At 40.3% G+C, this 72,089-nt stretch overlaps 2 protein-coding genes across 3 annotated transcripts in view; one reads left to right on the top strand and one right to left on the bottom strand.

The window, feature by feature from the left end:
- Window positions 1-313: 313 nt before the first annotated feature.
- On the bottom strand, window positions 314-49,546 carry WDR48 (WD repeat domain 48). Of its 2 annotated transcripts, XR_004644377.1 has the most exons (20): window positions 49,445-49,546; window positions 38,412-38,552; window positions 37,430-37,508; window positions 37,081-37,163; window positions 36,812-36,941; window positions 29,999-30,087; window positions 29,518-29,619; window positions 28,659-28,883; window positions 22,197-22,271; window positions 20,552-20,654; window positions 18,022-18,119; window positions 15,751-15,858; window positions 15,173-15,269; window positions 12,997-13,092; window positions 9,769-9,874; window positions 8,375-8,462; window positions 6,952-7,028; window positions 5,618-5,810; window positions 2,114-2,300; window positions 314-447 (listed from the first exon to the last, which is right to left on the bottom strand). XR_004644377.1 is itself a non-coding variant. In XM_034759933.1 (19 exons), the coding sequence occupies exons 1-19, from the start codon at window positions 49,490-49,492 to the stop codon at window positions 2,205-2,207; spliced, it is 2,034 nt and encodes a 677-aa protein (XP_034615824.1). In that variant the 5' UTR covers window positions 49,493-49,546; the 3' UTR covers window positions 314-2,204. The 2 variants fall into 2 exon arrangements, 1 of the variants encoding a protein (XP_034615824.1); XM_034759933.1 differs by having other exon boundaries at window positions 314-2,300.
- Window positions 49,547-67,324: 17,778 nt separating this feature from the next.
- The window catches only part of LOC117873951 (sodium channel protein type 5 subunit alpha-like), a 129,596-nt gene continuing 124,831 nt past the window's right edge, over window positions 67,325-72,089 (top strand). The window contains exons 1-2 of the mRNA XM_034763855.1: window positions 67,325-67,484; window positions 71,617-71,929. Of these exons, the coding sequence (XP_034619746.1) occupies window positions 71,657-71,929 (273 nt within the window). The 5' untranslated portion in view covers window positions 67,325-67,484; window positions 71,617-71,656. The remainder of the gene's footprint in view (window positions 67,485-71,616; window positions 71,930-72,089) is intronic.

Here is a 72,089-nt window from a genome sequence, read left to right on the forward strand (position 1 = left end):
AACCACACGCTAAGGAGTCTTTTCCATTTTTTCCTGCTTACGTTCCCTTATTTTGTTTTCTTGTTGCAAGCATTATCCCTTGAGAGACAGCATATATTTTTTTCTGTAGTCACATTCAACCATCTTATGCTGCATTACAAAATCTGCATAAATTACTGTGTGCATTTCACTGCAATTATTTTTAAGCTACTGGGAACCTGACTGAGCAACTTCTTTAAAAATTAGAAAAGGATTTATATGTCCTTTGGGAAAAGGGTGAAAAAAATGACAACCCCAGGGTTGCATAAGTGAACCAACGAATGATCAAAACAACTTTTAAATATTTTAACTAAAGCCTTTTATTCTGTACAACTGTGAAACACAGATCATTTACCCTTTTGGCATTGCAGACTCCCTTCAATCTTTCCTGAAACTGCATTATTGGGATGGTTGGAAGTGTAACCTTGGCTGATTTCAGACAAAAAAAAAAAAAAAAGAACGAATGAACGAACGAACTGGGAGCAGTTACAATGTATACAAAGGGACAGCAAGACAACCAGAAAGAATCACTGTCTGTTAGAACAAAGCATAGACCTCTGCTATTAATAAATATAATTCAGGACAATTTAGTAATAAAAGTTACACAGTTCTGCTAAACATTTTAATTCACAAATATCACTAAAAATGTGCAATACAGCACAATTGTGTCAAATGGAGTATGCACAGAAATGGGGCTTAAAAATTAAATTTGACTTTCTTTCAAGGAAGGGAAAAAGACATGCTAGCTTAATTCTTAACCATACCCTCTTGTTTAAGTGGTGACTTTGTCCAGGACATAATGTATTTGGATATTTTTCAAACAACATATGACAGTGGAATTTTTTTTTTTTTTTTTTGTCATTTGATCACTATAAAATCCCAGTAAACTAATGTATCTGGGACTTTCTGTAGGCCCCAGCCTAAATCCTGATAGCAAAACACAGGAAGGGCAAGAGCACATGTCTCCTGAAGAAACTTGAATAAATATACTGCCCTCTGAAGGCACTTGTGCTTCTATTTCAGACAAGAATAATATTTTACACAATTTCGTGGTGAGGATTTTTAATTTGTTTTGGCTACAAATAGTCTTTTGGGACAGTCCCAAATTTTCTTGCCAAAAGCTGAAATGCTTCCCGCCCCAGTAAGCTAAACTTTATACTAGGCTACTATGAATATATGAAAGCCTTAGATTTTTAGAAAGAACATGAAAAGAAGATGTGTACAACTATAACAACAAAATCTGCATATAAAACTTGGGAAAAAAAGAACACAAATGCTTTTATATCATGGATATGAAATTTGCTGCTGACATCAACAAATAAAGTTAAAATTTTCAGAACGGTCTTAATTTTTTTTAACAAAATGCCACATAAGTATAGAGCACAGTTGCTTGGAATTCCAACTAGCGTGTCTTTAAAACAAGGACACAATGCAGGAAGAATTATATTTTTTTAAAAAAATCTATTAAATTTTGCAAAACATGTTTATTCTATTATGATGCACAGCATCACTGGACTGACCCTGCTATAATATTTCTCTCGTATTCTTAATCTGAATGTCAATAGCTCTCTATAAGAACGTTTGAACTGCAGTATTAAAACAATTCTAATTATATTAACTTTTGACTTACAATTAAATGGGCTACTACTTTCAAGTGTGCAATAGCTTTTGGTGTTTTTTGAGATTTCTCTAAGTGGTAAAAATTATTTTTATGAATAACCTGTGAAAAATCATTGTAGGTAATGTACGAATGGAATGTATTAAAAAAAATACAATGCATGCATTATGAACATAGTGACTAATATGGCCAAAACAGTGTTTCATATCAAGCCCGAGCAGATGAAAATTTAATGCTCTGGAAAAAAACAAACAAGAAGGAAGCAAAAGTCTGCACTGGATCATCATCTGTTCTCTGTACACCTCACATAACATGAACCACTAGGGACTTCTCATTTCACTTGGTGTGCCTTAACTAGGACAGACTTTAGTTTAAGTCATATAGATTTTTTTCCTCTATATTACAGATCTATTAGTCACTTCAGTTATTAAATGTATACTCTCTGGTCCATACTGAGTCATTAGAAGTCTCATCTACCTTAGGGTTCAGTGGGCTTCTATAGTACTACTCTTGGAACCAGTACAGTAAGGTCAAGTAAATGAACAACCATTTGAGTCCATCATTCCTTTCACGTTGATTTCTGTCGGTAGTGAAGTGTCAGATCACCACCACTCTTCCATATGAAGTGCTTAACAGTTCGAAGGTCCATATTTGGATCCAAAACCTGCAGTGTAAGAGAATTTATATTTTATTGCAGAAGACTATATATAAAAATATGTTAAATCTTTGGATGCTGGAAGTTTTGATTTTCAAACAAGCATATTCTAGGCTGACAAGTGGTACACCATACTAATGAGGACTGGTGCCAATGGACTAACATACATTAGAGAGCACCAACAGCAGCATATATAGGCTTGGAATGATCATCAGTAAATGTCAGTAAACATCAAAATGTATAGATAGGCAAATAAGAAAAATGCTGCTGCTTGAGTCCCACTTTACTGTCTATAAAATCTACTGTAATACTGGTATTGTGGAGTTGGAACAGGGGTGCCATTTAGGTGACTTTAACTTATTGAATTTGAACATCTACTGTCTTCCCCCCATTACTGAGACTATTACACTCCTTTCACTTGTGATCCAAGGAAGTTTGAAACCTGCTTCCAAAGTAGCAATGCCTCTTGCTGTGCTATTGCACATATTGCCACTAAATAATTTTACTACTAAACCCAACAGGCAATATAAAAATATGCTCTGAAGTTAGACAGATTTTGAACAGGACTAGAAATGTAACAATATTCTAAACCCCATAGTTTATTTGCTTAGTTAATCTTAATGATGTTATACAGAAGTGCGATTACAATTTATTGCAGATGAGCATTCTGATTGATATCAAATTCTAGGAGGCATACAATAGATGAAAATGTGAAATGATTTTTAAAACTAATTTGTTCCTAGTCTGGTTTTACAGCTTTCTAAATAATTTTGTCTGGAAGAGAGGTATACGCTACACAACACTCTAAACACTGGCATCCAACAAACATGAGTAGCTTAAGACCCTCCTCAATGGAACTCTTCTTTAAAGCCTGTGATCTCCGAGAATAACAAAATACTGTCATCTGTGTTTACTATTCATATCAATATAGCTAGTATATGGTTAATATGATTATTAGCATGAGCAAGAGTTTGGAGTATTAGGCCGCAAAAGAGAACACAGTTCAACAACCAAAATTCTGTGATCTAGACATTTGGTAATGCAATTTATCCACTGTGACAGGGTCAGGCCAGATGGCTACAGGACAGTGTTCCTATTGGGAACCAGGCCGCCTGCCCACTGCTTAAGGACCTCCCCCCCCCAGCCTAAGGGGAGGAGTCACAGGGCCTGGAAACCAAATAATTCCGGGGGACAACTAATGAGATAACAGGGATGGGAGTGAGGTCAAAGGGTCAAACAAAGGGAACCTGACGGGAACACCAAGCAGAGAACCCCGGACAGGGCCCACTGCTCCTCAAAAACATAGAGAGCCAGCGGACGCTGCCCAGAGGAACTCTGCCCAGATGCGTGAGCGGATGGAGGATCGGAAATAGGCCCCACAGTCACAGGAGACCTCATCGGCCAACCTCCTCTTCCTGGTTTTATAGATGGCCGTTTTAGCCAGGGCCAGGAGGAGGTTGACCAGGAGGTCCTGTGGCTTTGTGGGGCCATGGATGGGGAGTGCAGATAAGGAAGTCAGGGGAAAAGTGGAGCCCGAAGCATAACAAAATATTTGTGAGGAGCCAGAATAGGGGCTCCAACCTGGCGCACTCCAAGTAAACGTGCGCCAGGATCTCTCTCCCTCACACCGCAGAAGGGGCAGGTGTCCGGGATGGGGGTAAACCGTGCCAAGTACATGCCTGTGCTCACGGCCCCATGAAGGAGCCGGAGAGTGTTCCTTTTTGAGTACTGGGATGTGGGCGAGCGCTAGTCCACTGCTGAAAGCCCCTCCTCCAGCCTAAGGAGGGGCTACTAAACCCAGAGCCCAACTGAGTGCGGGAGACGACAAAGGCAACAACAGGAACAGGCGTGGGGGTTAAAGGACCAAAACTAAGGAACCAGAAGGGGACACCGAGCAGAGAACCCCAGACAGCGCCCACTGCTCCTTGAAAACATAGAGAGAGCCAGCGGCCGCTACCCAGAGGAACTCTGCCCGGATACGTGAACGGATGAAAGAATGAAAACTGGCCCCACAGTCGCAGGCCCCCCTCCGCCAACCTCCTCTCCCTGGTGTTACGAATGGCCACCTTGGCTATGGCTAGGAGGAGGTTGACGAGGTGGTCCCGCGACTTCGTGAGGGCCTCGGATCAGGAGTGCATAAAGAAATAAATGCGGGGAAAGTGCAGCCAGAACCTCAATAAGAGGTTCTGGAGGAGCCGGAAGAGGGGCTACAGCCTGGCGCACTGAAGGTACGCGTGCGCCAGGGTCTCCCTCATGCCACAGAAGGGACAGGCTTCAGGGACAGTGGTAAACCGCGCCAAGTACATGCCCATGCTCACAGCCCCATGAAGGAGCCCAAGGGTGTTAGAAGGCAGATATATTAGTCCCAGATGAAGTATATCCCTTTTCCCTGGGTAAGGTAACAGGGGCAGTTCCAGAACAAGCAGGAACTTGCTGGAACCAATTAAGGCAGGCAGGCTAATTAGGACACCTGGAGCCAATTAAGAAGAAACTGCTAGAATCAATTAGGACAGGCTGGCTAATCAGGGCACCTCCGTTTAAAAAGGGCCTCACTTCAGTTTGTGGTGTGCATGCGAGGAGCTGGGAGCAAGAGGCACTAGGAGCTGAGAGTGAGAAGGTGTACTGCTGGAGGACTGAGGAGTACAAGCATTATCAGACACCAGGAGAAAGGTCCTGTGGTGAGGATAAAGAAGGTGTTGGGAGGAGGCCATGGGGAAGTAGCCCAGGGAGTTGTAGCTGTCACACAGCGGTTCCAGGAGGCACTCGACAGCTACAGTCCACAAGGCCCTGGGCTGGCACCCGGAGTAGAGGGCAGGCCCGGGTTCCCCCCAAATCTCCCAACTCCTGATCAGACACAGGAGGAGTTGACCTGGACTGTGGGCTCCACCAGAGGGGAAGGTCTCTGGGCTGTTCCCCGACCCACATGGTGGATCAGCAGAGACTGCGGGGATTGTTCTCCTTCCTTTTCCCCATGCTAGCCGGTGATGAGGTTATCGGAGTAAAACAGCAGATTTGAGCCACAAAAGTGGCCAAACTGAGGGCTGCCGTGAATCTCTGAGGCGAGCAAATCCGCCAATAAAGCACAGGTCTCACCAAGGTAGAGGAGGAACTTTGTCACACCACCCATGCTTTATATGCAAAAAGCAAAATAGTACTATCCGTTAACATTTGAGTTCATAACATAAAATTTAGTTTCAAAGGCATCTGTTTTAAAATAATTTACCTGTAGCACATTTTAAGAACAGTACCTAAAGGTTCACAAATGATTTACTATTCATCATCATATTTTTGCAAGAAGGCCTAAATGAGTGCTTATGTCAACTTACCTGGTCCTGGCACAAGAGTTCAATCTTTTCTTCTGCTAACACAGCAATGTCCTCCTCTTTCTCTTGTTCTCCAGCTTTTTCATTATTGGAGGAGCTAGTTGTCTGAGATTCATTATCCAGGTTTATGATTTTCTCATAAACATGCTCCATCACTTTTCTGACCTGCAGCATGTCACTAGCTGACAATCGATCTCTGTACAAGGTAATTAAAAATTGTGAAACACCAGATTTAGCCTTTCAAACACTTATCTTCACAGTATCATGTGCAATGATGTTTGCTATAGCAGTTATTTGTTTGTATTATATATTGTTTATAATCTAAAATAATATCTTTATAATAATGCCTTTATATAAATCAATGGTGAAGACTCATCACCATCTGGAATACTGTGTGCAGTACCAGGCGCCTTATCTGAAAAGGATATTGCAGAACTAAAGGTTGTTCAGAGAACAGCAACAAGAATGATCAAGATCTTGCATTGCAAAACTGAGATGAAGAGAGACTGAAAAGACTTGGACTGTTTACCTTAAAAAGGAGATGCATAATAGGTGAGATGATAAAAGTATATAAAATAATGACGTGTAAACAGAAGGGAGGTCAGGAATTTTTGTTTTCCCTATCTTATAACACAAGGGACATTCAATAAAACTTAAAAAGGTAGGAAATTCAAACTGATAAAAGGAAATACTTTTGTGGGCAACATGTAATTAAACTGTGGAACTCATGCCACAGGAAGTCGTTGAGGCCAAGAACTTATCCAGATTCAAAGAGGGACTGGATGGTTATATGAATATCAAGAATACATACAGTTGTCATAATTAAAAGACAGCAAACATTTTAAAAAACTCATGTTTCAGGGCTCAAGCCAATCTCTAACTATTAGAAACCAGGATGACGTCTAATGTGAGGGGCAGGTTCTCCCAAGCTTGCCTACTCTGGTGTTTCTTACACCTTTCTCTGATTAAAGCATCTGTTTGAGATAGGATACAGGATTAGATAAGACATTGGGTTTGATCCAGTCAAAAATGTTATGGTACCAACTCAAACCTCGTTATTAATACTAAGGTAAAACCTTCTAAAGTACAATTAATTTAAGCCACTGCCATTTACAACTACAATATCTCCTAGATCTTTAAAATATTTTTATATCATCCAGTATAGCAGGATATTGTCCTGTAACACTAAATACCTTCTCTCCCAAGAATTGAGACAGCACGTCCAATGTTGTTCTCTGGATTAGCCAAGGGTACTGTTATTCTCTTTGGCATACCCTTTTACGAGTCTGCTAATATCAGTATCTCTGAAATATTAAGAGTCAAAAATATATACGTACTTTTTTAAAGTTTTTGCCCCTGAAGACGAATGAGGTTGAAGGTAGAAGGGAATCTTATTGAATTTGGGCATATTTTTCTAAAAGGAAACAAAATGTTACATTTAGTACCAATTGGCATCACAGAAATTATATTCACTTCATTATTTCCAATTGGAAAATGTGTTTACCTAATGTGTATTATTATATCAAATAAAAATGAGATTTTTCTCTAGCACAACCATTGAGGACAACTTTTCTTTGAATTGCTTAAGCTTCTGAGGTGCTCAGATCTATCTGATGCAAGTCCTTTGTTTGCCTAGCTTGGAGCTCATTTCAGCAGAAGCAGGTGGGTGTAAAGTGTACAGCACTTCTATACGATAAAAAGTCAAAACGCTAAATATTTTGTTTAAAAAATGACTAAGTTTTAAAGAAGACAGACTGAATATCTGGAATACAGCATCAGAAATCAGGTGTCTTAGAAGGTGATTTGTTAAGAAATTGAATCAAATTCCAGACACATGTGAAGAACACTTCACCCCAACCAGGCTACGAGGGACATTTAGTATGGTTCTAACTCAAAAAATGTACCTTTTCTTCTCTTGGACTCCCCCAAATTCATCTTATTTCAGTATGCCAACAAGCGACACCCCAGTAGACACTATGTTGATCATTTCCCCGTCAACCAGGAGACCCCATGAAGCTGGCTCGTTTGACAGGAAGCCAAGGTGGTGTTTAAGATAGAGATCTTCACAGGCCTAATTTTAAAACCTGACCCAGACCCAAACTGACAATGCTGAGTCATTTTCAGAACTGATGCAACCTGAACCCAACACTTTCCCCCCCAAACCTGTCAGCACCGTCAACCAGCACCTGGAGGTTGTGATTTGTCAGCATGCTTACTTCATTGCACAGTGGCAGCAGCCAGCAGAAGTGGGGCACACAGCTTCTACCATGCCAAGCCCACAGGCGGAAAGCAGCTGGAGACAGAAGACAGACATGGGGACTGGCAACCCCCCACTAGGCCAAGTCCCATGTTATACTGCTGACATAGGTTTGGGGGTAGGGAGTGTTGGGTTTGGGCTGGTTCTGAAAATGACAAATTGACACTCCTGGATTGGGTTTGAGTCAAGGCCAGGCTTTAAAATTAGGTTGAAGGAGACCTCTATCTGACGCATCACTCTGGTTCCTATTGGTTTATGGAACATAAGCGCAGTGCATGCTGGGAAGTAGGGATTTACAATGGGCAGGTGCCTGCAACCTGTAGTGAGGCTGAATTTCAATGGTATATGAGAAGAGTGTTTTGAGCTAGTAATGCCTTGAATACCCCATTAGGTCTGATTACTGAAGATATTCAATATACATTACTTGAGATGCTGGAGTCTATTAAATTCCTTTGCAGTTCACCTTTAAAAGAAGGGGAAAGTCTATACCTAATGACACTTACATCCACAGTGATGTCAATTACCCATTGTGGCACAGTTTCATTAAGCAGCATAGATTCAGTTTCACCACCTGAATCCCGACATAATAATCTAAAATATACAGAAATGAGTTTAATAAATAATACATTTAAGCATTGAGAAGAAAATTGCTGTACAGCACATAAATTACAGAACCTAAATGCAAAGATCAAAAAAGTGTGCACAAACAGTGATAGGCAAATACAGATATTAGTAAAATAATCAATCTGTTAATCAGATGAAAAAATAATAGTTCCATAACCACCAGTTAAGCAACATTAGTGTTTTAGGAATTTTTGTTTAAATGCACTTTAAATTCAAAATAAATTGTTTAAAAAAAAAAAACAAACAAGTATATACATTCTAGCAGTTTTGGGCTCCAATCCTTCAAGTTTGATGTGTGTGGGTGTACCCTTGCCCTTGTGTAGAGCCCCACTGATTGAATGGAACTTTCTGTAGACATAAGCATCTGCCAGTGCAGATCAAACTGAAGGGCTGGAATCCTTAGTTACAATTCAAAAGGATTAAGAGCTGCGGGAATGGGGTTCATTTTAAATTGAAAATGTATGCTCATTTTACTTGAATGACCTGTGATCTGAAAGTTACACTGCTCCCATGCTTGGGATGTGCTATATTCAGTTCTGGAAAACGAAGAAACCTAGACTGAAAACTAGTCTTAATTTAAGAACAGATATATTCGGTTACCAGGGATAAACATGAATGCTTTATGACATTCAAAAGCCTGGCATCCCAGGGATATTCATCATGATATATTAGGTGCTAAAGTCATGCTGGAATCAAAGTGGTGTAAAAGAGAAGATGGATGGTAATCAGAATGGCAAGATAAGATCTCATATTACTTGACTGGTCAGACCTAAGAGCACTCTGATAGACCAGCAAATACACTTTTAGGAGAAGTTCCCCAGACCGGTGGATCAGGAAAAAAAAAAAAAAAATCTCACCCTTGCAGACTAACACTGCAGCACCATAATAAAAGACAATTATACATTAAGCCCTGCTAGAACTTAAAGGGGTACATTAAATAGTCTTAGGAGGAAAATGAATCAGCTTTTGGTTGCCATTAACTGGTCTATAGGAAGGATGGTGTACAGGAAGTGCTCTCAGAGCTATAAATCAACAAGTCCTTGTAAGAGTTACTGTACAATTCATGACCTTGTAATGCACCGTGTCTTGATGATTTGGAATCTAGATGTTCCTAGTCTGACTATGGAATGGTATTATCAGCCACACACCAACTTTGTATGGTCAAGCTTCTATTTCCTGGACATTGATTAATTTCTGAAATTGTCCAAGAGCCAAAAAAAAAAAAAAAAAATTCTATTGCTTTAGCCACACTGCATTCTCTGAATTTCTGTACCTGAACAAAGTGCGTCCTCCAGCTTCACCAAAGATAACTGGTGTATGCGGTGGTACCTGAAAGTATCCATTTCCTTTCTGTACTCTGTTCTCCTGCTCACCATTCACTATGGAAAAATATACACCAAGACTATATACCTAGTTTTAGAGCCAAGTATACAGACTAACACAAGTTATTGTCTTTTTTCAATACAGTGATGAATTAAAAAAAGGAAATAAACAAAACACATGCAAAGATGAAGTGTTGATTTCTCATAAACCAGAATTTCCAACACTTAAACATTTCATGAGAAATACCAAGCACAATTAATACATTATAACTTTGTAGGAGGCAGATCTCAAATGTCTGATGTACAAGACAATAGGGGCCATGAGTGGGACATTGATTTACTATCAGTTTTCCCCAGTTTCTGAGCAATACAGAGGTGTAAGTATCTGGGGGAATTGAATGACCCTTACTTTAGAGGTGAGCAAGAAAAAGAATCATTCTGCAAAGGCAATTATTTCACATCCAAAGCAACGTCTTAACAAGCATTGTCTTTGCTTTCCCACCTAACTACCACTCTGAAACAGAGGACCAGGAGAACTTGACAGAGACATCTTGATTTCACTGCACTGTACATTCCATTAATTATTGATCAGGTTCATGGCTATGGACTATACAACTAGAAGTGACCAATGACATTTCAAATGTAGAGGGTCAGCTTAAAAGAGCAGTATTGGTGATTCACTTGTTACAGACTGACTACAGCTTTCAAAATGAAATTATTTGATAAATAATAATTATTTTGCAGTGCAATGTAAAGTTCTCTGAAAAATGTGGGCAAAAACTGTTTGGGTGCAATCCCTTTCAGTCAGAAAAGAACCCAGACTTACTATATGGTATCTGAAATCCACCAATTACCAAATTTTAATGTTCTGTTGACGCTACAACATACAGTACCAGAAAATTGAATAATATGGGTTCCTGTGGATCATATGAGTTCCCAAAAGACTGCTTAGCTCATTTATGAGCAGAGCATAAAATAAATGGAGGATCAGAATTCATAGCCAAGAGTAGAGTCTAGAGATAAGACTATTGTATATTCCCATGCCCGGAGCTCATCAGAAACAAAATAAAATCATTCTAGAAATTAGAAGGGAGAAATTTGGGGGTTTTAGAAATTTCTTTAAAATAATTTGGTGTTACCCCCCTGAATTATTTAAAAAAAAATCAAAATCTTTTTTGGAAGCAGTGGAAATTTCAGCTTAAAAAAAAATCCCACTGGAAGTAAGGTAGGGGAATGGTGTTACCTCAGCATGCATCAGGATCCTGTTCTCAAATGCTTCAAAAACACAACATAGATGCCAAGAGACATCCCTTTTTGTTAATAAGCAGATTTCAAACCCGTGTCCTCCAACTTATTTTCCATAATGCTGACTCCAGGGAAACTATGAACACTTTTCTCCCTGAGTTTTTCCCCAGACTACAAAATTAATGAAGTATTTTATTACTAAAATAGTTAGTATTCAGCTTGCCTATCCACAGTCTGTGTGTGGTCCCTCAGCTCTCTATTAACAATATCACTGATCCAAGAGACCCCCAGTGCACTTTTGATTTCCCAAGCCACTAGTAAGTATTTGCTTTGTATTGTTAAACTTTAATATTTTAAGAGCAAATTTAGAACCTGGTTTTACAATACTTATTTACCTGACTAGTCCTACTAAAGTACAGTACTATTCATGAGTCTATAGGAGAATCATGTCTCTAATACCTGGAAAGTTTGTAAATTGCCACTCCTTATTCTTCCCACCTCAAGAGTAAGGGCTTGTCTACATTACTGCTTAAGTTGATGCAAGTTATGTCGCTGAGGGGTGTGAAAAAACCACCTCCCTGAGCAATGTAACTTACATTGACTTAACATGGTGTCTACACCACACTATACTGGTGGGAGAACATGCTCCCGTTGACGTAGCAACCAGATGCGCTAAGTTGACGTGGCTGCATCAATCGCGCCAATTTAGCACGGTAGTGAAGACAAGCCCTTAAGCCTTCTAAATACACAGCACAGGAAGTAACAATGCAAGAGCCCCAAAAATAGCCTAACAGAGTGCCTCAACCCCATTCTGAGACCACACTGTGAGTGAAATAGTAGCTAAACCCACATAATCCATAGGAACATAGGACTGGAAGGGACCTCCTAGGTCACCAAGTCCAGTCACTTGCTATAGCAAGCAATTTCATCATATAATCCCATTCATAATTTTATCAAACTGCAGCTTAAACCTAGTTAGATTGTCCTAACTACTCCTATTGGAAGGTTGTTCCAGAATTTCACTCCTCCAATCGTTAGAAAACTTTTTCCAATTTCCACATTAAATTTATTCCAACACATGATAAGGATTTCAGCTGAAGGCCAATCTGATAAAAGAGCCAAGAGATTACCAAAACTAATAGTTTTGTAAGGTAAACATCTGTAAGACATCTGACTTTAAACCACCTCATTTTATGATGATCATTAAATAGCCAATGGACACCGAAAACTTTTGAATTGCTTTGGCCCTGGCTGGATGTGAACTTGTGTCCCAGTGAAAGGCTCTACCAATCAGCTTCCAAGCCTTTGAGCTACAGTTTCTCTTATTTTCTGCCAAATCCACCCACCTATCTTGTTTGCCATTTACATAACCCTGTTGTTAACCTCACCTTTCCTTTGTAGATTACTCCAGAAGGTAGCCTGCTGGGTCAGTACACAATTCTATTTTCAACACCCATTCAGTATAACACATTCCAACAAACATGACTGCTATTTATTAGTTTACACTAACCAGTAATGTCTACAAGCAAATTAGGCAATGTGCCCTGGACACTTACCCAGAAAAGCATAACTGAATTACTTCCATTCCTCTGCCCTGTCTAGAACTTAAGGAATTTATTCTCTCCCTTAAAAGTCCAGCCTCTTAATTTTACCAGAATTTTTTTTCCCACTGCCAACTAATAGCATTTCTGTAAATTCACCCTCAATGCAGAATCAGCTTTTCAATTGTTTCCTCTTTATTGTGGAGTTCCAAAGGCTTTTAAACAGCACTATTGTCAGTGGAGGAGTGCTACTTGAAACATTCCAAAGCAATGTTATATTAAAGCTATTGTACGTGTAGAGACAACTGTAAAAACTCACATAAAACAAAACAGCTATGAATGATAGAGACAAAAGGACTGAAAGATTCCTATATCGTACAGGTGAACACTAACCATGATTTATTTCATTTTCCTCTTCATCCATTGGATTGATGTGTGTTCTAGGCCAATACTCTAGAAGAGCTTGTAGTAGAAGCCCTCCAAGATTCACTATAACACATGATTAAAAACACAGAATACAATAATGTAAAATCACTGACACATATAGCCAGTTTAGAAAAAAAGACAACTCTCCATGTTTTTAATTCACAGCTGGTTAATATAAGCCAATTGTTTGTATTTCTTATCAAAGCTTAAGAAGTTAATGCAAGAGAAATTAAACATTTTAAAAAAATGTTAGGTCCCAATTCTGCAATGAACTCCATGCTGGCACTGAGGTCCACTGATGTGGAGTTCATCTCAGGGTCAGGGGCTTAGGCCCAGATCCACAAATTGAGTTAGGTGTCTAACTCCCACTGTAATCCTCAAAACCCTGGCTACTAACCCTGAAGGTGCCTAAAATCCTTTGGCACCTAAATTTCCAATAAAGCCTTTATGACACCTAAGTTTCTGCTTCTGGGTACGTGCACTGCTGCCTCACTCGAAGAGCTTGAATACCTATCTCATGCCTAAGCCCCAGAAGGATCTTTGAACCATGTGAAACTAGGCATTCCTTTGCCTAACTTGATGGCTGGGCCCAATCTGGTGGACATGCTCTGAGCACATTAATTCCAAACAAAACTGCGAGGGGGAAAGGAGGAAGAGGCACCTGCAGCAACCTCCCTAACCTTTAGGTTCAGTGGTTAGGGCAGTGTTTCCCAAATAGTTGATCCCAATCCACCTGTGCGTTATGGGAAAGTTTTAGATGGTTGCCACATCCAGGGCCAGATGAACTTGTCACTTGACCCTGACCTAGGCAAACATACACTTGGCCTGGCAGAAAGCTTCAGTTGGGGTGGAGAGAAGAGGAGGAGACTGGTGAGCAAGCCTGCCTTGACCTCATCCCACAGTGGGGCTGGGCCCAGTTCCCCACTCTGGTTGTTGCGACCTGGCACACGAGGCTGCAGCAACCACTCAGGTTTGGCTTGGCCAGCGCCCCCTGAGAGACTGAGTGGTGCTGAGACCTCGAGCATCAGGTTGCACAGGGCAGGAGAGCTTGCCCTTCAACCCCAGCCCCACCCATCTAGGTCTCCCCTCTATGCTGGGCCAGGATTAGGGTTGTGGTAACAGGGCAGAAGGTGCATATACGTAAATGATGGGTCACAAAAGAAAAACAAAGCTGTTGGTGGGTTGCCTTTGGTAAAACATTTGGGAACCAGTGGGCTAGGACACTCACCTGAGACATGAGAGAACCCTGTTCAAATCTTCTCTTCTCTCAAGGCACAGGGGGGAATTGAACCGGAGTCCTTCATTTCCTGGGAGATTTCACTAACCACTGGACTAAAGGTTATACGGGTGGCTGCCACTTCCGATACCCTCCCCACTCACACACATCCCCTCGGGCTTTTGCATGGACTTAGGTGTGTGCTGCCATTCTTCTTGTAAGAAACAGCTTAGATGCCTGACTCCAAGAAGGGATCTACAGCTAGGAATCCTAAGTGGAGACAGGCACCTAATTCCCTTTGACGGACAGGGCTTAAGACACAACTTTTTCCTTGGCATCTGCTACTGGCTAGCTTAGGCAGCTCCTCACCTAGCACTATGGCTTTTGTGGATCCCATTCCTAGGTGCCTAACTCTCTCCATGCACTAAGCAGGGAGTCCTGTGTCCAACTCTGGTTTGTGGATTCCACTGGGAGCACCCTAGAGGTTAGGTGCTCCCGCGCTCTGAGTTGCAATGCCTAAGTTGTTTTGTGGATTTGGACCTTAAGTCTTTAGTCTTACAGAAAAAGCTAATTTTGCTATAATGCCCATCAGCTTGAATTGTTTTTAACAATTATTTTAAGATACGAGTTTATTACAATATTATTCTCTAGTTCAGATCTTTCATGTAATAATTCCAGTCTAGCATTTTTCATTTTGCTTTTTGAAGGAAAATGAAATGGACAAATGAAATAGACAAAGTGAACACAAGATTGCCATTATAAAGCATCTCAGTGCATTTTCATTGGAGAGTCATTTGGAAGATTTAGTCTCAAGAAAAGTGGGGAAGTCCAAGCAAGCACAAAATTACCATCTACCAGAAATGTACTAATTTATGTAACGGGGTTTTGTATTGTTTGAATGAAATGTTAATTTCAATTAAAACTCACATTTTGGATCAGATCCATCTGGACTGCTAAACCCAGCATCTTTTGCTGAGACCCAAGCTGCAAAGCAGTCACTCTCATCTAAAGTAATTGTCAACATCTGTCAAAAGAAGACCATTGGGAGGAATACAATATGAATATTGTATTAAGAATCCTGCAGGTTTCTTTTATATATACACCGAAGACACACTAAACTGCAACTACAAAATATGGCAGTGTTTGATTATACACAGACTGTCTACAAACACTCCATTGGTCAAATTTTATTACCTTAGTAATTGCAGTGTACAAGATTAGTTTAAACCAACATTATCTCCTTACAAAGAATTCTGTAATTAACTACTTTTCAAGTTATCAAGATCCAAGAAGCATTCACTGACATGTTGATTGAAAGATAAATTATACATCAGATAATCAAAATATAGTTTATGCCACAGACACATTAAATTAAATTTTAGAGTCAAAGCTTTATATGGCTCACAGAAGGGTTGCTTAATAAAGTGTATATGTGAATGCTTTCATGAATGGTCATATGAAATGACAAACGCCCAAATTAGGAAAGAATTTAAGTTGTGTCTTACCCCAGTTTTTAAGTCTACTGAGAACCAGTTTGGCACATACACCATTTTAAATCTCTTCTTAATTTCTTCTTCAAAATCTACTTTCCCAAGGTCTTCAACTTTACATGCCTGTACACCAGAATATTAAAAAAATGTGGAAGTTTCTTAATACTGAATATGCAGTCATATCCACTGTTAAAACCTTTAATTTGCATATCAGAAATTGTATGCTAAGTAAGCTTTTTATTTTTCTTGATAGCTTGATGCCACTGCCCTTCAAACACTAAAACAGAGAAGTATGGAAGCACTACTTCAAAACAACAAACTTCTTCCCCAGTGCTGAACGTTGCCTTGCCTTGAACTGTAGTTCATTTAAAAAAAATAAAAACTTTGACTGAATCAAAGAAAAAGGGAACAGAATGAATATTAATACTATTCATTACAAGTTCAGCATCTACTAGTTCTATAAAAATGATACTCTGATAGTGGTATTTATTGATCTATTGACAAATTAATACAAAAATGGATTTTGAAATGCTCTCTTTATTTTTAACTTCCTTTTTAATCTGAAAGAATTACTTACCTGTTCTTAGACTTGTCAGTAAAGACACCCTCCTCTCCTCCCCCCACTACTGGAGTGCACCTGCACGCTAAGTTTGGAACCTCTAGTAAGGTCTGAGCAGTGCTATGGCTCTAAGATACTCTCTTGAGTCATGGAAAACTCTGGTATAAGACATGACCCTCCCCCCACCAAAACCATCATTTACTCTCAGTTCCTTACACTCTCTCAGAATCAAATGTAGGTTCCAGGCAGTAGGGATGGAGGGTGGAGTCATAAGTGAGTAACTCTTCTCTCTTTGCTTTAAATATACTCAGTACAGATCCCCAGTTTTAAAGTGGACTGAATCTATAGAGAAACTTCTTGTGAGCTAGTGGATATCCCAGTCCCGGAAGGCAAGGTGCATTCAACTACGTTTAGGGCATGCCTTTGGAATGTTCCAATAGAGAAATATGTAAAGATGCTATCAGGTGCTCAGTTCATCCTTTACGCAACACTGATCTCTGGACTTAGCCAAGAGATCTAATGCCCACCTCAGGAGAGCAGTTTTCTATAGTTGCGCGATTAGATAGCCTCCTCATCAATCTCCTACTGCTAGTGAATCTCCCCAATTTGTACTGACAGTCTACAAAGGGAGAAAGAAAAGTTACTCACCTCTCTCTGGAATTCTTCAAGCAGACTGTTATTACAAATACACTCTTCAACCTCCATCCCTGTTTCTTCAGTCTATAATGGATTCTAAGGCACTGTAGGGTACCGCACTTTGTTATAGAACCTTGTCTGGAGCATTCCATGTATCAAGAGAAAACGCCAATTTCTCAAAAGCACTTACACGCCTTAAAAGCCCATAACCCACTGACTTTTGGAGAGATTTAGGAGCCTAAGTGCCGGTCACTTTTGTAAATGGAATTCAGGCATTTTTGAAAGTGTTACCAAAGATCCAAGCAGATCTCACAACAGTCAGGTTTTTTAGAAGGTATATGCAAAAATATGCAACCTGAACTGGCATTTCCTGATTTGTGCTGTTTATTGATGATAATTAAGGATAAGATTTGGTCATGGATATTTTTAGTAAAAGTCACAGACAGGTCACGGGCAATAAAGAAAGATTCATGGAAGCCCATGGCCTGTCCGTGACTTTTACTAAAAATGTCCATGACAAAATGGGGAGCTCAGCTGTGGGGCCCCCACATCACCCACAGTGGCTAGGCAGCTGCAGGGACCCACTTGGAGCTCCGTGGGAGGGCCCCCTGCTGCCTGGGAGGGCCCCCGCAGCAGCTGGGAGCCACGGGGAGTCCCCACTGTCCGCAATGGCTTGGAGCTGTGGAGGCCCCACACAGCTCCTGGCCACCGTGGGCTGAAGTCACAGAGGTCACTGGAAGTCATGGATTCCATGACTTCTGCGACCGCCGTGAAAAAATCATAGCCTTAAGGATAATGTTTTAACTGATGTCCATCTGTTTCCCTCCCCCCATGCATTGTTATTGTGTTCAGTGTTTTATTTTAAAGACAGAATTTTAAACACATTCATGTAAGAATGAACAGTAATGCAGCAGAAGAGACAAATATCATCCCTTATCAATGAGAGTCTTTAAAAAATACTTGTACTATGTTTTGTGGCACAATGAGGACCCTATTTTCTCCAATCATCACCTCACATGCAGACAAATAGCAAAGGAAACAGAAGACCAGAAATCCATTAATACATGTCTAATCCAAAATTTTACACTTACCTTCAATACATCCCAGTATGCCACATTATTATTTGTATCTTTGGTTAATATACGTCTCTTGTCATTAAGAATGTGGCACTGAATAATACTAGCACCCCCTAGCAGTTATAAAGAAGACATAAAGTCAGCAATGCCTTTTCATTTAATTAAAAAAACCAACAACGTTAGACTGCTACAAAAGTAGGGGCTATTCCTCAGCTCCACCAATGTGGCATGAAGCTATTTCAGCACATAATGAATATATGGCATATATGCATATCTACATCTGTTTGAACAATGATGTTGATATATTGTACAGTCAATTGCTTAACCCACTTTGGGTTGTTATGAAATATACTCAAAAGATAAAATAACCAATTTCAGTCAAGTTTATTGCTATACAGCAGGGGTTCTCAAACTTTATTGCACTGCGACCCCCTTCTGACAACAAAAATTGCTACGTGACCCCAGGAAGGGAGACTGAAGCCTGAGCCCCACCATCCCAGGTGGAGGGGGGCCAAAGCCTAAACCCTGCTGACCTGGGCGGGGGGGCAAAGCTGAAGCCCAAGGACTTCAGCCCCAAGTGGGGAGCCTGTAACCTGAGCCCTGCTGCCCAGGGCTGAAGCCCTTGGGCTTTGGTCCCAGGAGGTGGGGTTTGGGCTTAGGCTTCAGACCCGGCAAGTCTAACACCGGCCCTGGTGACCCTACTAAAATGGGGTCATGACTCACTTTGGGGTCCCAACCCACAGTTTGAGAACCGCTGCTATACAGCAGTGATAATACAGTACAGGAAAAAGGTTCTATACAGAGACTATAAAATGAGCTTGATCCAAAGCCCCTTGAAATCAATGGAAACGTCCATATTGACTTCAGTGGGCTTTAGAGCAGGTCTTATGCCATTTATAAGCTTTAACTATGACAATGATTTTGAAATTATACTTAACAGGGAGCAGTATTTGATATTTATCTGAAATAACTAATCACATTTCCAACTCTTAATCACTCACAGATCTTACATTATGCTCATAGTTAACAAAGTACCAATACAATAACCCTAAAATTAAAGGCTGAGAAGGGTTAGTGAATTTTTTGTTTAATTATATTGTTCACCTCACAAGCTAAAAATATGCCTGACACACACAGTTGTAGGATACTATTATACAAAACATGCTATTTTCTGTAGTTCAGGTTATAGCAGAGACAAAATACCAAGGCATTCATGCACTTAATTTATTATAACTTTATTAAAATGTCTTCTCTGAATATAAAAAGTTAATACTTTTTAGATGCTAAAATTTTTTTTTAGCTAAATTGCCCTGGTTATGATTGACATGTATATTTATCCATCTTCACATGTGGTTTGGTCATATCGTTTATCTAAGGTACTTAAATGCATATAAGGCACTCAATCTTTAATATATTTATCCTCAATACCCCTGTGAGGTAATGTAAGGAAGTAGTATTATGCCCATTTTATAGAGACTAAGGGTACATCTACACTACAGCGGGGAGTCGATTTAAGATACGCAAATTCAGCTACGTGAATAGCGTAGCTGAATTCGACATATTGCAGCCGACTTACCCCGTTGTGAGGACGGCGGCAAAATCGACTTCTGCCGCTTTTTGTCGGCGGCGCTTACTACCACCTCCGCTGGTGGAGTTAGAGCGCCGATTTGGGGATCGATTGTCGCGTCCCGATGGGACGCGATAAATCAATCCCCGAGAGGTCGATTTCTACCCGCCGATTCAGGCGGGTAGTATAGACCAGACCTAAGGGTATATCTACACTTCAGGAAAAGCTGTGTTTTTAACTGAGATTAGCTAACTCAGGTTACAGTAGCAGTGAAGACACAGCAACTCTGCTTTTAACTCAGGTCAGCGGCTCAAGTTCAACCCCAGGTTTCCTTATAGGCTTTATCTTGAGCTGCTAACCCAAGTTAAAAGCCAGGTTGCCACGTCTTCATTGCTTTTTAAACAGCATTAGGGAACTTGAGTTAGCGAACCCAAAAACCACACTTTTTTTCTGCAGTGGAGACATATCCTAAGAGGATTGCCGAAGGTCTCACAGGAAGACTGATGGAGCAGGGAATTGTACCCAAGTCTCCAGCATTCCTGGCTAGCACCCAACCCATGGGACTGGTCCCTTATTTTCTCAAAGGCCTTGACCATCAGCTCTGATAGACCAAGTTAGAATGAGCAACTGGGTTGAATGGGTGATATCTAGAAGAGCCATCTCCCAAACCCCTCCCATTCCAACACATTCCCGCCCCACTAAGTTTATAAGAGAACAGTTTAAATGCTTTTAGTGGAAATTTCTGTTGTTCTTCCACTTAATGTTCACATACCATACTAAATTTTTATATTGCAAAATTTTTATATTGCATTTTCAGATAAATATGGGCCTGATCCAGGGCCCCATGAAGACAATGGAAAGGCTCCAAAAGAATGTTATGTGCTTTGGAACAGGTCCCGTATTTGTCACGCTACCCTCTTCACCTGCCATTTTTGCTAGCAATATTATTTTTTGAGATGTTCTCAAAGATCCGTTTACCTTTGATAACTTGGTCAGGCTGTGTACAAAGAGGTGTTATAGGATTAGTACAGTCATTGTCATAGTCCCCAGAAGCTCTAAAATTATGAATTCCCTTCAAAGTCTAAAAGAAGAGACAAAAGCATGACAGTCATAATTTGCAGAGATCATTAAAACCTATGAACACGGCTAGCCAAGGTGAGTGAGGTAATATCTTTTATTGGATCAACTTCTGTCAGTGAAAGAGACAAGCTTTCGTGCTAACCCAAAAGCCTGTCTCTCACCTCATACAGGTCCACTCAATCCTACTTCTTATTCAGCCAATCTCTAAGACAAACAAGTTTGTTTACATTTACAGGAGAGAATACTGCCCGCTTCTTCTTTATAATGTCACCTAAAAGCCAGAACAGGCGTTCACATGGCACTGTTGTAGCCAGTGTTGCAAGGTATTTACGTGCCAGATATGCTAAACATTCATATGCCTGTTCATGCTTCAACTTGTAGGCTTTAAAGTTTTATATTGTTTTGTTTTTGAATGCAGATGTGACGTAGTGGGGATTTTTCCCTTATTATGTTATATGTGAGTCTTACTGTTTTGCATGAATGCGGTGTGTGCCTCAGTTTCCCTGTGTATTGCACCAATGTCTAGGTAGTGGGAATAAGGATGTGTGACTTTTTTGCGGGGCTACTCCAGCTGCCTGAATGGATGCTCTGGCCGCCCCTTCGTAACCTGAGACCCAGGCGGGGGATGCGACCAGGTGACTCTTGGCCCGGGAAGCGAGACAAAGGCAGAGGAGGAGCAATGGGCAGGGCAGGGGCAAGGCAGCTGGAAGTGAGTCAGTCTCAGCTGGCTTGGGCACAGGGGGAGGACCAGAGCACAGGCTCTGGCCTCCCCTCCCCCCGAAGATGGACTTGGATGAAAGTCACTGATTTCTGTGCTAGCAAGTTCTGCTCTACGCTGTGTTCCTGTCGACTAATAAACCTTCTGTTTTATCGGCTAGCTGAGAGTCACGTCTGACTGCAGAGTTGGGGTGCAGGGCCCTTTGGCTTCCCCAGGAACCCTGCCCGGGCAGACTTGATGTGGGAAGTACACGATGTGGAAGGGGATGCTGAATGCATGAGGTCAGACCCAGGAAGCTCAAAGCTGTGTAAGCTTCTTGCCCTGGAGTATGTTCAGAGAGAGGAGGCGGCATGTTCCTCCAGAGTCCTGACTGGCTTCATATGGTGTAGTTCCAGAGCATCGCCCCGATGACTCCAGGACAGCAGTTATGTAAAAATAAATTCTACATCTGTAATTTGCACTTTCACGATAGAGAGTGCACTACACTTGTATGAGGTGAATTGAAAAATACTATTTCTTTTATTTTTACAGTGCAAATATCTGTAATAAAAATAATAATATAAAGTGAGCACTGTACACTTTGTATGCTGTGTTGTAACTGAAATCAGTATATTTAAAAAAGTAGAGAAAACATCCAAAGTATTTATAATAAATTTTAATTGGTATTCCATTATTATTTAACTATGAGATTAAAACTGAGATTAATTGCGATTTTTTTTTAAAATCGTGAGATTGTGATTTTTTAAAAAAAATTTGACAGCCCTATACTAAACTCATACTGAACTTAAATTTTAGCCATATAATGGACAAAAGAAAACCACTCACCCACTTATTGACAGAAGATTTAGTTGTTGCAACCCAAAGAGCTGGAGGAGGATCAGCTGATCTATCAAGTTCCATCTGAATAATTAAACCACAGAACACTTTTAAATACCCCAAGTTTAACTTTTTTCTTTTCAAGAATGTTTTGCTTTCGAGTGACCTCCAGTCATTGCCAGATGTGCTCCAGAAACAGTACTACCTTCAAGCTTACTGAAGAGATACAAGTTTCAATACAATAAACAGCTAATTGTAATTTTTAACTTTATCTGTGATTTTAAATTTCATTACAAACAATAAAAACTATTTTAAATCTCTAAAAACATTTTAGATGTGACTAGAAATTGTGTAGTTTAAATAAATATTGAATATGTTTAAGTAGTTTTTAGCTAATCAGCTGTGGTTTAAAATGTTTCGAAACTACAAGATTTTAATATTTGACAGGATGATCATTTTTAAAAGATACACTTAAAGCTCAGTACTACTAAATATGTAGAATTTCAGAAAATTAGATTCACTTGCTGGTTTACTATAGCAGTAGTGATCCATCCTCGTTAAGGATTATAGAACATTTCTATTTTAGCCCTATGTGTGATCACAATTTTTTTAATTTCATTTTCAGTTGAGATTTTCCAGGTTTTGACCCCTTTAAAAACTAAACTTTAGATATGCACAGTACATTTTGAATATGTTTCTTTTGCTAAGCCAGTAAAGCATGCAGCTAAGGAAGACCAGACTGCTCATGCATTTTAGCTGTGCATTAGAATATACACCTCTTCGGATCCCAGCTGTTCCAATGGTACATAGCCAAATAGTGATCGGCTATGACATTCTCCTTCCCTCATCTTTTTTCCTTGTTTTTAAAAAATAAGACCTTAGATTTTTGTATTCAATTTCCTAAATTAAGAGAATGTTACTGTTGCAAAATTAGTTGCGCCAAAGCCCTATACAACCTTAACTCTGCTCTCCTTTGTGAGTATGCATCACAGTACAGTCTAGTTACATGATCATATACTATTTCTCAAATACAATAAATATTTTTTTCTTCAGACTTAGAAACACTGCTGTAAATTTTTGTAATCCCCCCTCCCCTTGAATACATACATTACCAGGTACATGGATACATCCAAAGTGCATATCTTTTTTTGTGTGGAAAGCATTTAGGGAAAAACACAGGTAAGTTAAGATTATCTACTCCTGAGGGAATTCTGCACCAAAAAAATAAAAATTCTGCATACAATATTTTAAAACTCTGCAAATTTTGTCAAATACATGTGGAGGCTCCAGCATTGCACTGGGGAGCACAGGCCACTGGCTGTACAGAAGTGGGAGATCATTGTGCAGTTCCCCCCGGGACACAGACTCAGCGGTGAGGCTGCACGCAACCCTGACATAGCACAAGGACCGGCCCCGATCCAGAAACACCCCACGGTCTTGCACCTCAGTGCCTGGTGCATCAGGTGTGGACAAGCAGAATCCAAGTGTAAAGGGGCCTAGTGTGGGGGGATCCAGGTCTGGGTTGAGAGGGTTCTGTGTGGGTCAATCTGGGTGCAGGCGGTTCAGTGGGGGATCCGGGTGCAGGGGGAGGGGGCAGGATCTGGATGCACAGGGGCTTGCTGGAGGGGGCGGGGGGAAGGGGTTCTGGATGCAACAGTAATGGGAGTCTGCAGAGAGGGTCCAGGTGAAGGTGGTTGGGGCTCAGCGGGGGGTGAGGGAGGGGGATCTGAGTGTGTGTGGAGGGATAGAGTTCAGAGGTGGGTCTGGGTGTGGGGAGTTTGGCGGGGTCCAGATGCTGGGGGAGTGGGGCTCAGTGGGGTGAGGATCCAGGTGTGGTTGGTTGGGGCTTGGTGTGGCGGGGATCTGGGTGCGGGTGGCTCATCAGGATGGTCCAGATGCACGGGAACTGGGGCTCATGGGGGACTGTGTGTTTCTGAGTGTGTGTGTGTGTGGGGGGGGGGGGGGTCGAGGCTTGGCGGGAGGGTCTGGGTATGAGGGGTCTGGATGGATGGGGGAGCAGCTCCCTGTACAGTGATCCCTTCCCCCGAAGCTGAGGAGCAACAGGTGCAGGAAGCTGGGGGAAGGAGGGGAGTTTGCAGGGGGAAGGCATTCAGCAAGCAAAACACACAAAAAACCCCACATCCCTTGTACCTGTGGATGGGTCCAGGATTCCTTCATCCCAGATGTGTCTATGACTAATGCCCTGGAAGGTTACAAGCTCATGAACTGTATCTCTTTTTGCATATTATCAGGATACAGCTAATAGTTCAGTAGCTCAAGGACATGAGTGGAATTAGGACTTTCTTGCTAATTGGATGCTGTGCAGGGGAGTAGGCTCATCTGAGCCAATGATGTAGCAATCTCCTCTCAAGTCTGGTAAGTGGCTTCACATATGTACAGGCAGATATATAGCTTAATAATGAGAGACAAGTCTGTACCGTCATAGCTGACTGCGATTTCACATTGTTCAGTAATCACTAAAAGGGAGCGGAATCTGTCTTCTGGCAAGTAAGCCCTTGCAGTTGTGGACTCTATCCTGGTCACAATTTACTCTATTGTTTGAGACAGGATAAAATAAAATGATAATTTCTTGCAGCTCACCAAAAGGCCCAGCTATGTGAACGTAGAGAGAATGTAGTTGAGTCATATCAGCATTCCTTGATGTGATTCTGTCTTTGATCAGCCAGTCATCTATATACAAATATACATAGATGCACCTTTTCCTTGGGTGTGCTGCCACTATGGTGAGGCATCTGACAGAGACTCTGGGTGCTGTGGAGAATCCAAGGTCAGTATCTTGTACTGGCAATGATTTGACCCCAGCATAAATCTCAAGTACTTCTTATGGGCCAGGTGAATGGCAGGATGAAAGTACGCAACCTTAATGTCAAAAGTTATAAACCAGTCCTAAATCTGAAGCGGTAGAATGATGGAGCAAGTGTTATCATCCCAAATATGAGGCAGTGTATGCATTTTGTTCAAACTCCTCAATTGTAGGCCTAGATGAAGATCCCCTTGTTCAGAATAATGAAATATTGGGAGTAGATGCCTCTTCCCCTGTACTCAGGGCATCCTCAAATCCTTGAGGGAATGGAGCACATCATATATCTGCTTGCTGAAGAGCTTCATGCCCTTAAAGGGTACATCCTCTACAGTCACCAGGACTTTTCAGAATCCCAGAACCCTGTAACTAGGAAATGTGGTACATTGAAACTGCTGTAGTCATGGTTCAAGAGGCCACCGACTCATCCATTGCCAATAGTAGCATGGTTTTCGTTACCATGTGAACCTCTTTGATGGAGTATCTTGCATCATCCCCAAGTCCTGAGGAAGCCTAGCTAGGAAGGGGATCACCCTCTCCCTCATCAATCAGAAAACTGCATTTCACAAACAGGGCTTGGTAGTTCACACTATTGAATAGGAGAGAGGTTGATAACTAGGCCTTTTGGCCACAGAATTCATTTCTTGGAGCACTGATTTTTTAGAATCCCCTTGGTGGACCTGTTTTTTTCCCCTTGGACCTGCAGATAACACAAGAGACCCTTATGTTGGTTGCACATAAAATGTTTGAAGCCCTCAAACAGGACTCGATAGAGCTTTTCTATTCACTTTGAAGTAGGAGAAAGGGAGACTGCAGCATGCAACAGACCCTTTGCTGAGTCCAATATATTCTCATTGTTTGGAAGGACAATTCTTGTCAGCACCAAGGAAATGAGGTAATTGAACAGGTCTGTGCTTGTTCTTTTGAATCACCATTGTCTCAACATCCAAAGTTTCAGCTATCCTCCAAAACAGATCTTGAGCAGTCCTAAAGTTATTGATGACCAGAGTCAGGGCTGAGGTGACAGCCTCATTTGGGGAACAGAAGGATTTGTTAGATGGGAGAGGCAATAAGAAAGTGTCCTAAGCCATATCTGCTCCATCACAGGGAGGTTCTTCTGGTTCTAGTGTGGAATTCCTGGCTACTAATGCGCATGGTGACTGAGACCTCCTCTTTTCTGGCACACAGATGGAGCTCTACTCTGGGACCTGTGGGCCCCAATAGCACCAGTAAGGCCCCAATGGTAAATTGTACACTTATTGGCCAAACTGTCTCCCAAACCTTCTCTGTGGCTGATGGCTTGCTTCCAACCCTTCATGTTGAAAAGGATTTGGAAGACTTGTCTTTGGAGGAACGCTCTGAGTCTTCCTTATGGGATGAGCCCACTGTGCAATGAGCTGTGCTTGTGCTCAGTATGGGTACGTCACTTGGTGTCTGAAGTGGATGGCATAAGAGCCAAGTCTCTTTGCCCTGGGGTTGATGCCAATGCACTTGGCGCTAAGGCAGTCGGTGCTGATGGTGCCGGAAGGGTCAGCACTAGCACCAATGGTCTTGGCACCCTTTTAGGGCTTCTTCTCCCTGCTGGCATCAGAGGCACGGTGCCCAGGGGCACTTGCCATAGCTAACTTCCTCAACTCCAGCTTGGAGGATGTCTCTTCTTCAGGATTGGACATGACCTTTATGGATTGCTTTGAGTCCCATCTCTCTCAATTTTAAGGTGTGGAGCGAGCAGCAGTTGCAGAGGGAGCACTTGTCTGGGGGGTGTTCTCTGAGTCAGAAAAGACATCTATTGTGCCCAATGATTAAAAAGATAGGATCATCACACGGTGGGCTAAATTTATATCCTGTGGCTTTACAATCTGCCATACTGGTGGTTGGTATGAACTACTTCACCCTGCTGTGAAGCAGGGTATAAAGGGTCTCCCTATCCCTTTTTCTTTGGAACATTCAATGAGAAATAAGAAAATAATGAGGGTGAAGAAGAATTTCTTCACAAGAGGGTTGAGACTGAAGCTCTAAAAACTACAGTGGGTTGGGCACTGTCCAAGTTCTGTCTTGCTGCCATGGGCAGTAAGAGGGAACTGAGGCAGGATTGCCACTGCTCTGCCCTTTATGCCCTTGGATGGAAGCACAAGGAGGAACAAGGTGCATGCACAGCACCCAAGGACACTACTATTCAAACAATTCCGAGCTTGTGTCCATCACACACACACACACACACACACACACACACACACACACACACCCCCCTATAGTGGGATCCACAGACCTACATTCAAATAAGAATTTAATTTAGTGAACATTGGTTGTTTTACATATATTCTTACATACAGTTACATTTGCAGCTGTTCTGTTACATAACAGACCACAGATTAAACATAACTATGTTTTACAGTGTACACTTTTCATATGAGTGAGTTATAGATTGTCTAGAACAGAGGTTCTCAAACTGTGGTCCGCGAGCTCCATTCAGGTGGTCTGTGATGGTTCCCTCTAAGGTGCGCACCTGAGAAGCCGCATAAGAGAGAATGAAGGGCCACCCACTTTACTAGTGGAGCCGGGCAGGCATGGTGCCACTAATTAGGTGCCTGGACCTTGGAGAAGACGCACATATAAGGTGAGGTGGTGGCCTTGAAGGGAATAGGGGGTAGCTCGGAAGGTGCAGTGGGGTGAGAAGAGGGGGCGGGGGGAATTTGGGACATGCAGGGCTGTGGCAGCCAGAGAAAGAGGCAACTTTTCCCAGCTCCAGGGCTGCGGCTGCTGGGGAGAGACGGCTCTCCTTCCCAGCCTCAGAACCGTGGCTCCTAGGGCGGAGGAGAGACCCCCCCACACTCCTTCCCAGCCCAAGCTCAGGGGCTGCTGCAGCAGGGGAGAGAGGGCCCATCCACTGCATTAGAAAGGTAAGACTACTGATATTAAAATATGAGTTGTGTGCTTTTATTTGTAGAACCAAAAAACATTTAATTTTTTTTTATTTAGCACTTTTATCCAAAGCTAGTTACAATAGTGAGCTAACGGTACAAACAACATTTGGAAAGATCATTACGTTTCCTGCTGAGACCCTCAGCAATTTTCAAGTGGTCCACGAAAAAAAAAAGTTTGAGAACCACTGGTCTAGAATACTGAGCAGCATACAAAACTACCAGTTGTTACCCACATCTGATATTGTAGAAAAAAAGCCTCCAATTAGCGTATTTGAGAAATAGGATGTAACCAACACTGTAACTAAAGGATGTTGAAATACATACACACCAAGGGGGGAGAGCCAAGCTGGTTTCCAAACACATGAGTACTTAACCACTAAATTTAACTCTCTTTCCATAATTCTTAATGGAAATAATTCTCAGAGCAACTCACTCTCTAATGCAAGGCTTTAAAAAATCCTTTTCAGAGAATGAAAATCTGCAAATCGTCATTAGAGTCAAAATTTTACCAGGGATCAAAATTCTCTCTTCAGGACTAGTAATTAGAAAATTTTACTGGTCCTAAGAACAAATGCAATGGTCCAAAGGGTTTCCAGCTTTGTTATGTTATAAGATGGTGTACCTTAAACATCGAGGTCATTCCATTTATCATCTTGCATTTTAGGAGCTACCAAAAGCTCTTATGGAAGATCAAACTTGTACCAATCTTTTAAGTAAATCAATTACCTTAAGAACTGGTGCCTTTTCTTCACAGATGAGCACACGGATATCAGGATTTCGTAAATCTGTGCAATAAATCTTTCTGTCTCTTCCTCCTGAATAAACATGAGTGAAGGGTTCATTGACCTGCAGAGCCCAAACACCTTCATCGTGGACTCGATATGTGGCTATACATCTCTGCTGGCCAAGGGACCATAGACGAATAGTTCCATCAGAGCTGCCTGAAAGACACTGAGCAACAAACATTGTATTTAAACTTAAACTATACCAGTAACTACCTGGAAAAAAGTGACTATTAAAAAAAACAAACAAACCAAAAAACAATTCTTATATGGAGACTCTAGAAATCTTACATTCATATTTTTCTATTAAGACAGTGTTAAACTGAGAATTGCAAATTAAAATTTCTGGTCACATTTTTCTTTACCTGATTCATATATTGTACATTATGTCAACAAGAGAGACGGAGACAAAATAATATTAATTGTTTTATTCCCTTCCACAAGTCTCCCTCCCCCAAACACGAACTAACCTATATTAGTTTACAAGTAAAATAAAGGATAAAATATAAAGATGTGAAATCACAAACTCATTTCTTTAACAATTTACTTATGGCAATTCTCTTAGCTACAGGTCACAACTATGCTTCAAAAGTAAAGCGAAAAGTTACAGATTATTAATTTAGTTTAAAATATTTAGATTAGAGCACTCACTTTTAGACTAACTTATTTTAAGTTTTATTTAAAAGACTTTCTATATTCTACATAGAAAAACTGTTCTGTACTGAAAAAGTGTAACATTTTTTATAGAGCTTTAAAGAAAAACCGTAGTGAAAGATATTTGTGCTTCAAATGAAAACCCATACCTGTGTGCCATCTCTGTTCAACAACAAAGCTTTTACATTATCCGTGTGCCCTTTAAGTTTCATCAGCTTTGCACAAGTCCTTGGATCCCATACCCTTAAAACCTGTCAAAGTAGATAAGATAGTTACATATGTCGTTCTTTTCACACAGGCATTGCCTACATATGAAGAGATCTTTGAAGTAACTCCCATTTCTTCAAATAAGTGATTATTCCAAAAGTTTAAAAAAAAATTGATATGTTTGCAAGATACCTATACTTTATTAAACTCACAAACACCTAACATGTTATCTGCTATCAGGAGTATTTGCAGCAGGGATTTTTTTACGTTTTTACAACAAGACCAATTTACTTCAAATCATGACAAGTTAAACAAGAGGATATTTATTGCAGAGTCAATTCAGAATTAGATTAGAACTCAGTGTCTAATAATATTAGCAATCATTTTACTAAGGTTGAAAGAGTTCTACCAGGTCCTGCTTACCTTTTCAGTGGACCCTGATACAATTACTGTTCCCATTTGATTCATTGCAAGGCTGTAAATGGAATCTTTGTTCCCACTCAGGGAAGAAGCTATTGCAAAATAAGATAACAGTATTAATGCTTTGCTTTCTCCATTTGTCAAAAAACAAACACTTACCATACACTTGAAAATGCTACACTCAAGAGCCAACAGCAGGTTTTGATTCAGTATGATGGTCCTATGTGAAAAGACAGCAATGTCCCCACCCAACTATCTAGAATTACTTTTAATAGAAAAGAATATGGATAACATATTGCTAGAAAAAGCCTTCTCAATTCCTGATTTGCAATTCTGTAAAAGAATCACTATAATCATGATACCACAGCACCACCACTTATTGGCATTAGAATCATTAGAGTGCTGTCTGCAGTTTCTTCTCTGACCCTCTATGTTAACTCCACGCAGACTATAACATTTTGCATCTGGAAATTCAATCCCACCACTTCTAAAATTGTATTTTATAGATTAAGGAACCTTTTCCTTAGTCCTGTGGAGCAGACATAGCACTTTTAGGTTAGGGATGTGTGCACCTCAGAAGTTGTAGTGTGGGGTGGGGATGTGTGTGTCAAAGAACTTCCTGTTTCTCCAAAATGTAGGGGTGTGTGTAGAAGGCTATAAGGATCCATCAGTGGAGGAGTGCAGGCGTTCCATTCCCCAATACTGGAGGAGTAGGGACACAAAACATCAGAGGAGTTCGGAGTCAACCATCCCTCAAACTTCCTCAGTTTCAGAAAGAAATTCAATAGCTAAGAAAGGGGTCGGCAACCTTTCAGAAGTGATGTGCCGAGTCTTCATTCACTCTAATTTAAGGTTTCGCGTGCCAGTGATACATTAACGTTGTTAGAAGATCTCTTTCTATAAGTCTATAATATATAACTATTGTTGTATGTGAAGTAAATAAGGTTTTTAAAATGTTTAAGAAACTTCATTTAAAATTAAATTAAAATGCAGAGAACCCCGGACCGGTGGCCAGGACCCGGGCAGTGCAAGTGCCACTGAAAATCAGCTCGTGTGCCACCTTCGGCACACATGCCATAGGTTGCCTACCCCTGAGCTAAGGCATAGGCAAGACTAGAATGGTGGTAATGGCACTTGACAGCAATTATCATGGTGTTTATTGCAACAAAAGGTATTGTAGGTATTTCTGTACAGTACATAAATTCTCCACCAGGTTTTTAATACATGGCTCACCATGCGGCAGCATAAAGATTCTGTTTACTTGAAAAACTTGTGGCTTCATTTCAGTATCCTCTTAATCATCTGGTATTGTTATTTTAAGTGTAACCTTTCATGCAAAGCCTTTTTTGTCATTTATAATCAAGATGCTTTGGCTCAGACTCTTATTGCAGAACCAATGGAAGATCAACAAACAGGACCAAACCCCTCAAGATGAGATTTGCCTACTCAGTCATTTCAAAGTTTATATTAGATGAAAACTGGTCTTACTCTGTAAGTCTAGTCTATAGATACGGAGCAGATATTTTTCTCTTTGATATTAAAAACCCATGTGCTCCCAGCTTTGTATGTAATCCATAATATAGATCAGGGGTTCTCACAACAACATTTTTGGTTGCCTCAGAGTGCGGCCACCAACTCTTGCTGGTGGCCGCTCTGACAATTTCCCCTAAAATACTCAATTAACTTTAGGAAAAACAGATAAATATGCACATATACATATCCAAATCATTCTAATTTATTATGTAGAGCTTTTTTTGCAGACTCAATGATAAAAATAACGTACAGTTGTTTCTCTTCTTTACTGGACTTAGAACAGAAACACAAATAAGGTGCTGTGCACATTCTTGTCTTTTTTTGTTGTTGCTTCTTTTGCTTTTTAGGTTACTTTAAAAAAACTTGCTAAGCTAGTAAGTCTGCTGTTGCGAAAAGCAATATTTGTATGTTTGTTAATATCACTTTTCACAGCAGACTTACTAGCTAGCTGGGAGGCTGTGAAAAGTGATATTAACATACATACAAATATCAATTGTCACAGCAGACTTACTCAGCCCTGTCGAGCCAGGAGACAAATTAAGCCCTGGATGGGGAGGCGGGTAGGGAGACAGAAGGGGCCAAGGAGGTGAATGGGGGGCCAGGAAGACAGCAGGGGCCAGGGATGATACGGGGGATGGTAAGCCGAGGGCGGGCATCGACAGCTGGAGCCTGAAGCCCCACGACTGGAGCCTACTGCCCGTCCCTCCAGGGCTGAAGCCAGAGCCTCACCGCACCCAGGAAGGTGGGGAATTCACTGGTTGCCTGCTTCTCTGATCTTTGTGGCTCCAGAGGAGGGCAGGGCCCAACCCCTGCTGGTGGCTCTGGGGCAGGGGGACCACTGCTTTCACCCCTTCCTACTCCCAGTCATTGCCCATGAGGCTGTGGCAGCAAGAAAAGACCCTGGTGATCACATTTGAGAAACACTGAGTAGATATGCCACATATATATAGAAAAACAACATGCCTGATTTCACTGAACTTTGCATACATATATTTATATTATAGGATATTAGGAAATTACTGTTCTGTTTGCTCAGTAGCCATAATCATATTGTGGTAGGATATTACCAGTCCAAAAAAAATTATTCTTCCAGTTTCATAATATGCAGCATTTGATTACATACACAAGTGGGCAAAGGAGAATAGATATCATGTCTCTTCATTGTAAAGCATCCAAAAGTACAAATCTTGCCAGAAACAGAAATTTCACACCTTCCCTCTTGAAGGTGGCCTTCTTCAGAAGTAAACACTTTTCCATCTGAATTAGAGTGCCTACATCTAGAAAGACTGATGGATACACCCTTTTAACAAGGGTTTGTCTACTATCAGGTTCCTTATACCGTTTCCTTTCAGTCTGGTAAGAAATTTAGGGTCCAATTCTGCCCACATCTACATTTATAAAACCTAGTGAAGTCTGTAGAGTTAGGCACAAAGAGAGGGTAGAATTTAGCTCTACATCTAGCCCATGTTTCAAAGGGCGTCTGGGGCATATAGGGTATGTTTTTCTCTAGCCCATTAGGAACACTGTTTACTGAACAATCAAGTGCTTAAGAAGAATGATAAAACCAGAGCATTTTTTCTTTTGGGAATCTTTAGTGATTGAACTCCACTGGCACACATTTGTTTCTACTGCCTTTGAAGCATTCTCTCTACCTTCTTTGATCTTGGGTCAAAAAATAGCCTTTGAATTATTTATAGGAATGTTCATTTGCTTCAACTTGACCCAATTTCACTATAGAAGTTTCTAATAAGCCCATCTTCACTTGATCTACAACAGCCTTACAATGTTTTCCTATGAGACAGCTAGTAAATCTCTAAGCTACTCTTCCATCCACACCCATTAGGCTAGAAGATGACCTATCCATAGTTGTCAGCACAGATTACTTGGAAATAGAAACTCCCAACTACTTCAACAATAACCAGGTTTCAGAAAGAATTACTGGAGTAAACCACCAAAAACAAAAGCAAGAGAACATTGCCAGACATTTGGGGAAAAAGATAAAATATCCATCTGCAATAACACCAAGAACTGTATACATTCTCTGTCTTTAAAAAACTCGATGTTCCTGCAAACTGTTTATATGTTCTATTACATTACATTCATTCCAAGCACACAATCTTTAAAACAGGGCTTGAAAAAAATCCACCCACCAGTGATCAGTGAGATACTCTTCTCTAGTGGAGCCTCAGCCATAAATTTCTGCAGAATATTAGCTTTCATTTAAAAAAAAAAAAAAAAAGTGTTTCTACCCCTCATGGTAACCTAATCTTCCAATGTGAATGTAAACCAAAGTGACATTCTTCCTGATTACACACACACACACACAAAACTTCAGTGTCTCTGCTATAGCTCACAGCTTTATCAAACAGTGCAGGAGTAAACTTAACAAAACAGGTCATTTTCATTGCTGTTATTCAGAACCCTATGGCAACAATGTAGGAAAGACCCACCCATCTTCTCAGCAGCCAGAATGCTCTAGACTAGAGGGAGGAAAAAGAGAAAGTTTCTCTCTTAACCGCTTTATTTTTTAGTGCAGGGGGTAATGCTTTGTAGTGCTTCATGTAAGACATCTGCTAAACAGAGGCTGATATTAAAGACCGATTCACAAAAAGACGATCTACAAAAACGAGGAGTCCTGTGGCACCTTAAAGACTAATGGATTTATTTGGGCATAAGCTTTTGTGGGTAAAAAACCCACTTCTTCAGATGCATGGAGTGAAAATTACAGATGCAGGCATAAATATATTGACACATGAATAATAGAATCATAGAATATCAGGGTTGGAAGGGACCTCAGGAGGTCATCTAGTCCAACCCTCTGCTCAAAGCAGGACCAATCCTGTCCAGGGGGGCATTGGCTGGCCTCTATCACATTAGTATATGTGATAGATGCCATCATGTGCCATGTACATTGGCCAAACCAGACAGTCTCTATGTAAAAGAATAAATGGACACAAATCAGACATCAGGAATGGTAACATACAAAAGCCAGTAGGAGAACACTTCTATCTCCCTGGACATTCAATAACAGATTTAAAAGTAAACATACTTCAACAAAAAAAACTTCAAAAACAGACTTCAAAGAGAAACTGCAGAGCTACAATTCATTTGCAAATTTAACACCATTAATTTGGGCTTGAATAGGGACTAGGAGTGGCTGGCTCACTACAAAAGCAATTTTCCCTCTCTTGGTATGGACACCTCCTCATCACTGGGAATGGACCACATCCACACTGATTGAATTGGCCCTGTCAACACTGGTTCTCCACTTGTAAGGTAACCTCCTTTCTCTTCATGTGTCAGTATATTTATGCCTGCATCTGTAATTTTCACTCCATGCATCTGAAGAAGTGGGTTTTTTACCCATGAAAGCTTATGCCCAAATAAATCTGTTAGTCTTTAAGGTGCCACCGGACTCTTTGTTGTTTTTGTGGATACAGACTCACACGGCTACTCCTCTGATAAATAAAAGGATCTGTTGACAGTGCTTTTCCCAGTAGCTGGGGTTAACTGGGATTCACCAGGGCATTGCTCCTAGACCTCCTTAGTGTTCACTCCCACCTTACCCCGCCCTCTCCTTTGGTATCTATATCTGCCTATAGCTGTAGACTATAAAGCTTTAGTCCTTCCATTAGTAGACATTAGGTATGTTTATCAAGCTCTTCTTTAAAAGATTAATTGTATTCATTTCTGCTTCGGCCTGAATACAGAAGATGGGAAGTACAATATGCAGAAAAAGCACTAAACTAATATCCTATGGGAAAAATACTACAATGTATTAATTGAGAAGCTAAGAGCTTTTGAAGCTAAAGCTCTATTCAGTTTAGATGAAATACAGGCTCATTACATTATGTTCCAAGAAATTTTCCCTGTATTCTAGATTCTGTAATTATCAGCTGCTCTAGTTTTTCAGCTAAGATTATGTATTGCAATAAACTGGGATTGATTACTTTTTTATTTTAATGATGAGAATTACCTGAATATTTTATATATACTATTAGTACCTGTAAGCAAATAACAATGCTTTTAGTATATTAAATTCATTTACATATTAACTACTCTCCCAAAATCTTTAAGGTATTAGCAAAGAGTGTATTTGAATAGTAAGGCCAGAGTGTTGATCCATAACCTGTGAATAACTTATATTCAGGAATCTCTTATGATTATTAGACTATAATCCATCATTGCTGGCACCTCCTCGTCTGTGGGAAAACAGATGTCCAGTACAAAGTCCTCCTCAAACTACCAAAAGGGTCTACAGAGATATAAGCAGGATTGATCAGGAACAATTGTTTTTATAGAAGCTTTCTGCAATGATGAAATAGGAATCCATTAAAAGATGTTTTGGGAAATGTCGGCTGTCCTAGCCCTTAGGGATAATGACCAGATTAGAATTCCCTTTTTGCTTATCAATCATGTAACCTAAAGATACCATAAAGGAAATTCCATAAGTAACAAGAAACAAAACCATTAAAACATAAGATATAGAGAAATCTATCATGGGAAAATATTTTTCCATCCACAAAAGGGGTTTCTTTGTCTCATACCCTATAAAAAGACAGGTACTGGGAATTAGGTAGAGGATGAAAAATCCTTGGCATCTTACCAGATACAGAGAAGAGAAAGACAAAGGTCATCTCTTTGCCTTACACCAAGTGTGGTAATGCAGTGGCTCTCAACCTTTCCCGACTACTGAACCCCTTTCAGGAGTCTGATTTGTCTTGCATACCCCCAAGTTTCACTTAAAAACTACTTGCTTACAAAATGAGATATAAAAATACAAGAGAGTCACTGCACACTTACTGAAAACTTGCTTACTTTCTCATTTTTACCATATCATTATAAAATAAATCAAATAAAAATACTGAACTTACATTTTAGTGTATAATATATAAAGCAGTATAAACAAGTAATTGTCTATATGAAATTTTAGTTTGTACTGCCTTTGCTAGTGCTTTTTATGTAGACTATTATAAAATTAGACAAATATCTTGATGAGTTGATGTACCCGCTGGAAGACCTTGGAGTACCCCCGGGGTACATATACCCCTGGTTGAGAACCACTGTGGTAATGTATCTATTCTTTCTGTATAGTGCTGTACTAATCTCTAATTAATAATCTTTGATTAAATAATTCCACTTGAACCTGTTATTTGATAATTTCAAATTATTAAATTCAAACATGTAACAATACACACAAAAACTTGAGTTTACTGTCCTAAACGGAACTAGTGGAAAATGTTAATAGATGCGTTATATTTTAGCTTTTCCCCATGTACCTACTTGTGACAGTGTTGTTTGAGGCAGTCAGTGCTGTTAGAGTATTTACATCCCAGAGGAATATCTGTCTGTCCAGCCCGGCAGATGCTACCAGTTCTTTATCTTTTGCATATGCTAAGGCTTTCACGTAATCCTACAATAAAATGGGTACAGTAACATGACAATACAGAACCAGCAAATAACCTTCAGTATGAAGTCTACATCTAAATATGTGCACTATATTTTTTAGAACAGTAATGATTATTTATGCAATTATAATTCATGTCTTTTACCTTATGTGTCCTTAGTGTTGACATGCAAAATCCCTTATGTGCATTCCACACTTTAACAGTAGTATCTGAAGAAGCAGATATCACTAAATGGAAAAGATTAGTATATTTTAACAGATTATTTCATCAAAGCATGTGAAGCTCTTTAAAAATTAGAGGAATTGTATATCTTTGTTGTTCATACAATACACTTTACCGAAACTTATTTTATATACTAAGAAAGTACGCAAAAAGTTACCCAAGTTGTAGCAAGTGAAACAGTAGGTAACAGTCATATACTTAATAAATTTTTGAATGCCATATTTTCCCATTTTATACTATTAAATACTGTACAAAGTAAATAGATACTTACATGTTTTACCATTGCAACAAAGTACAATATCGTTTACCCAATCAGTGTGATGTTCCATAGATGCTATATAAGGGTCTTGCTGGAATTAAAAAATAAATTGTATGAGGTCCCTTCAACATTGGAAAGGTCTAAACTGGTTTTTGGATTCAGTTGTGGTATCCCCTTCTACCTCTCATGCTGATTAGCAGTTACTTCAAACAGTCCCACTGAGGTCAATGGGGCTACTTGTGATGATAACTACCCAGCAATATGAGTAAGTGGGTCACAATTTGGTCTTTAGTAGAACTCATATTTTAAAATACTTTATATATGGAATAGATTTATATTAAAGTTTAATCTCATACCATTTTATAATTCTTATTTTTGTACAGTATGACAGCTATGCAGGACACCAGGTAAACTTAAGACAATTTTCCTAAGCAAAGGAGCTCACAACTTAAAATCCGGTAAAAGTGCTGAGCTAAGGACCCTCACCACCTTGCAAGATCTGACCCTAATTAAGGCAGACAACAGGTTAGTAAAACAACGTAACATGCCAGGGGAGAAGAACGGAGACAGATCCTGATAAAATAAAGGGGAGTGGGAAAAGCGGAAAAAGGGGTCTCCTTAGGATACACACAAAATATATGATCAACCTAAATAGCAGTAACCTATGAAAAAAGTCGAGATCCTTCAAAATAAGTACATTAATAAGCAAAGCAACTCCATAATCTTACTTGATGTAATTTCCCCCCCCAACTATATACCCTTTATTATCTACTTTTGTTGTATTCTCTTAACATAGAAAGTAAGCAATTTGGGTTATGAATCACATCTTATTTGTCTGTAAAATGCCATGCAGTTTTAATATTATAAGGATAGCTACAAACCCTTAGCAAGATGTCAACATTATAGTAATCTGGTTTAAATTAGTCAATCTGACAGTCTGCTAATGTAAAAAGTGACTTTTTAAATTAATAAAAGACTAAGTCTCTTTGCTTACCTTGTGCTGATTGACACTCCATATCCTTATTATAGAGTCGCGACCCGCCGTGAAGAGTCTGTTTAATGCTGGATCCAGCTGGAGTGCATTTACACCATTTCGATTATACTTCTCTACCTCATCTCTAATCACATAGGAGACCTAAAATATATTTATACAAATCTGATTATGGTATTCAGATATTTAGTCTACATGAAAGAAGTGACTCTATAGCCATTTCATTTTTAATAGCACCTTCTATTCAAAAATCTCAAAGAACTTTACAAACATTAAATAACCAAGTCTCAACACCCTCTGTGAGACTGACAACCATTATTCCCAATTTACAAATAGAATAACTAAGGCACAGAGAGGTTAAGAGATTTGTTCCAAGTCACAAAGCTGACTGGAACAAAACCAAAAGGACGGACAGTTCAGTGGTTAAAGTGCTAGCCTAGGCATTAGGAGACATGGGTTTAATTCCCTGTTTTGCGACAGACATAGTATATGTCCCCGGGTAAGTCACTTAGTCTGTGCCTTGGCTCCCCAGTTGTAAAGTGGGGATAACAGTATCTCTTTACCTTGCAACATTTTTGTGAGGATAAACACATTAAAGATTATGAGGTGCTCAGGCAACGGGGGCTATAATATCTAAGACTGAAAGAACACATCTCTCCTTACTCATAGTTCTGTGCTTTAAAAGAGACACAATCTTGAAAATTATTTCCTTCTGAAAAAGTCTACTGTTACATTGAACTCATAAGATTACTATACATGAAAAATAGTTATTTTTCCAGTTTATTTACTTTTGCATTTGACAGCACTGTGCATATTGTTCATTAAACTATTTTGTTGATGATCAGCTGTATGTCTGTCTTATGCACTATGACGACATCACTCATGAATAGCAATGGGGGAAACTTACATGTTTAGTCTTCCACAATCTCTACAAGATGTAATTGAAATAACATGATTTTAAGGTCTGTTATAATACATCCTGCCACAGCAAGAAACACGTGCATACACTAGTGTTTCCGACACCTGTAAACTTTTTACAAGAAGTAAATATTCGGTCCCTGCATTATTACCGTATATACGTGATCATAAGCCAGTTCGTTTATAAGCCGACCCCCCCCCCCCAAGATGGATAAGTAAAAATGGAAAATATTTATGACCCATTCATAAGCTGACCCTATAATTCAGGGGTTGGCAAACTTTGGCTCTCGGGCCATCAGGATAAGCCGCTGGCGGGCCAAGACGGTTTGTTTACCTCGAGCGTCTGCAGGCACGGAGGTAAACCTAAGTGTCCCAGGCCTCCAGCTGCTTACCCTGACGGGCCGGGATAGCAACTGGTGGGGAAATTTGGAGGGGTGGGGAAAAGGGGAGAAGCTGGGGGTCACGGGAGTAACCCTTGTGACCACCCTCACACTCTCCCCATCCCATCCCTTCCCACCTTAGCTGGGGCGTGCCAGGGAAGGATGTCTGTGGCCTGGCCGGAGCTGCTCTGGCGGGCTGGGTGGCGAGGCCGCAGCATGCTCCGGCGGCCCGGGCCGGGCCGCTGCAGCTTGCCAGCCCTAGAGCTGCAGCTGCTTCGGAGGCTGGAGGGAGAGCAGCATGGCCAGAAATGGAGAGACTCTGGCCCCGCCTCTTCTCTTCTGGCTCTGCTGCCTCACCTTGCCCCCTCTGTTGGGGAGAGGGGCTGTGTCCCACCTCTCCCTCTCTATACCTGTTCATAAGCCTACCCCCCAGAACCCGCACCCCCAGCCAGAGTCCTCACTCCCTCCCATACCCCAACCCTCTGCCCCAGCCCGGAGCCCCCACAGTATCCATAATACAACACCCTCCCCCGCACCCTGAACCCCTCATTTTTGGCCCCACCCCGGACCCTAGGGGAAGCACCGAGCCTCTGTGCCTCCCCGCAGGGCTGTGTGTGGCCCGTGACTGATTTTTTTCTGTGGGTCAATGGTCCCTGATAGAAAAAAGGTTCCCCATCCCGCCCTAGAGCGTAACGTTATGCCCTGAGCCCTAGGAACTGGGCAAAAGGTGAGTGCCATAGAGTGTGCGAACAACAGAGAATTTTGTGCAGGTAACACTGCCATGTTCTGTCAGTTATGTGCTGCCATCTAGTATGTATTTATGACTCTCTTAAGACTCTAAATCAGCATCTTAAGAAGAAAGATGCTGTCAATCTGGAGACATGTCTTGTTATCTTCAAAGATGACATGGACAAAAGTGTATGGCTTGGAGTAAGAGAACAAGTAAAAGGGAAGAAAGTGTGGGGTTTCTGTCTACAGCATCTGAAAGCCTTGTGATAAACACAGATGGGTATAATGATGTTTCATTTATGTAGCTGTTTTTGTAGCATAGGTGGAGGCTGTATAGTGTGCTACTCCTCTACTCCTGAGACACACTGCCTCTACATTGTTAAGAGTCCTTGCTTGACTGGGTGAACAAGAGAACATAGTATTAATAAAAGCCAGGTCTGTATAACAAGACAAAGCTCTAGCCGGCAAATAGATAGTTTTCCGATTATTCTTATTCAATCCATGAAGATAGGCAACTTTCCTGAAAAACCAGAGTAGAAACAATTCACACTGTGTTAGCTACAAGATGCTGGGTATTGGCAGCTCAAACTAGAGGATCACGCTCATCGGGAAGAAACAGCCTTTCTCCTTATGACATACAGCTATAGTTGAGATCAGCAGAGGCACTCAAGTTACAGCACCTCAATGTGAGAGGGAGATGCTGGCAAGGTGTCCACTATAAGTCATCCTCGATTTTGGAACTTGCTCCTCCTCCGGGGTCTTTTAGAGCCTAGATTAACCAACCTTCTAGGCACACTGCAAAGCCTATCATTTCCTCACCTCCAACTTCACTAAGTATGTTTTGAAGGGTATGGGCTGACGTGGACATGTTTATGGGAAGTCCTTTGTTTACGTTCATGTTGTAATTTTTAAATTTATGTGACAGGCACCCAGAGCAGTGGATGGGCACCTGTAATTTTATTAAACATTAAAATTAAAAATAAACGATAGCCCCTTCCAGTAGTACCATTTGTGAAGAGTGTTTGGCGTGGGAGGATAACTGGTTACTTTTGCATGTGAGTGAGACTTTTATGGGATTAAGTGAAGAAAAGATTCATATATTTCTTGATCAAACCCACACAAGCAAACCTGCAAAACTTAATCTTATAGCTGCTTATCTCTTCTCATGCTAGGTTTCCCCACCAACCAACATACAATTCTTGTATACTATTGGCACAGATAAACTATGGTAATGAAATCATCTCATACAGATAGGAGATAATAAGATAGTCATTTCTGCTTTATTCTGTGACTGATCAGGCACGGCAATTAAATTATTCTGCTCTAGAGGTCCTTGAAATATTAGTTGTTGGCTAAGCAGTTGCTTTTTACATTGTTCCCTAATCAGGTGTGCATTTGAACAACTGAGAACTGTTAAGGACAGTTAACTTTTGTCACTAGAATGCTCATCAGGGAGACACTGTACTTGTTTCCTGGTTTCATAAAATAGCAGCCATATCAAAAGATTTAAATAAGGGTCTCTCAAGTTCCTTTCAGCCATGAGACCTGAAAACATATTGATCTAAATTCTAAGTGAAAATACAGGGGAACTCAGGCAAACCAAGGCATGATACTATTAAGAAGCCACTGCAGACTAATACAGCATAGAATTGCCTCTTTTTCAGTAGATTGTGCAATCATACAATACCTGAATAAGTCAACAATTAAAGCAATCAAGACCACCACCAAAGAAAATAAAGACATAGCATCTTTATGGACAGAAATTCCATGTATGAATAATAAGAGTATAGAGTAGAAATATACTATCTACCACCTCAAAAGGATAGTGATTTTGAAATACTCAGGGAGATTAGAGAGGCTATAAAAACAGAAAACTCAATAATAATGGGTGATTTCAACTTTCCTCATATTGACTGGATACTTGTCACCTCAGGATGGGAGGCAGAGATAAACATTTTAGACCCCATTAATAACTACTTAAACACCACAATAGAGGCTCAAACTATATGTATACCCCAAATAAAAAACAAAAACACTAAGAGGAGCCCCCCACCCCACAATGCCACCATAGCTAAACAGAGTAATAGAGGCAGTTAGAGAAAAAAAGACATCTTTTAGAAATTGGAAGTCAAATCCTAATGAGTAAAATAGAAAGGAACAAACTCTGGCAAGTCATGTGTAAAAATATAACTGGAAGATCAACTAGCAAAACACCAAACTAACAGCAATTTTTAAGTACATCAGAAGCAGGAAGGCTGCCAAACCATCAGTTGGGCCACTGGACAATCAAAGCGCAAAATGGAAGACAAAATTCACTGTTGATAAATGTAAAGTAATGCACACTGGAAAACCTAATCCCAAGCATACGTACAAAATGATAGGATCTAAATTAGCTGTTTCCACAATCTCTTGAATGCTGTCTTTTTGGATAGTTCTCGGAAAACATCTGCTCAATGTGCGGTGGCTATCAAAAAACGCTAATGGACTGCTAGGTACCATTAGGAAAGGGATAGATAAGACATAAAATATCATAATGCCATTACATAAATGTGTGGTACACCCACATCTTAAATACTGCAGGCAATTCTGGTTACACCATCTCAAAAAGATATATTAAAATTGGAAAAGGTACAGAAGTGCAACAAAAATGATGGGGGTATGGAACAGCTTCCATATGAGGAGAGATTTAAAAGACTGGGACTGTTCAGCTTGGAAAAGAGATGATTAAGGGGAGATATGATAGCCATCTATAAAATCATGAATGGTGTGCAGAAAGTGAATAAGGAAGTGTTATTTACCCCTTCAAATAACACAAGAATCAGCGGTCACCCAATTAAATTAACAGGCAGCAGATTTAAAACAAACAAAAGGAAGTATTTCTTCACACAACAGCACAGTCAACCTGTGAAATTCATTGCCAGGGGATGCTATGAAGGCCAAAACTATAACTGGACTCAAAAAAGAAAAAAATAATTAGATATGTTCATGGAGAATAGATACATCAATGGCTATTAGCCAAGACGGCAAAGTCTCTGACTGCCAGATCCTGGGACTGGATGACAGAGAATGGATCGCTTGATAATTGCTCTGATATGTTCATTCCCTCTGCAGCATCTGGCACAAGCCATTGCCAGAGCACAGGATACTGGGCTAGATAGACCATTGGTCTAACGCAGTGTGGCCATTCTTAGGACATGAACGTAGGATACTTAAGACAGGTCTATACTAGAAGAGGTTTGCTAATATAGTTATTCCTGGGGAAACGGGGTGGGGGGGGGGGAGGAGGGGTATTATCCTCATTTTCCAGAGCGTGAAACAGAGGTAAAGAGGATAACTCACTTGTTTGTGCTCACATAGAAAATCCAGAAGACCTAGGAACAGAATTTTCATCACCTGACTACCACTTCAGGGCTTAATCACAAGATTACTTTCCTCCCACAAGTGTCAAAGCGGAAAAAAGGGACTATAGTGTCATGTGAACTTAACAGGTAAATGAAATGTTTTCAGAGCAAGAACTATCTGAATTTTTTTTTAAATAGAGACAGCCAGCAAAGTCTTGTCAGCAACAGCAAAGATACATGTTGCTGAAGCCCACTGTCAGCAAGAGGTAATTTTGCTACTGTTGACAAGACTCAAGAGAGCTTATGATAGGTCACATGCTCTTCAGATACCATCAGAAGGTAGAATTTCAAACAGACATTCCTGTCTCACCTAAGAAATCTTTTCAACTTTTACAATACCTCTGTAGTAAGTTTTCCCCTCTTTAAAAAGAAAGCTATTCCTGTCAAGTATATTTTAAGCTTAAGACAAATGGAGTAAGAAAGATAATAAAGTTATCCTCTGAAGAATGACCTGTAGCAAAAACTTTCTGCCTCTCATAAAAAGAAACTGTCATAATCCATTTTAAATTACAATAATAATATTCCTGGAGATAAAGCAAATCCTGCTTGTATTAAGTGATCACTTTTGAAGAGACCTTGTTAAGAGGATGGGGGTGACGGGGAGAACAGGGGGGAGAAAAAGAAAATGTTTGTGTTTTGGATAGGTTTACTAGGTATCCTCTAACTTTAGAAATATTTCAGGTGAACGGTGCTCCTATTATTAGGAAACTAGGTAAGGCAGGAATTCACAAACAGCATGAACCACTTCTCAATGGAGAAAATGTCAGACACTTCTTTTTTCATTCACAACTATGACCTAATAACACCCCTTTGGCAGCTACATCAACTGCTTTCATGAAAAATAATTCATGCATTTCTAACTTCTTTCAATGCAAAGAACCAGTGTCATGAGACAAGCCAGCTCCTGCAGATCACAAGAAAGTGCTCCACAGAGGACGGTTTGGGAAACACTAAGGAAAGGACTAACATGTATGACACAAGAAAGCAACAGGTCAAGACACATGCAGAAGATTTTGCTAGAGAAAAATTAGTGACCCCACAAGACATTTGCATCAAAACCTATTTTCTGGACATCACATGGGGACTGTAAGCCAGAAGCATCCAGAGATTTTTTTAATACATGAATTAAACATTCTCATGCCAAAGAGTGACAACACAGAAGAGTGGCTTGTCTGAATCTATACTGGAGAAGAAGATCCAACGGGTGTTCGAGACACCCATGTGTAACAAAAAAGGCTCAAATTGGAGAACTCGAAGTGGATCAATAGAAAAAAAAATCCCAGTGACATACATAAAAAGAAATGACAATGTTTGTATAGTAAGATAAGGGAATAGTATACAAATGCATTTAAACCTTTTATAACACAACCAGAAGATGGCTGTTAGTAACACAAACATCACTTTGCTGTACCCCTAATTCTGGTAAATAAAAAGAAGTGTTGAAAGTATTTTTCTGGTTGGAATGCCATTGAATATGCCGTGCTACGTAACGTTCATGTAATAGACTGTACTTTGCGGTTTAAAAATTTACCACCACAGTTAGTCCTTTTAACACTTAATCACAGTGATTTATGCCTTTCCCACCTCTTGGCTAGATTTCTGCAGTGTTCTATATTTGGGGCTGACCATGAAGGTCACCTGGAAGCTACATATGGTATACCATGCCATGGCCCATCTGCCAAGCAGGGAAGTCTAATAGCACATCAATGCTTCATGCTTTGCACTGGTTTGCTTATTCAATTCCACGTCTGAAAAACAATATAATAACAAGGATCTTTTATCATTAGTATTGCAGTACCACTCAGGAGCCACACTCACAGACCAGGACTCCACTGGGCTAGGCAATGTGAAAACACATAACGTAACAGTAAAAGATAATCTCTGTCCTAAAGGACTTATACGGTATTCTTCAGTGTCCTAAATGGACAGGGCCTAGCTATCTCAGTGGCCACCTGTGTCCCTTAGCTCTAAAGCTATATTTACCAGGAGTATTTTGACTGACAAAGCCCAGAGAAGATTTTTATCCAGTCGCACAGAGAGTTCTTTGTAGGGGAGCCTGTGGCTGTGGAAACTGATTCTTCTCAAGTTCAATTGAGAGAGAGTTTTGCCACCTTTAGAGCATGTTGCAAAACACAGCTTAATGCAGATATTTTTCTAATGGATGAGTAGAGCCCCCACCCTGTAACTCTACTTTGAGTGACAATTCAAGTACAAGGCTATGGTAGAGGAGGAGAAGGTGGAGATCAAAACTCTGATACAAGGCATTCTTTGTTCCTGAAAAAGTAAAGCAAACACTTGAGTCCAAATGCTAGTGTGGATGATTTAAAAATTACTAACTTTCACAGTCACTGGAGGATTTCATCACATTTAGCAACTAGGAATTTTGTCAACAGTAAATTATATTAACTTGGGGAAGGGAATTACTCAACCGGACAGACTGCCTGTTCATTAGGAAAGAACATTCTTTCCCTAGCAGTTAGTAGGTATACCAGAATGATTTTTCCTTAATAGGGTTTCTTCACTAAGGGTATGTCTACACCAGAATTTTTACCATGAGTTATCAACTGCCAATTTAACCATGGACACCAGAACAAACATTCTTGAGTTTCTGTACTAGCTCTTACAAATATATTAGGTACCTTGAGTTAATTGGCAATCAGTTAACTGGATGTAAAAACACCTCTAGTGTAGACAAGCCATGAGGTATCACAAGAATTACGTCCTATTTGCCAACCCTTACTAAATCTTCACTTATTAAAAGCAAACTTCATTTTACTTATCTTTTTCATAGCAATCATTAGCTGAAAATATTTTCTAAATGTAAATGTTTTAATATATTCCACTAATTTCAAATAGCTCCCACATTATATCATCCCTATTCAAGCAGCCTTTCTGCTGCGGCTTAAGAGAAACAAAGAGCCTTGATTTGGACATTTTTATTTTATGCCTGGTCTACACTTAAAAGGTAATACTGATATAGCTATTTGTTAAGGATGAGGGCCTTTTTTTTGTTTGTTTGGTTTTAAAACCAACGTACCTATTTCAGTATAAGCCCTAGACAAGCTGTACAATAAAAAGTTTTGCCAGCAAAACCCAGATCACTCACCTAGACAACATAGCTATCCATCCCGAACCCTGTGTTGATGCAGCTTATACAGCAGAACCTTGGAATTATGAACACCAGAGTTACGAACTGACCAGTCAATCACACACCTCATTTTGAACCAGAAGTATGCAATCAGGCAGCAGCAGAGATGACAAAAAAGCAAATGCAGTACAGTACTGTGTTAAATGTAAACTACTAAAAAAAGGGGGAAAGCAGCATTTTTCTTCTGCGTCATAAAGCTTCAAAGTTGTATTAAGTCAATGTTCAGTTGTAAACCTTTGAAAGAACCACCATGATGCTTTGTTCAGAGTTACGAACAAACTCCATTCCCAGGTGTTCGTGACTCTGGGAGCATAAAGTACAGGGAAGAGTCTCATTTTTGTCATTCAGGGAGGTGGTTTAACTATAATAGCAAAACAATTCTTTTGTTGGTAAACACTGTCTCCACGAATGGGCACTGCTGGTATAGCTATCCCAAGCAAGCCTTTGGAGTGTAGACTAACCCCTATTGTGTACATAGTTATATCAATATAACTGTGTGTATACCATTATAACTTTGCAAGTTCGAAAAACAGATATAAGCTACACTGGTGTAACTGCCTCCAAATTAGGAGGGTTTTACTGATTCAGTTATTCTGGTACAATTATACCTTCAAAACTCTTCTACTATAGACAAGCCCTTAGCTTTGAATTTAAGCTCATGTAATTGTACAGACAAGCCCTTAGCTTTGAATTTAAACTCATGTAAATGTCACCAATTGACAGCCCTGGAAAGTTCTCTGTATCTACAGAATAGGTACAACTGAAGTAATAGCATTGCAAACTTCCCTAGTAACACTTCTTCCTCACCTCCACTATCTGTTAGTCTATAAGGTGCCACAGGACTCTTTGTTACTTCCTCAGCTGTGTGCTTACAAAGTGTTATCAGCTCATGATTTTATTGTGAGTCTCACAATATTTGTTGTTTTTCTGAAAGCTGCAGTTCCTAGAATCATGGAGTTGCATGGGGGGGGGGGGGGAAATCATACTTTTAGAAAATTTAAAGTGAAGTTTCTAGTCCTCTCAGTTGTTAAAAAAAAGTTTAGCAAATTTATTAGTGTGTGTGTGTGTGTGTGTGTATATAGTGTTCTTTTTATCTCTGATCATGATTTTCTGGACCTCACTCATGATTTTTGAACTGTTGGGGCTGGCCATGCTAATTATGCCCTGACCTGGAAAAATAACCCACTTCATAGGCGGATGAGAGTAGTTCTATTTCCATAGACTGTCTACACCAAGGTGTAAATTGTCATGGTGGTTTCTGTAAGATGAACACCTGTCCAGTAGGAACTGAGCGGACACTTACAATACCATCCAGTGGTAACTTTTGGTCACTGTAGATAGACCCAGACCAGATTTGAACTGACCACCTATTATAGGCAGCTCTCTAGATCAACAATCCCCTAAACCATCCAGTCTCCTCTGTACGGACACTTCTAATTAAAATGAAATTAAGAATGTTTAACCTAGAGCAAACAAAATGGAGAAGCATAATTATCCATAGTGTTCCACTTTCCCTGTTTAAGAGTATTTGCTTTTGCATGTATTTCAGTAAGAGGATCCAATCCGTAGGAAGATAATCAAAACAAACACCACCCCCTCCCACCGCCACCTCCTTCTCTGAACGAGACCCTGGATGCCCAAAACACACCAGGTTGAAACAAAGCGTAGACCCAATGGGAGGCTGAGGCATATTCTCACTTTAAAAACAATATGAAAAGACGGCAATTAAAGCTGAACAAGTACTTCTGCCTCTTCAACATGGAGCGTCTGACACAATTAAGCCAGACACACGTTTCCCCTAAGGAAACACCCCCTCGCGTCAGCTCCCCAGATCCCAGTGGGAGACGGTGAGAGCAAAGGGCAGACCGTCGGCTGACAAGTGCCTGCGATATATTTTAACTCCATTTTATTTCATGTCTCACACTGACGGGGACCGAGCGGCCGTAGGCGAGGCTGGGGAGGGTCTCTACCAGCTTCTCTCTCCCTCCTCTCAGCAGCAGGAGAGGCAGCCTTGCTCGCCCCGGCCCTCCCCAGGTACAACAGCAGCTGCCCCAGGAGACACCCAGCGGGAGAGGGGAGCCCCCGCAATCGGCACAGACCCACCGCTTCCTCTCCCCGCCCCACCCCCCTCTGCTCCTCCCACACACACCGCCCCAACCCCCCCAAACCGCCTCTGGAGTCCGCAGCCCTGTTCCTTCTCCAACAGCCCAGCCGCCCCAACCCCCTAAGCGGCCTCCATTGCCCGCAGCCCTGCGCCCTCTCCAACGGCTCCCCGCCGCCCAGCCCAGCCCAGCCGCCCCAATCATCAAAACGCCTCCGGCGCCCACAGCCCTGCGCCTTCCCCAACGGCTCCCCGCCCCTCCCAGGCGCTCGCGCGCTCCCGGGCCGCGCTCCCTCTTCCGCAGGCCCCTCAGTCACCCCACAACCCCGCTCCGGCGGGAAAGCCGGCCAACCGCTCACCTGCACTTTCCGGCGCCCGGCCGCGTTCTGTCGGTGATGCGCCGCCATCTTGCATGTTGACACTCTAACGTCATTTCCGAAGAGGTCGACCCGGCCCGGAAGTCCCGCCCCCTGGCTGCTAGATCCGCGCGGGGCCGCTGGGTTGCTAAGGGAGATCAGCGGGTGGGCGAGACTCCGCCGCTAGCTTCCTGCGCGCTCCGCGGGAAGGCGTCTCCGTCTAGCAGACGGGGGTGTCAGGCTGTCCCGCCCGGCTCCTAATCACGGGGCTGAGGAGATACTCGCCCCGTCGCTGTGCCCGGAGATCTCGTGCCTTTCCCCGGCCCAACCCACCCGGTCACGGTGCCCTGAGGCCGCGTGCCTCGTGATCTGCCACGGTGCCTTGGGGCCTCGTGCCTTCCCCCACCGCAACCCAGCCCATTACAGTGCCCTGAGGCCATGTCCCGTGCCTTGTCTCCCGCCCCGGTGCTCCGAGGCTTCATGCCCTGCCTCCCACCCCAAGGCCGTGTGCCCTGCCTCCTGCCCTCATGCTCCAAGGCACCATGCCCTGCCTCCTGACCTCATGCTCCAAGGCACCATGCCCTGCCTCCTGCTCTGGTGCTCTGAAGCACCATGCCCTGCCTCCTTCCCCGAGGCCTTGTGCCTTGCCTCCTGTCCTGCCCCAGTGCCCTGAGGCTGCATCACCTCCCCTTCTCAGCCTTGTCACAGTGCCATTAAGCCAAGTCCCCTCCCACCCACTCCCAGTGCCCTGAGGCCACCATCTCATCTCTGCCAGAAGCATGGAGCCCACTAATTACGTGAATGTTGCAAATAAAAGGTGAAAAATTCTGTATTTCCAGACCTGCAAGAAGAACGGCAAGAATGGGGGACAAGGATAGATTGTTGAAACAGTGAAAAACAATTCAAGGTTGTTGGTGGTATTCACAGAGCGGCTGGAGATGGTGGGAGCATTGCTATTGGGCTGGAGAAATGAGCACTGACTGGTTGGATCACAACAGGTTTGGGATGATGAGTAGGGGCTGCAGAATTTTCAGATGTGAAAGGTCACATTTCTGCATCTGTGTTCCGAGCTCGCTCTAGCCCTCTGGTGCAGGGACAGCAGCATGAGAGCTGCACTGAGTTGAGAAGTGAGTGGCAATTGCACTCTAGAAGCTTGCAGTGCTGGAACGCTACTGATCAGAGGGAAATTATTTTGCAGTTGGCAAATCCACAGTGGGTGTCATTGTCATGTAAGTGTGTAGGGCCATTAATAAGAGTCTTGTTGCACAGGACGGTGTCATAGAATCATAGACTTTAAGGTCAGAAGGGACCATTATGATCGTCTAGTCTGACCTCCTGCACAATGCAGGCCACAGAATCTCACCCACCCACTCCTGTATCAAACCCCTAACCTATGTCTCAGCTATTGCAATCCTCAAATCGTGGTTTAAAGACTTCAAGTTGCAGAGAATCCTCCAGCAAGTGACCGGGCCACATGCTGCAGAACCCCCAGGGCCTCTGCCAATCTGCCCTGGAGGAAAATTCCTTCCCGACCCCAAATATGGAAATCAGCTAAACCCTGAGCATGTGGGCAAGACTCTCCAGCCAGACACCCAGGAAAGAATTCTCTGTAGTAACTCAAATCCCACTGCCTCTAACATTCCATCACAGGCCATTGAGCATATTTGCTGCTAATAGTCAAAAATCAGTTAATTGCCAGAATTAGGCTATCCCATCATACCATCCCCCTCCATAAACTTATCAAGCTTAGTCTTGAAGCCAGATAGGTCTTTTATCCCCACTTCTCCCCTTGGAAGGCTGTTCCAGAATTTCACTCCTCTGATGGTTAGAAACCTTTGTCTAATTTCAAGTCTAAACTTCCTGATGGCCAGTTTATATCCATTTGTTCTTGTGCTCACATTGGTACTGAGCTTAAATAATTCCTTTCCCTCCCTGGTATTTATTCCTCTGATATATTTATAGATAGCAATCATATCTCCCCTCGGCCTTCTTTTAGTAAGGCTAAACAAGCCAAGCTCTTTGAGTCTCCTTTCATAAGAAAGGTTTTCCATTCCTCGGATCATCCTAGTAGCCCTTCTTTGTACCTGTTCCAGTTTTTGCAATATTTGTGGTGAACTAATAAAGATCGATTTATTTTCAAAAATTAAAATGTTATTTGGTGATAAAAGGAGTGGAAAAACAACAATGTACAAATAAAAAAGAATAATACAATAGAAGTTTCTAACATAAATTAATAGAATGGAACTTTAAAATTAAAGAGGCAGCAAACATTTTTGTCCATTCCAGTGCACAAATGGAGTCCATTTTGGCTACACTTACACTGGCCTGTGAGAGGCATGGTTGGAGTATGTGAAGCTGTGGTTGTCCTTAGTATTCTCAGGCGTGGAGAAGTAGGGAGTGTGATCCATGATACCACATGGAATGTTGAGGAGGTTCAGGGAGCTGCAATCATGGAGTTCTACAGGGACTGTAAAGGGTGATAAGTCCATGATTGTTGTACCTGTAGGTCAACTAGACTCTCCAGTATTAGTGTTTGCTGCCTAAAAAGCCCCATTATGTCCTGGTGCAACTCCCGTTTCTTTTCTTGTGGGATTCCTGGATCTTAATTTTTTGGCATCGTCTCTGTCCCTCTCCAGGCCATCTGCCTTTTTGGCCAGCCAGGCAGTTTGTTCACAGTCCAGTGCAAAACTGGCTTGCAGGATCTCGCTAAACATATCCTCCCTAGTCCTATATTTTCTCCTCCTCCTCAGGTTCAGGTGTTCTGCTAGTGTAGAGGGACATCCCCAAAGGCCACAACAGCAGAAGCTACAGATAAAACAGACAGATGTATTATTGGATTTACAGCCACAACAGAAAGTGAAAGATAAGTATTTAAAACTTTTCCCTTATTCACACAGAATTTTTTAATAAGGCATGCTTATTGAAACTTCAGTCAGACACTGCCTTATTTGGAAGAGGAAACTGCAAAGAGGTAAAAGGGCAGAGAGAGAAGGGTGATGGTAGTGGAGTGAGGGTAAGAAAAAATGTTTTAGAGAGTGAATGAGAGTTCGTGAATGGAGTGGGGGAGAGTGAATGACGGGATAGGGTGGGTACTTACCACTACCATGTGACAAGGTTATATCCTTTAGTAATTCTGACCTAGATCATGTGACTGGGCCCAGTAAATAAAAATCAATCTGTTTCTAGCATTCCTGAGTGTGTTATGCTTTTATTACAGTTAGAGGACAAGTCATGCTTCTTCAGAGAGAACCTCCCTGATCAAATCTCCTTCCAACCCATTCCATAACTCTGTAACCTCAACTAGCTTTAAACAGGTTTGGCTCTGCTCACCCTGTGTTAGCAGAGGGAAGCACATGACTTTAAAGGTAATTGATTAAACAAATATTCAGCATTTTCATTTTGTGTAATGTATTTGATGTTTTCCAAGAAATAAATTAAGACATTGCCTTTATCAGAGTCCAATTATATATTGACTCCAACCTAACAGTATAGTAGACGTTTGTTTGCAGCAACACCTTGTAAGAGCATCTGCAACTTACGAGCAACATTTCCCCTGGGAACACTTTTCCTACTGCGAATTGTCAATACTTCCCATAACAGCAACAGCTGCTTAGGAGCAACATAGCAAGAGAGCACCAATATATTGCTATTAATGAGCATCTACTGTAGCGATCAAAGTATCACAGATGCTTTCACCCATGCAATACGTTTTTATCAAACCTCAGAGTAGGAAAGAATCAGGTACCTCAGAGTCTTCTACTTAAGTAGGTATTGAGCAAAATGTCTCATTACATTTCAGCATGGATGAGTCCATTAACAAGTTGAAGATTCCTTTTTGTAACATAATGGGTTCACTCTGTTCTTATAAGTCATTTCCCGTTATCCTGTGTTTTTAAAAAACATTGAAATGTTTATGTGGGTGTAAATTTTTGTAGTATCCTCTGATAAAATGAAGTAATCCTTTATACCATCCCTGGTCACCAACTGATTCTTTTATTAATTAAATTAAACTCCTTCACATAAGAATGGCCAGACTGGGTCAGACCAATGATCCATCTAGCCCAATGTCCTGTCTTCTGACAGTGACTGGTTCCAGAAGCTTTAGAGAGAATGAACAGTACAGGGCAATTATTGAGTGATCTATCCTGTTGTCCAGTCCCAGTTTCTGGGAGTCAGAGGTTTAGGGACACCTGGAGCATGGGGTTGTGCCCCTCACCATCTTGGCTAATAGCCATTGAGGGACCTTCATGAACTTATCTAATTATTTTTTTTAACCCAGTTATACTTTTGGCCTTCACAAAATTCCCTGGCAATGAGTTCCACAGGTTAACTGTGCATTTTGTGTGAAGAAGTACTTCTTTATATTTGTTATAAACTTGCTTCCTGTTATTTCATTGGATGATCCCTGGTTTTAGTTATGTGACTGGATAAATAACACTTCCTTATTCACTTTCTCCACACCATTCATGATTTGTTTTAGACCTCTATCATCTCCCCCTCCCCTTAGTTTTTTTCTTTTTTAAGATGAACAGTCCCATTCTTTTTACTCTCGCCTCATGAAAGCTGTTCCATACCCTAATCATTTTTGTTGCCTTTCTCTGTACCTTTTCTATTTCTAATATCTCTTTTTAGATAGGGTGAACAGAACTCAAGTACTCAAAGTATGGGCATGCCATTGATTTATATAGTGTCATTATGATATTTTTCTATTTTATTATCTCTTTCTTAATGGTTCCTAACATTCTATGTCTGGAAGGACAATCTTCATATTTTCCTGGAAGTTTTTACACTTTTTCTTACAATGAAAGTATTTATTTACTATAAGAACTTTGCTATTTCTTGAGGATATAATGTAGAACATCTCCAGCTTCCATCATTCCATGGGTTTTGTTATTAATTTTCCTCTTAATTTTCTTTATATGTCAGGGGATTATGTAGATTCTTCATAGATAGCCATTGCTGTTGCTCCAAGGCCGTTCTGTTGTATTTTACAGTGTTTCTCAATTCTTTTAGGTTGGCAACTCCTTATCTAAAGACAAAAAAATTCATGATCCCGTTACAAATAATAGTAAAGCTGTATCAATGATAAACCTATATAATTTATTTGTGGGTGTATTTTGAGAGTTTGACAGAGAATTCTTGATCTTGAAGGGTTGTGAGGGAATGAGATTTTCTTTGCTTCAGGTGATAAAATGTTCAGTGCCTCTTGACACCTCTCTTGTCTCTCAATGCCCATCTGTTGAGAAACAGTGGCATAAGAGAGGAATATCAATCAACCTGTCCCCACAGAAGAAGTGAATTATTTTAATCTTAAATAAATTAAAGCACAATTAAAAAACAAAAACCATTTCTGTTCATATTTATTTTTATAAAAATTTCTTTTTAATGTAAATGTCCTTTTAAAGATTTTAATAATAAAGTCAAAAATTCTCAGAGTTCAACTTAATTACACAATGTTATAAGAGGAATAGCATTGAAATGTATCTTAATAACATATGTGGTAATTAAACATTACTTCGCTGTAGAAAAAAAGTGAATTTCCATTTCCTCATATTCAAAGGCATTATTTATCTTGTCACATTTTTCAGGAAATTAGCCCATCTCAAATCATTAAATAATTTTTCAGAGGGTTCATTTAGTTTGACAAGTAGTAGCTCTTAATTGAATAGGGAGAGACCAGTCCTGCCTAGTTCCAAATTCTCTGTATTCAATGAGGGCAGGATCAGATCTTGATTAAGAAATGCTGAATTAACAAGTTAATTGGTTAATAAATTAATTAATTGCCTTTTGACTTATATGTCTATCAAAAGGATAACCATTTTCTAAGATACAGTTTTACAATATCTTTGTGGCTAAACATTTATTTTTCTAGCCCAGTTTTTATTATGTGACATATTTTAGATCTGTTGTCTTTTTGATTTTTGAAATTATTTAATCTATAACTTCATTAATTTGAAAAGTTAATAAAAATGGTAACTGGGGCCGGTTTTGTTCAATATCTTCATTAATGATCTGGAGGTTGGTGTGGACTGCACCCTCAGCAAGTTTGCAGATGACACTAAACTGGGAGGAGTGGTAGAAACGCTGGAGCGTAGGGATAGCATACAGAGGGACCTAGACAAATTAGAGGATTGGGCCAAAAGAAATCTGATGAGGTTCAACAAGGACAAGTGCAGAGTCCTGCACTTAGGATGGAAGAATCCCATGCACTGCTACAGACTAGGGACCGAATGGCTAGGCAGCAGTTCTGCAGAAAAGGACCTCGGGGTTACAGTGGATGAGAAGCTGGATATGAGTCGACCGTGTGCCCTTGTTGCCAAGAAGGCTAATGGCATTTTGGGCTGTATACGTAGGGGCATTGCCAGCAAATCGAGGGACATGATCATTCCCCTCTATTCGACATTGGTGAGGCCTCATCTGGAGTACTGTGTCCAGTTTTGGGCCCCACACTACAAAAAGGATGTGGAAAAATTGGAAAGAGTCCAGCAGAGGGCAACAAAAATGATTAGGGGGCTGGAGCACATGACTTATGAGGAGAGGCTGAGGGAACTGGGATTGTTTAGTCTGCAGAAGAGAAGAATGAGGCGGGATTTGATAACTGCTTTCAACTACCTGAAAGGGGGTTCTAAAGAGGATGGATCTAGACTGTTCTCAGTGGTACCTGATGACAGAACAAGGAGTAATGGTCACAAGTTGCAGTGGGGAAGGTTTAGGTTGGATAATAGGAAAAACTTTTTCACTAGGAGGCTGGTAAAGCACTGGAATCAGGGCCGCCCCAAGCAAAAAAAACCAAACCAAACCAAAAAAAAAAAAAAAAAAACGGGGGGGCCAGAATGACAGAGGAAAAAAAAAANAGGTTTAGGTTGGATAATAGGAAAAACTTTTTCACTAGGAGGCTGGTAAAGCACTGGAATCATGGCCGCCCCAAGCAAAAAAAACCAAACCAAACCAAAAAAAAAAAAAAAAAAAAGGGGGGGCCAAAAAGAAAAAGGAAAAAAAAAAAAAAAAAACTTAGGAATCTGAAATAGGACACAGGATTCCTAAGTTTCACCATTCCTCTGCTATTAGCAAATTATTGTTAAACCCACTGGCAAAATGTGGAGCATCTCCTTCTAGTTCTGGTCCATAGAGAGGATGACAGCCTATTACTGCTATCAATTACTGTGTTAGTCCAAGTGGCAGAGTCTGCGTGCTGTGATGAGACAAGTGGGAAGTCAATATGGCTCCACATGATGGAATTTCTTTTTTTTCAGTTTGCTTTTTGTAAACTTAGGAAATTGCATATAAAATCTACATAAAAAGTACATTAAGGTTGCAAAGTCAAGCACTCAAAAGTTAGGATATACCAGAATTAAGTTAACCTGTGCTAATCATTATGATAGACTTTAATTGCATGATCACATACTGTTTTTTCCCCAGGACCCCTGCCTCCTTCAGCAGATAAGGTGGATCTGTTCTGGGATGAATCAGGGTTAGGTAGCTAATTAGCCTCTTATCTGTAGGACCTATATCTCATTTGTAACAGAAGCTGGAATGTGTGTAGTGAATGAGGCAGGGGATTTCAGGAAGAGAAAGAATGGTTTCATAGTTAAGGCAATTGAATGCCACCCTGAATTCTGTTCCTTCCTCTGCCTTTTTCATCAGAGAAAGGCATAACAAGATTCAAAGGTTGGAAGATGAGGCTAGATAAATTCAGACTAGAGATAAGGTACACATTTTATTTAATTAACCACTGGATGAACTTACCAAAAGACTTGTGGAAGTCTTCAAATCAAGATTGGATGTCTTTCTTAAATATGTACTCTAGTTCATTCACAAGTTATGGTCTTGATGCAGGAATTGCTGGGTGAAATTACTTGGCTTGTGTTATACGGGAGGTCAGATTAAATCAATGGTGCCCAAACTTTTCCTATTGCGCTCCCCCCCATCAGTAATGGAATCTGTCCACGTCCTCCCTCCATTACAGCTCTGTTGGCTCAACAGAGGAGCTTGGGCTGAAGGTGGAGCTGGGGACAGAACTGGGGATGGAGTAGGAGCTGGAGTTAGAGGCAGAGCTGGCCTGGGAATGAGGCCTGGGCCTGGGAATGAGGAATGGTGTCGAAGTTGGGCTGGGGGCGGAGTAGAGCTGCAGCTGGGGGGCACTTCCTCCCCGCCCACCATGGGGACTGGCCCAGGCCCTGACGCGTGCCCCCCCCCCCCCCGAATGTTTCCACTCGCCCCCCAGGGAGGTATGCCCCACAGTTTGGGGACCACTGGATTAGATGATCAGAATGGTCTCTTCTGCCTTTGAAATGTATGAATATATGATTTTTCCTGCAATTTCTCCATGAACAAGACACTTATTAAATTTATATTTTGCATTGTTTTTAGAAGGATTAAAACCCCAAACCTGTAGTAAGATACATGCATGTACACCCTTGTACCTGCCCAAAGTCCCACAGACTTCATTGAGGCTCCACACGTGAGGGAGTGTGACTATGCACATCTTACTGCAGGACAAGGGCATGCAGAATTTCATCAGGGCTGAAGTTCCAATGTTAGGTATTGGCAAGTCAAATCCCCAGATTCTCCACATCATGTTTGTTGCTACCTCGATAGTAACCGTGATATTTTGCTCTCCTAAAGCATCTTACATCTGAGGATTGCACAGTGCTACTCTGACTGTTGTTTTATTGGAATACTAAAAAAGAGAGATCTGGAGGAACTCAGACTTCAGGTACTGAGCTAATTCAGTGTATGCTAGATCATTAGGGCAGAAAACTACTTTGTGTACTTATCGTAAAAGCTGTTTCCTGTTATTCTGTAAAAACAATTATCCATTTAAAAGATTTGAAATTTCACATCAGTGTGATTTCTTATTTCGTTGTACAGTATGATGAATGGAAATGGAATTCCTTTAAATTTGCCCTTCATCTTGACAAAGATATCAATTAACTACTTTATATTAGATCCTTCTACATTATGGATTAGAGAATACCTTTTGTTTATCTCAGAAATTTTTGCAATTAGCTATCTTGGCCCCAGTCCTGCAGTCCTTCCTCAGACAAAACTTCAGTGGATGTTTACCCTCGTAACAGATGCAGGATTGGGCCAATTATGTTGAATTTAGTTCCATATTTTCCATAGTGTGATTTTGTATGTGTGTGTGTGTGTGTTCTTTGGCTGAAGTTTGCACCTAATATTTATTCTTCTGACATTTTAAGTATGGGAAGGAAAAATATCCTAGCCTTTTTTTAAAACTTTCCTTTCATATTATCTTGTTCCATGGGAGACCCACAGCATCTATAATGAGCCTACGGACTTGAAGCATAAAAGGAACCTGGAACTCCCAGTCAGCAGTAAAAATTACTCAGCCTACAGTATACACTGGTGGCATGCATTATACTGAGCTTATGTGCAGTGTCTTGTGATCTCCTGTAATGTGGTATGGCAGTGGTCTATAAGACTGTTTCTCAAACTGTGAGTCAGGCCTTCCCAGGGGCCAAAAGGACTAACTGGTGGGAAGGGAAGGAGCACAAATGAACATTCAGTTGCTCTCCAGAGTATCAACTTTAGTTATTTTTTAAATAAGAAGTCTCTACCTGCTATGATTGCAAAGAAGAACTTTAAAGCATCAGGCAAGTGTGACCAGTGTAGAGATGTCCACCTGAGTTTGCAAAGACCCTGAAGCAATAGCCTCATTCATGTCAATGTGTCCTAATTCAGGAGTCACGATACTTTAAATGTCACTATCATTAATTATTACACTGCTCAAAGCACATAAGAAAGGAGAGAAAGTGTTTATCATATGATGATCTATACCAGCAGTTCCCCAAGTGTGTATATGGGGAGGGAGGAGGAAGCATGAAGGACTAGTCAGGGGGTGCAGAAGATAAATTAATTAAGATGTGTAGGCTTTTAACAATGCACAATGGGTTTGCAGTTGGTTTAATTTTTCTGAAGGGAGGCTTATCTTTTGAAATTTGAGAAACTGCTGTAAGACATAAGAAAGTAATATTAGCAGTTTCTGCTTTGTTATAGATTATAAGGCTAGAAGGGACCATTGTTATGTAGTTTGACCTCCTGCATAATGCAGGCTATAAGACTTTCCTGGATTAATTCCTGTTCTAACTAAAGCATATCTTTCAAGAAAATATTCTATCTTGATTTAAAAATTTCCAGTGATGGAGAATTTACCACAACACTGTAGGTTGTTCCAATGGTTAATTACCCTCACTTAAAAAATTGCACCTTATTTCTTGTCTGAATTTGTGTGGCTTCAATTTCCAGCCATTAGATTTTGTTATATCTTTGTCTGCTAGACTGAAGAGCCCACATTGTCAATTTTCTGTTCCCTGGGTAGGTACTTGCAGACTGTGATCAAGTCACCCTTAACCTTCCCTTTAGTGCAAAGTGATTGAGTGAAAATTACCATGGAGACCATAACTGATTTTTTTGACTGATCTAATCTATGCCAAGTTTTACAAGGATAAGGATTGACATATGTCACGAAAGTGGCTGAACGTGTCATTCTGCCAACATTCTTCTTGCACACACACCTTTCCCAGTGAGGCCTTTTTCCATATACTTGATAATAGAGTCTTTGGATTTACATATGGAGAAAGCTAAAAGCCTTAAGACAGTTTATTCAACTTTTGTTTAATTTGAAATCAATTCCTTTAGCAATGCCATTGTTAAGAGACCATGTCTAAGTGATTCTCTCAGTGCATTTCACATTGCTATGATGTGGTAGGTAGGCCTCAACCAAGAACGTCATGTCAAGAATCATTCAACCCAAGAAAGAGCAGCTTTCCCTGGTCATCTTCACTGATGATTCTGTTACAAACATATGCAAAGCAGTCTTGTGGTCCTTGCCGCATAAATTAATAAAGTACTGTTGTTTGGACTGAGCTTCTAGGGCAGAATTCCACTTTGAATTCCAGTGTGAATGGTCTCACACTCTGGCAAAATCAGATTCTGAAGCAGGGGAGCTACTCTTGCCTACCTAGATTTTTTTGTCTGTTAGGATTTCCCTTATGTTAGTTGGTCAAATTTTATAAAGTTTTGTTTTCTGAAGGCATTCTCAGGCCATTTGTTTTTAACCTTGGGAGGCTTTCTTTTCACATGAGATCGGTAAATAAACCAAAAAATAATCTTGTTTCTTGTCAACATTGGCCTTACTCATAATGACAATGGTTTGTGTTTATATTTATGATAATCCTATGGGACATCCCTCGAGCTATTTACACTCCAAGAGTAAGATTCCTGTGATGATAGTGTCTTCAGAGAATGGACAGTTATGTGTAATTCTGCTCCTTTGACGATATAATCTCTCAGGATTCTCACTCCCCTCAGAGTTTGCGGTTCCGCCTATGGTGAGATGTTTTGTGGTTATACATATATTATTTGTTTTTTTGTGTTTATCCTAACTGGAGAAGTTGGGTGGCGAGGTTAGTGCCTCAACCTTTCACTCAAAAAAATAACTTGACTGTTGGTGGCAGTTGGGCTATACCACACTCACTCAAAGTGTTTCACCTGCTTTTATGTGTGCAAAATAAATGATGAGGGTACAGTCATCCAGAATCTTTAGCTTTGTCCGTTCTGACAAAGAAACATAGGAATCACCATACTGGATCAGACTCGGTCCTTCTAGTCCAGTATCCTGTCACAGACCGTGGCTAGTACTATATGCTTCAGAGGAAGGTTCAAGAAACTCCACATTTGGCATACATGGAATAATTTTATCCCTGTGAGGATCTCATTCTAATCCCTACTAGTTAGAGATTGGTTTGAATCCTGAAGCACAGGGTTTTTATATCCCTTTGAATACTATTTCAACATTAATTATTGAGTGTGTATTATATATATATATCTCAAATCCCTCTTTGATTCTTGCTATGTTCTTGGTTCAATGGCATCCTGTGTCAATGAATTCCACAATCTAGTTATGTGTTGTATAACTTTGTTGTGCATGTTCCATTTGCCTAAAAACAGGACTTCTTTTCTAGCCACAGTAGTACTTTTCTCCAGCTTTGATTAAAGTTCCTTTATCTCAAACTCTAAAAATACCCAGTAATAGGCCCCTTCATTTGGAATCCTGACTGGGGGTTGATTTTCTTGGTCTTTCTAGCTCTAAAACGACTAGCTTTTGGTACTTGAAACTTTACATATAGTTGCATGTCCTGAAAAATTAGTACATATACTACTGTTTAAAAATATGCCATTGTATAGAATTAAGGCCTCATTTTCAGAAGTGCCAAGCATTCCGAACTCCATTTGAATCTGAAATTAAGGCCTAACGCTTTGGAGCCTAGGATTTTCTGGTGTAAAGTACTCTTTTATATCCTGACCATTTCTGAAAGTTCTGAAGAAATGTTGGCATTTCATCAGCTGTCAAAGTACTTGCAGTTATCTGATACCAAAAACAAGAGGCACCATTTTGAAGTCTGAAAGATATATAATTTAATATCTCACAAAATGTTGAAAATACAACAATAAAGACACAATGGTCTTACCTTACTTATTAAGTAACAGCAAGCTTTAAATATTAAAGTTGGATGCCAAGGCTCTTTTAATGGCAGTTTGCCATTAAAAAGGAGTTGCTTCCACCAGTTATAGCCAGTGGTTGGCTTTTCAAACAAGTATGGTATTTGTGAGTCGGCATAGGCAAAAGATATTAAGAAACCATGGAACATCAAGTAGGAAATAGTTTTAACAACATATGCACCCGTAACATATATGCTGCGAAAGTTTACCAATGTTCCTGTTTAATGGCTTATAGAAATTGGGCCACCCACACAGTTATAGGGTCGAAAGGAATCTTGAAAGCCATTGCAATGAAGCCATACTTTCTTCAATTTAAGATGCTTATTTGAGGGCCTGCGTGATACAAGAGGTTTTTGTTTTTTTTTTTTTAATCTGCTCTGATCAGTGTAAAAATTTGCAGCACCCAGGACAGAGACATGCATACAGCTGCTGATAGGCAGCTGGAGAGGGAGAGAAACATCAGTGAAAAACTTATCTCCCCTAATTAACATAATAAAAGTGGTGACAGTATCATAATGCTTTAGCTAGCATAAAACAGGACTTAGTTTTAGGAATTAAGGCTTTCGATAAGGAATAAATAATGATAGTTGAGAGCTGAAAATTAGGGCTGTCAAGCGATTAAAAAAATTAATCACGATCATTCGCAAGATTAATTGCGCTTAAACAAAAATAGAATGCCATTTATGTAAATATTTTCAGATGTTTTCTACATTTTCAAATATATTGATTACAACACAGAACACAGAGTACAGTGCTCACTTTATATTTATTTTTAGTTACAAATATTTGTGCTGTAAAAAATAGTATTTTTCACTTCATACAAGTACTTTAATGCAATCTCTTTATTGTGAAAGTGCAACTTACAAATGTAGAATTATGTACAAAAATACTTGCGTTCCAAAAAAAACCAGTGTAAAACTTTAGAGCCTACAAGTCCACTCAGTCCTACTTCTTGTTCAACAAGTCACACGGACAGACAAGTTTGTTTACATTTGCAGGAGATCATGCTGCCCGCTTCTAGTTTACAATGTCACCTGAAAGCGAGAACAGGCGTTTGCATGGCATTGTTGTAGCAGGTGTCGCAAGATATTTACGTGCCAGAGGCACTAAAGATTCATATATCCCTTTGTGCTTGTAGGCTCTAGAGTTTTATATTGTTTTGCTTTTGAGTGCAGTTATGTAACAAAAAAAAAAAATCTACATTTGTAAGTTGCACTTTCATGATAAAGAGATTGCATTATGGTTCTTGTATGAGGTGAATTGAAAAATACTATTTATTTTATCATTTGTATAGTGCAAATATTTGTAATAAAAATAATAATATAAAGTGAACACTGTACACTTTGTATTCTGTGTTGTAATTGAAATCAATATATTTGAAAATGTAGAAAAGCACCCAAAATATTTAATAAACTTCAGTTGGTATTCTATTGTTTAACAGTGCAATTAAAACTGCAATTAAACACAATTAATTTTTTTAATTGTGATTAATTTTATTGAGTTAATAGTGTGAGTTAACTGCAATTAATCGACAGCCCTACTGAAAATCCAAAATGGAGGACTCAGAGCAAATCAACCAATAACAGATAAGAAATAGTAGTGAAATAAAGTTCAGCAGGTATGACTCAGCTCAGAGGAGGTTCAGCTTAAGTGACAGGCAAGATTGATTGGCTGAGCAGTTGCCACCCACCCACTGAGGTTCCATGCTAATTAGTGAACTTGAGAAAGCAACCAATCAGAGAAGGCCAGAAACTGAATATAAGGCTGACAGCTAGCAGGCTTGTGTGAGGGAGCAGAGAAGATAGCAACGAAGGAAGACAACAGAGCGAGAAGACAACAGAACGGAGAGAGTAGAGCAGCAGCAGAAGCAAATGGAGAAGATCAGAGAGCAGTAGACAGACCAAAAGGACATAAATGGTTCAGAGGGACTCAAGAAGACAGAGTATAAGTCTGATTTTCTGGTTTTTTTTTTTTTTTTTTTTTAGAATGTCTGGGTGTGCCTGTAAATAAAGCTGGATGCCTGCGTTTAAGTGCGACTCCCCCACCCACCCATTCTGTGACGATTTGGCCAGTGCTCAGAGGATGTCAGTGTTAAATAGTAGATGCTTCAGTGATGTATAAATGTTATAATGTTCTCTTATACATATGTTTAGAAGTTTTGCATGGTACGTTATAGCAGGTTTAGTATAGTATCGTGGCATTATATTAATACTTTATACATATGTATGAAGGGCCTCCATGTGCCTTAGGTATTACATTTTAATCACTATATAGTCTGTGTATTCTATTTTACTGTATAATTCTCAATGAAAGATAATTGTGTTCTATGATGCCTTATAGATTATAGTGTATTCTTTCTTCCTTTATTGAATGTATTGTAACTGATTATTTCCTTTAAATAAATGATACTTTGTTTTTGAAGAGTTACTGCTTGAATGTCAATCCTATGAGTGGATGGCTGTATCCGTGTCCTCCCATGGGTTAGCAAGATTAGCTTGCTCTGTGGAGTCCTCTGTGGGTCAGAGACCAACCCCATGGTAAAACCCCGGCAATTCCTCTATGGCAAGCCACTCCTTTTTTCCCATTTGGGTGGAACAAATTGACAATTAGTTTATGTAGCCAGTATTTGAGTGCCTTTGGTCCAAATTGTGGGGTAACATGTGGTCCCCACCATTTTGTTCCTCAACCCAAAATGGTCACATTTGACAATGTCCAGAAAGTGGATTATCCAACCATCTGATTTTTTTATGGGCTGCTTGGATGATTGACATCCCTTCTAGACATTACAAACATACAACAGGACAGCCTATTTTAAAACTTGGGTGGTGTGAGAGAAAGTGAGTCGTTTTTTCTAAGTTCTTGGTCTCAGAACTGTGCATGTACTGGTGAGCCCTCAAGCAGGCAACTGAAGATAAGTCCCAGTCAACTGGGTGGCAGTGCTGGAAAAGGAAACATAACAATGGGAGAATGTCAGTGAAAAAAAGAAATCGGCATATCATGGCCAGTTGAGATCCCCAGTAGGAGAAGCCTCTGCCTCTCTAAGGTGATGAAGGGGAAGTCCTGCACCAACCCGCCTCCCAGGAAGGTAGAAGGGGAGGGCAGGAATGGGTTTTCTGCCACCTGAATGTCAAGTAATGGGAAAACAGGCTACTGGGCCTACTCCAAAAAACTATCACAGGTAGGGAGAACCTGATACTGGAGACGGGTTTGGTGGGATTGAAGGATCATCGGGGTGTAAAGAGGAATTTTGAAGTTTGGATAAACTTCCAAGCATCTCGTGGCCATAAATATTTATTGTAAAAGTAATTTAAATCAGAAATTGCCTACAATGCTCAAGTGCCCAAATCCCCACTTCCCCCAGTATATTTGAAAAATTGTGCATTCGGGTTTTCAAATGATGGCAACTATGTATTCTTGGCCATTAGATCCATAGCAACCTTCTGATGCTACCTCAGGAAAACTAAATGCCCTGTCTTGGGGTAATAAAGAAGAGAAAAAATGAGGGATGGATCCTGAAGTTATGGAAGAAGGCAGAGAGACTGTAGGATTTGTAAAGAAATGTTTTGCAAAGAATGTTTTCTCACTAAATTTTAGTTTATTTTTCTTTCCTTGTTTTAAGGAATAACGAAGAAGCATCTAGTTAAGAATCTCCAGTCCTGCTATACAATTGGTTTTCTGCACTAGTCTGAGAACCCACCTTTATATTAGGTAAGAGAAAATTCTGCATATTATCGCAAGGAAAGTTACCTTTTTCTTTATGATTTGCTGCTGATAAAAGGCATGGAGATTTTTATTAACAGCTATAGTGGTCTTTTTCCTCCCTTCTTTCCCCCATTCATTTTTTGTGATTCTACAGTCCGTAACTTCAGTTTTGTTTCTGTCTCCTTCTGCTGGCAATGAAATGTAACCATACAAATGGAAAATGATGTAGTGGCAGCTGCAGAAAATCAGTTTTCAGGTAAGGATAAATTCCATGTTCAGTGTTGTTTACTGATACAGTATTTCACATAAATATGACTCAGTTTGAAAGCAGTAGATATAATGCCACAATAGAATGGTGCTTTACAGAAATTATTGAGATTCTGTTTTATTAATTGAAGTAATCTTTTGCATATACTATTACTCATTTGAAGCATCTAGTTTATGTTTGGCGTGAAAATGGCTTATTGCTGTTTGTTGTCTTGCAAAATACCCAATATTTATTTTTAAAAAATCATTGTTTACGTAGCTGAGGGTGTCTGTAAGGCAAAATGTTGGATCACAATTGTTTTTTTTTTTTTCTGTTTTCTTCCATTAGGACTGACCTTGCTCTTAGAGGCAGAGTACTTTTCCACATAATTCTTCCAGCAAAAACATTTCACATAACCATGTTTTCATCAAGCAGAAAAGGTTTAGAATCTATCTGATAAAGAGCAAAGTCATATTTGGACAGAAGTGGGAGCTGTTGGAACAAATGTGGTAAGTAATAATACTTTAATATCTTTACACTTATTTCAAGGGGAAGTTTCTCAACTAATTTTTATTTTTAAAAGTGCTGTCATGTTCTCAAATATGGTAAAAACCTTGTAATTTGGTACCTTAAATTAAACGAGGCATGCATTTCATAAAGTGGCTGTGAAAATACATAATTGTGAATGTACTTCAGGTTCTGGTTTTGTATGTATCGGATAACTCTGTAGTATGTTTTGGATTAGTTTATAAAGCCCAAGGTAATAGTAAATCTTCAGGTAATGGCGAGAATAGAGGGTCAACAAGTAAATTCAATTTCTTTTACCTCTCTCATCAACACAAACTTTTTTTACTAGTTTCAACTAGTTGATCTTTTCTACATGTGTTAAACATTTGACACACACCTTTTTCCTGTATTAAAAGCTTTTGGATAGGAATTGTATTCATGCATGTACTACACACACTTATTTTTGCCCCAATTAATATTGTGTCTTTTTCTAATTTTTATGGTACTGTATCCTTCAAGTAGGAATTGTAGATTATGCATCCTGTATGTGCTGAAGTGTTGTAGGAAAGTGAAGGAAACACTGAAAATAAATATTAATACAAAAGTATCTTTACTGAAAGTCCATTGTGTACAAGTAAGAGATTCAAGACAGATTCTGCTTTTGTTTTTTTTTCTGTGTGTTTGGTTTACATTGAACAATGAGCCTTTTGTGTTTTATCAGCAACATTAACATTTCTGCAGGGATAAAATAATTCAGCAATATTTAAATGATTATTATCCGCACTTATTTCCTCAGGTTGCAGTGTTTCTAATGAGTATAAAATCACATTAACTACTTTCAAGATAACAACATACTCCTCCCACTTCTCCCCCATCCCATCCAGCCCATACAGACGCCACACTTTCTGAGTCAGTAGCTAGCTATGATTGAGAAGACTTTCTCAAGAAGACAATAGAGAGGGTAACAAAGTAAGAAGGATTTTTTACTTTTTAGGAGATATTAACTAGACACTTTGGATATGATGAAATGAATCTACAGGCTTTTGTTTAGAAGGGAAAAATGTAAGTCTTTTTGTTTCCAAGTATGAAAATCTTGTAATACTGGGATCTGTTAATTTTAAAAACTGCTTGTCTTTTACAGAAAAAATTTCTAGTAAATTCTCACGTAAATGTGCATGAAGCATATGCCTGCAGAAAGACAGCTCTCAGGCATGGTATTATATAGAGGTAAAAACATAGATTCGTAAATGGTACAGAATTGTTGTATTTCAGTAAATATGCAGCTATTTATTCAGCTATTTATTCAGATTATATGTGACAGAGTGACATCTTTCTAAATGTTGACATCTTTCTACTGTTAACTTAAGGCTGTTGTTTGTTCTGTTATTTCATGTGTTACATGTAGCTCATTGGCTAGTGCCCAGTACTCCTCAAACTGATTTTAGCACTATCTAATTTGATCTGTAATTTGTTTGGTAATATTGGACTAGAACTTGCAACCATACTATTACAGATATTGGTGAACACTTACAAAATAGGACTCCTTGTGCGATAAGCGCTGCACAGTCTAGCCCATTGTATCTATAGGGTTTTCTCAAACTGGCTACTGTGTGGTGATATGTTTCCTGATGCTTTATTAATAGTGTAAATATATAAACAGGAATAGAAATATTGGTAGGATATTTTATTTGAGTCCTACTCTACCAACTAGGGCTAATGGTAAAGTTAGCCAAGTGCTTAATTTTTTTTTTATTTATTCATTTTGAGGTAGTTTTCTACTGTTTATGTTCAAGTGTATTATTATTCCAGGTTTCAGAAGTCTCCTTTACTCCATTTATAGGACTTGAGATACCAAATGAATAGAATTGGACTAATTATAGTGGCTTCTGTCATAGACTTTAAAAACACATTAGAGCTGGATTTCTCTATTTCAATAATCTTCAGCGGCATTTGATTTTGTGATGTATATCAGAATGTCAGACATAAACAGAAGTTTTGTTCTTTATTCCCTTATGACAGGGTGCAGAAGCACCCTGTGATCCTGATACACAGAACTCCCTCTTCCTTTCCCCTTGCACAGGTGCTCATAGGAAAGTCTGTTAGAGTGTCTGCTGGTGAACACAGAGGAGAGTGAACACATTTGGGAAGGTCAGAATCTGCACTCATGGTTAGGTCTGAGTTAAACCCCGAACTGGTATTTTTTCTTATTTTTAACTTATTTTACTTTCTTGTTATAAACAAGAAGAAAAGACCTTCCTGACTCTGACTTTTTTTGCTGAGGAATTCTGTCAATTTACACATTCCTCTGTATTTATATTTGTGATTTAATGAATAGTCTGTTGATAGAATTCATCAGGACCATTCTAGACTTGATGATAGCAATGACTTATCAACCTCCAGAAAGATTTCAAGTTGTGCACAACCTCTGCAACAATCCACAGATATACCAAAGAACAACCGTGAGATCATGTCTCAAATCACTAAGCCATATGGCATCCTGTATCTTCATGACTCAGCATGCCAGCCTTCACCTGTGTTGTATACAGGGCTAGTTGAAGTCTATGTATCAAACAAACAAGCATCACTTGTACATTCTGGTTTGTGTTCTTCCTCGAGTCCTGTCATTGTCAAGGTGGTGGTTGGATTTAGTTAACATTGGCAAAGGGATTCCCTTTTCTCCTCAGCTTCTGTCAAAAACTCTGGTGACAGATGCATCCACACTGGGCTGGAGAGCTCACATGGGCAGCGTTTGAATATAGTGGTTATGGACAGCTTAGGAATCCACTCTTCACATAAGTAGCCTATATCTAAGAACCATTGATTGAGCTCGTGAGACTTTCTACCAACCATCCAGGGTCTTACGATACAGGTCATAACAGATAATATGACTGCCATGTTTTACCTGAATAAGCAGAGTGGGGCAAGATCCATACCCCTGTGTCAGGAGGTGATACATATTTGCATACATTATAGGATCACATTCAAGGCAGCTGCAGAATGTTCCAGCAGATCACCTCAGCAGATAATTTGTTGGCAACCACAAATGGACAAGAAAGGACAAGGTGATTCAAGCAGTTTTTTTTTCAACAAGTGAGTGTTCCCCATGGTAGACCTGTGTGTGACCAGAGAAAACAGAAAATCTTATTGCGTCTGCTCCAAAAGGGGTGAGAGCCCAGGATCAATCGCTGATACATTTCTGATTTCTTGGGTCACAGTTCTTTTATGACTGCATCTACACTGCATGCCACTGGTGGCAGGATGTAGTGTATGCGTAGCTACATGCAGTAGTGAAAAGCAGGCTGGGTCCTGCTTTTGGTGTGTAGCTACACATGTCAGTGAAAGGCTCTGGCAGGGAGGAGCTGCGAGAGCCTTTCCCCACTGCGGGAGCCTTTACCTGCAACCTAAAAATAGCAGTGTAGGCAGGGAAGGCAGTTCTTGGGCAAATGGTGTACTTTTCCCACAGGCATGTCCTTACCCGCTTGCCTAAGCAGTATCTCATTGTCTACAGTGCTATTTATACAAGTAGTGTATTTACTCTACATGCTACCAAAGGGAGTGTGCAGTGTAGATTTACCTTTAATGTGTTTCCTCTGATCACATGGATTCAATCGATTTTTTTCAGAAAACTCACAGCAGCAAGCAGCCAAACTGTTATTAATAGTCCAGGCATGCTCAAGGCAGTTTTGATTCTTGGTTCTCCAATTCTTGTCCATTCAACTTCCCATAACCTTACTGTTGCACTGGACATACTGTCTCAGAGTCACAGTCAAGTCTGACACCCTGAGCCATGCATGCATTTTTCACCTCACAGCATAGATATTGAATGGCTAACTTAATCAGGGAGAGCTTGTTCGTTGACCGTACAGAGCAGTCTCATTCTTTGTAGGAAAGATTCTACTAGGAATAGAAACGTGACTAAATGGAAGAGATTCTCAATAAGGGCTTATCACCACCAGTCTGTGAAAAAAGCTTATTGGAACATCTCGAAGGGTGTGATTTCATCTGTAATCAGTTTCTTAATGCATTAGGCTTAGACTTGCGTGTTTTGTTTTATTTTGCTTGGTAACTTACTTTGTCTGTTATTACTTGAAACCACTTAAATCCTACTTTTTATACTTAATAAGCTCACTTTTGTTTCTTAATTAACCCAGAGTAAGTGATTAATACCTGGGGTAGCAAACAACTGTGCATATCTCTCTATCAGTGTTATAGAAGGCGGACAATTTATGAGTTTACCCTGTATAAGCTTTATACAGAGTAAAATGGATTTATTCAGGGTTTAGGCTCCCAGAAAGACTGAATACTGGGTGCTGGGAAAGGCTCTGTTAACTGAGAAGCCCCTGGGCTAAGTGAATCTTAATTTCTGTGAACTCCAGGGGTGTGTGGCCCAACCTCGTTGTCTGTCCTGGAGCTGACTGGTGTGTCTAGCTCAGCAAGATGGGAGTGGAGGAAGCCTTTTCTGGCAGGGGGGTTTGTTCTCAGTGGTATCCCAGCACATCTAGTGACAGTCTTGAGGGAGTTTCTGTGACCCAACCCATCACAACCTTAATTCTTCCATTTTCCAACTTATGAGTGCTTGACTTCATAAGCTTAATAATATTCTTATAATATAGTTTTTATGTGTAATTTTATATATTCTGGGCAAATTCAGTTTTCACAGAGGCAGAAAAGAGTATGGAAAATAACCATTCTGCTTGTGCTGTTGTGGAGGGGGTGGTCCTTGGATGGAGCATTGATGGCTCAAGATCTGTAAGAAGAGACCCTGTTATTCCTACTGCAAGAAGTGACTACACTGCAGAATTATATAGTTACCACTTTGGACAACGTAGGAGACAGTTGCTAGATATTTAACTAATTATCCTTTGCAGAAAGAATGGTGGCTGGGGTGCAAGGTCTCTAATATGGTGGGGGTGTTACACAGGATAAAAATAAGATCCTTGTCAGAGCTCTGACGCAGATGTGATTCTATCACTTCCCAGAATCATTTTCATTTAATTTAAAACTAAAACCACAAATATTATTTTTCTTCCTATGAGAATATGGTTCCAGTTGGTTTTGTTTTATTTTTACCTAGTAGTTCGACAGTCAGAAGTGAATGCAGAAATAGTTATCTTACAGTTGTTAAGCCTAATGATATTGTTGTTTCTGTTAGCTTCCTTTTACTTATATCCCTTTACTTGTACCTTCTTTTTAGTTATTCCCAATATTGGAAGTGGAAGAAATAGAATGAAAAGATGGATCATTTCAGCTTATCATCAGATGATATTGGTTTCCATCTTTTCACATGTGAATCGTTGGCCACAATTGAGAAGCGAATTGCTGAGAAAAAAACAGAGCAAGCCAAAGCTAAGCTGGAAAATAAAGATCAACAGGCTGAAGTAAAAAAACGTCAGCCCCGACTTTATCTGAGAGCTTGCAAAAAGCTGCCTGCTGTCTTTGGGAATCCTCCTCTGGAGCTCATCGGGGAACCCTTGGAAGATCTTGATCCGTACTACAATGATCACAAGGTTAAAGTCATCATGTGTTACTGATTTTATTTTGTTTATATGTTAAAAGATGAGAAATGCTTTAGCCAGTGGATTCTTCTTTTGGTCCTTCCTTTACCAGCTGTCATTACATTAATAGTGTTCGTTGGTTTACTTTAGGGGTTACCTAATGCCATGTTAA

Source organism: Trachemys scripta, chromosome 2 (genome assembly GCF_013100865.1).
Source record: "Trachemys scripta elegans isolate TJP31775 chromosome 2, CAS_Tse_1.0, whole genome shotgun sequence".
Classification (NCBI taxonomy): domain Eukaryota; kingdom Metazoa; phylum Chordata; order Testudines; family Emydidae; genus Trachemys; species Trachemys scripta.

Excerpts from the sequence above, each read along its gene's own strand:
- WDR48 (XM_034759933.1), bottom strand. The coding sequence starts at position 49,492 with ATGGCGGCGCATCACCGACAGAACGCGGCCGGGCGCCGGAAAGTGCAG. Across the intron at positions 36,942-37,080 it reads CAACACTAAGGACACATAAG|GATTACGTGAAAGCCTTAGC; the intron begins GTAAAAGACATG and ends ATTTTATTGTAG. Across the intron at positions 15,859-18,021 it reads CATACTGGGATGTATTGAAG|GCATGTAAAGTTGAAGACCT; the intron begins GTAAGTGTAAAA and ends TCTGGTGTACAG.